The 72089-nt window shown below is 38.0% G+C and overlaps 2 protein-coding genes and 1 pseudogene across 2 annotated transcripts; all 3 read right to left on the bottom strand.

Annotated features, from left to right (window-relative positions):
* Nucleotides 1–48181: 48181 nt before the first annotated feature.
* LOC149151229 (uncharacterized) lies at nt 48182–48778 on the bottom strand. The gene has a single exon (XM_089443099.1). It carries the CDS (start codon nt 48776–48778, stop codon nt 48182–48184), a length of 597 nt encoding a protein of 198 aa, XP_089299225.1.
* A 1589-nt stretch (nt 48779–50367) lies between these two features.
* On the bottom strand, nt 50368–52568 carry LOC149151228 (expansin-B3-like). The gene is made up of 5 exons (XM_089438779.1): nt 52285–52568; nt 51501–51613; nt 51229–51422; nt 51006–51135; nt 50368–50910 (listed from the first exon to the last, which is right to left on the bottom strand). Exons 1-5 carry the CDS (start codon nt 52484–52486, stop codon nt 50710–50712), a joined length of 840 nt encoding a protein of 279 aa, XP_089294905.1. The 5' UTR covers nt 52487–52568; the 3' UTR covers nt 50368–50709.
* Nucleotides 52569–56348: 3780 nt separating this feature from the next.
* LOC149151227 (nucleoside diphosphate kinase pseudogene) lies at nt 56349–56884 on the bottom strand (annotated as a pseudogene).
* Nucleotides 56885–72089: the final 15205 nt, after the last annotated feature.

The following is a 72089-nucleotide window of genomic DNA, read 5'->3' as shown; positions in this document are numbered from 1 at the left end:
CTTTATGCAATCTCATGCACCTTGCATGCTCCATGATTGTCTTGTTCATCCTTTTTGACACACCATTTTCTTGTGGTGTTCCTAGAACTGTCTTCTCTCTACGAATTCCATTCTCTGAACAATACCTATCAAACTCTTTGCTGCAATATTCACTGTGACACTTCAACCTTTTTCCTATTTCATTTTCAACCAAAGCTTTCTATTTCTTGAAAGTATCAAATACATCAAATTTATTTTGAATATAATAAATCTAGGTTTTTCTGGTTGCATCATCAATAAAAGTAACATAATAATGAGAGTCACCAAGAGATGATACCAGAGAAGTTCCCCATACATCTGTATGCACAAGCTCTAATTTTTCGCTCTTCTTTTCTTTCCCAACTCTAAGGAAACTGACTCTTCTGTTTTCCATAAACACAATTCTCACATAATTTTAAATCAACATGCTTCAGACCTGGCAACAAATTTCTTGAGTGAAGAATCTGCATCCCCTTCTCACTCATGTGCCTGAGCCTATGGTGCCACAATGTCGTATCTTCTCCTGTAGAGGTTAAAGTATTAACAGAATTAGAAATATCATTGCATAAACACAATGTACTAACCTTTCCTCCTTTCACTATTACCAGGGATCCTTTAGTGAGCTTCCAGGTTTTATCTGTGAAAGTAGTTACGCAAACTTTGCCTCCCAATTTCCCTGTTGAAATTAGATTTTTCTTCAGATATGGAACATGCCTTACCACCTTCAATAGCCACTGATTTCTATTTTTCTCTTTTATGAAAATTGTACCCATTCTAATGATTTTACAGGGTTTATCATCACCCAATCGAAACTGTCAAAACTATCCTTGAACATAATCATAAAAATGTTTCCTATCAGGTGTGGCATAGAATGAGGCCCCTGAATCTACCACTCGGCATCAATAATATTTTCTAATGAAATAATCAAAGCATCTTGCAACACATCACCTATTACATTCGCTTCATGATTAGTTTCTTGTTGCGTGTCTCCTTTTCCCTTTCAAGACTTGCAGTCTTTCTTCAGGTGTCCTTTCTTCCTGCATTTCCAGCACACTATCCCCAATCTGGACTTGGATCTATTTTTTCTTGACTTACTGCGATATCCATGGCTCTTTCCTCTTTCCATTTTTCTTTCCCTAGTCTCTGCAGTCAAAGCATTACCTGATGTCTCACCAGAGCTTTTCTGTCGCATTTCCTCCCTAAGGATTGCACCGACAACATCATCAAACTTTAAAGTACTAGATCTAGAGATAGAGTTACTAATGGCCATAACTAAACCAGTCCAACATTCTAGCAATGAGCACAGAAATAACAGAGCCCTAAGTTCATCATCAAAAGTTACCCCTATAGAACTTAATTGACTGGTAACTTTATTAAATTCATTTAAATGATTAGCAACGGATCCACCTTCTGACATCTTCATATTAAATAAACGCTTCATAAGAAATACCTTATTTGAGGCCGAGGGTTTTTCATATAGTTTGGCCAATGTCGACATTAAACCCTCTATTGTTGTTTCCTTTGAAATATTAAATGCTATCGATGTCGCTAGGCACAGCCGTATTGTTCCAAGTGCTTTTCTGTCGAGAATATCCCATTTTGTGTCTGTCATACTCATCGGCTTCTTTGTCTTTCCACTCAATGGTTGGTACAGATCTCTCTCGTACAAATAATCTTCCATCTGCATCTTCCACAGCTGGTAGTTTTGGCCGTTAAATTTTTCTACCCTAAACCTACCATATTTTGCCATTGCTCCCACTCGTTCCAGGAACCCTTATCTCCTGCGAGTTTATCAGCCAAATAGACCTTCGCCTCTGATACCAATTGTTATAGAATTATATATTACAAAGCAATGGAACACATAAAATATTGCAGAAATATAAACACAGAAAACGCATAAAACAAGAGAGACACAGATATATGTGGTTCACCCAGTTTGGGCTACATCCACGAAGAAACGGCCAGTCCTTCCTTTTATATTATCCAGCAAACTGAAGAGATACAACCTACAGTAGATCTGATGTAGTTCCCTCTTCACTCTCAATCTCCTCTCTCTTCCTCACTCAGAATACAGATATACATAGACGCAATAAAATTCCCTCATATATAGTGAGGGGTTTCCTTCTAGGGCAAAAAACCCTAAGTTAAACATAACTTCTACCGTCAGATCTCCGCCTAATGAATGACCCAGATTGACTACGAAATTACAACATTTTGCAAGGCAATTTTACATCTGTTCTTAGCTTTGGGGGCATTGCCCCTGATTCCCTCGCCAGGGGGGGGCTCCCAAAGTTCGCAGCTACCCCCATGGATCCCCCATTACAACAATATTTTACGAGCAGCATTGCCGCCTCATTACGAACTGGGGTCCAATGCAGCAATACCTTTGAATACAGAAGATAATCAGGCTTCACACCCAACAATTTCCCACTTGGAGACTGATTATAGCAACTCCACCGATGCTTCATTTGCTGGACAATGACTCCACTTTGGACCTGGATATTTCTCATCTTCTTCATCATACTTGAAGACCAATTGAAACTAAGAAAATTCTTAGTTTCTCCCTAGTTACAACTTTTGTTAACATATCTGCAGGATTCTAGCTAGTGTGTATATTTTCCAGCTTCAACTGTCTATCTTCCAACGCTGACCGTATGAAATGGTACTTGAGTTGTATATGTTTAGTCTTGGAATGAAATGCAGAGTTCTTTGCAAGATGTATCACACTTTGGCTGTCACTGTATAACTTGCACAACTCCTGCTTCTTACCCAATTCATCTAGAAACATTTGTAACCAAATCATTTCTTTACTAGCCTCTGTAGCAACAACATACTCTGCTTCTGTTGTTGAGAGTGCAACAACACTTTGCAGTTTTGAGACCTAACTAATAGTTTTTCCACCTACAGTAAACACATACCCTGTTGTGCTTCTCCTGTTATTTCTATCACCTACCATATCTGCATCAACATATCCCTATAGAGCAATGTTTGAACCAACAAAGCATAATTCTTGATTTGTGGTACCTCTCAAATACCTGAGAAACCAGTTCACCACCATCCAATGTTCTTTTCCTGGATTGTTCATGTACCTGCTTACAACTCCCACTGCATGTGCAATATCAGGCCTTGTGCAGACCATTGCATACATTAAGCTTCCAACTGCTGATGCATATGGAACTTTAGACATATGAGCCATTTCTTCCCGATTCCTGGGACACTCCTCCTTACTTAATTTGAAATGGCTAGCCAAAGGTATACTAATTGGTTTTGCATTCTTCATATTAAACCTTTTCAACACCTTTTCTATGTATTCACTTTGAGACAATGTTAATTTGCAATTCTTCCTGTCTCTAGTTATTCTCATACCAAGGATTTGTTTTGCAGCACCCAAATCCTTCATTGCAAATGATTTTGCCATTTTTCTTTTGAGCGCATTTATTTCCTGCATGTTAGAACTTGCAACAAGAGTTTCATCTACATACAATAACAATATAATATAGCTACCATCATTTTGCCTTTTGAGATAAACATAATGATCAGAGTGACATCTAGTATAACCTTGTTCAGACATAAACCTGTCAAATTTTAGATACCACTGCCTTGGAGCCTATTTTAAGCCATACAAGCTCTTCTTCAACTTGCACACTAGTTTCTCCTTCCCTTTTACCTCATATCCTTGTGGCTGCTGCATATATATATCTCTTCCTCCAAATCGCCATGGAGAAAGGTTGTCTTTACATCTAACTGCTCAAGATGCAAATCTTCAGCTGCTACTAGACTTAAAATAGATCTGATTGAACATTTCAACAATAGGAGAAAATATCTCATCAAAGTCTATACCCTTTTTCTGTGCAAATCCTTTCACCACAAGTCTAGCTTTATACCTTTTTCTACCTCCATCTTCTTCCTTCAACTTGTAAACCCATTTATTCCACAATGTTGTTTTACATGCAGGCAACCTAATTAAGTCCCAAGTCTAGTTATGTGTTAAGGAGTCCATCTCTTCTTTCATGGCTTGCTCCCACTTCTTCCAAGTTTCTACCTGCACTGCTTCTTCATAACATTCTAGTTCACCAGAATCAATCAACAATACATAATATAATGAAGAAGAGTATCGTTAAGGGGGTCTACTTATCCTAGTAGATCTTCTAACACCACTTTCAGGTGTTTGAGGTGTTGGTTGTTGTTGTGGTTGTTGTTCTTGCTGTTGATCATTATGATTGTCAGGCACCATCACTTTTTCTATGATCTCGTCAAGCACTATGTATTCTTTGTTTTCTTTTTCCTGTTTCTTTTCGTGCAGTTGATCTTTATACAAAACCTTTTCATTGAATATGACATCTCTGCTCCTAATGATTTTGTGCTTTTCATAATCATAAAAGCGATAACCAAAATCATTAACACCATATCCAATAAAGGTACATTTCTTTGATTTTGCCTCAAGCTTTGTTCTATTTTCTTTATTAATGTGGACAAAGGCTTCAGAACCAAAAGTCTTTAAAAAAAAGTAGTTTACCATTTTACCTGTCCATGCCTCCTTTGGAATACCACCATCTAAGGAACTTGAAGGCCTTTGTTTATTAGATAAACAACAGTATCTACAGCATCTGCCCAAAATTGTAAAGGCAATCCTGTATGCAATCTCATGCACCTTGCACGATCCATGATTGTCTTGTTCATCCTTTCTGACACACCATTTTCTTGTGGTGTTCCTAGAACTGTCTTCTCTCTACGAATTCCATTCTCTGAATAGTACTGATCAAACTCTTTGCTGCAATATTCACCTCCAATGTATGATTTGAGACACTTCAACCTTTTTCCTGTCTCATTTTCAACCAAAGCTTTCCATTTCTTGAAAGTATCAAATACATCAGATTTATTTCGAATATAATAAATCCAGGTTTTTTTGGTTGCATCATCAATAAAAGTAACATAATAATTAGAGCCACCAAGAGATGATACCTGAGCAGGTCCCCATACATTGTATGCACAAGCTCTAATTTTTTGCTCTTATTTTCTTTCCCAACTCTAAGGAATCTAACTCTCCTCTGTTTTCCATAAACACAATTCTCACAGAACATGCTTCAAACTTGGCAACAAATTTCTTGAATGAAGAATCTACATCACCTTCTCACTCATGTTCCTGTGCCTATGGTGCCACAATGCCGTATCTTCTTCTGTAGAGGTTAAAGTATTAATAGAATTAGAAATACCATTGCATAAATACAATGTACGAACCTTTCCTCCTTTCGCTATTACCAGGGATCCTTTAATGAGCTTCTAGGTTTTATTTGTGAAAGTAGTTACGCAATCTTCGCCTCCCAACTACCCTGTTGAAATCAGATTTTTTTCAGATTTGGAACATGCTTTACCTCTTTCAACAGCCACTGATTTCCATTTTGTTTTTTTAACAATGTAAACTTTGAAACGGGAACTATAAACTCAAAACGGGAATTTTGGCCAAAAACCCCAAAAAAACATCAAAAACAATGCTAAAAACGAAAAGTCTTGATGCTGGAATAACATCTTTTTTTTTCCAGGGTAAATTTTCAACATGTTTTAAAAATGGCGGTGAAAACCAACTTTTTGTGCAAAAATTGTCCAAAAAACACCCTCAAAACAAAGTGTTAATGTTCGAATAACATTAAAAATGTAAAAACAAAAAAAAAAACAAAAAACAAAATTAACCTATAAAAAATAAGAATTAAAAAACTAGAAAAAAAATTACAAATTATAAACAAATAAATAGTAAAAAAAAAACATATTTAAGAAAAATGGAAAAAAAAATGTAAACCATAAAAAAATTCGGAAAAGAAAAAAAAAACACATTAAAAAAAACTATAAAATTAAATAGATAAAAATAGAAAAATTAAGAAAACATTAACAAAAAATAAAAATTAAAATGAAAATTAAAAACAAACAAGATTTAAAAAAAAAATGGAAAATTAGCAAAAAAAATTTAAAAATTAGTGAAATTAAGATTAAAATGATGATTACTTAAAAAAATAAATGTAAATATATATATATATATATATATATATAAGACAAAAAATAAATAAAAATTTGTTTCATAAACCATAAAAGAATTTAGAAAAAAATAAAATAAAAATAAAAATAAAAATAAAAATTTATATATATAAAATAAAGTAAGTAGAAATAGAAAGATTAAAAAAATCATTAACAAAAACTAGCAAAAAAAAAATTAAAAACGGACTAGATTAAACAAAAATAGAAAATTATTTAAAGAAAAAATAATTAAAAACTAGTAAAATTAATATTAAAAACATTTAGAAAAAAATAAAAAGACAAAAATAAACTCAAATTATTAAAAAAAAAAATCAAAATTTTAAAAATATGCATCTTTTCCAATTAAAAAAAATAAAAATTAAAAAACATTTTAAACTCACAAAAAAAATGTGTTTTTGATTTTTTTTTTTTTTTTTTAGAAAAAATATTAAATTCTCATTATTTATTTAAAAACAAACCAAAAAATAAATTTTAAATATAATTTTTTTTTTTAAACGATGTTTTTTTTATTTGAAAAAAAAATATTCATTAAACAATTTTAAAAAAAATTATTAAATTTTAATTTATTAAACAATTTTAATAAAAATTAAATTATTAAAAAAAATTATTAAACAATTTTAATAATTTTTTTTTTTTTTTTTTTTTTTTTTTGAATTTTGTTTTTTTACAATTAAAAAAAAAAATGGCCCCCGGTCATGCTACTACGGGCGGTAGGCAGGCCATTGGGCGATTCTCGGAATCACCCAATGGCCTGGCCCCCGCCAGGTGGTGGCGTGAACGTGGGACGAATTGTTTTTAATAAAAACAAAATTTAAAAAATAATAATAATAATAATAATAATTTTTATTAAAATTGTTTAAAATTTAATTTTTATCAAAAATTGTTTAATAAATTAAAATTTAATATTTTTTATTAAAATGGTTCAATAAAAAAAAAATCGTTTAATTAAAAAAAAATAAAAAAATAATAATTTCTTTTTAAATTATTAATAAATATTTAATAAAAACATTTTTAATAAACATATGTATAATCAAAAATTAAAATTGTTTAATTTTGGCGGAGGGCCACCAATTTTAATAATAATAATAATAATAATAAAACAAACAAACAAACAAACAAAAATTAACTTTTAAATTATTTTTTTAATAAATTTTTAAAATTTAAATTAAAATTTTAAATTTGTTTCAAGAAAATTAAAATATTTTTTATGATTTGTATTTAAAATAATAATAATAATAATTATTATTATTATTTTTTTTTAAATAAAAAAATGATTGTTTAGAAAAAAAAATGTAATTTTTTTTTTTAAATATAAAATGAAGGTTTAATTTTTTATTTATTTTTTTTAAATATAAAATATAGGTTTTTATATTTTGTATTTTTAAATTAAAATAATAATAATAATTGTTTAAAAAAAAAAAAAAAAAAAAAACTGTTAAAAAAAAAATTATTTATTTTTTAATAAAATACATATGTTTAATAAAAAATAATTATATTTTTTATTTTTTTAATAAAAAATTTGCATTTTTTTGGTTTTTTTTTTTTATAATTTAAATTTATTTTTGTTTTTTTTTAATATTAATTTTATCAGTTTTTTTTTTTTTTTTTTCGTTAATTTTCTAATTTTTTTAAACTAGTTTTTTTTTTGCCCCAGTTTTGCTAATGTTTTTTTTAATTTCTCTCTCTCTCTCTCTCTCTCTCTCTCTCTCTCTATATATATATATATATATATATATATATATATTTTCCAAATTCTTTTATGGTTTGTGAGATAATTTTTTTTTAACATTTTTTGTTTTTTTTTTAATATTAATTTTACTAGTTTTTTTAATTTTTCTAATGTTTTTCATTATTTTTTATTTTATTTTTTTAAAACTAGTTTGTTTTCAAATTTTTCTTTTCTTTTTCCTAGTTTTTGCTAATGTTTTTTTTTTTTTTTTTATTTCTCAATTTTTACTTAGTTATATATATATATATATATATATATATATATATATATATATATATATATGTTTTTTTTTATTTTTTTTTTCAAATTCTTTTATGGTTTATGAGATAATTTTTTTTTAACATTTTTTTTTTTTTTTTTGTCTTTTTTATATATATTTTTATATTTGTTTTTTAGAGACAATTATTTCATATGGATTGAAAATTTAATTAACGATGTATAAATATGCAAAATATCGACCTTCTTCCTTAAATATGCAAATCAATAAAAACCCCACTACAAAAAAAATAAAAATAAAAATAAAAACAAGAAAATATGAAAAAAAAAAGACCACTTCCAAAATTATTAAATTTACAAAATAATTATTTACATTTCATACATTAGAAAATTTAAAGTCAAAAAATAGGTCTTTTAAAAAAAGGGTCTGATGCAGAATAACCACTTTTTTAAATCAGCATGAAAATCACTACCATTCTAAAATGAAATGTACATAAAAAAAAAATCAAAGTGCCAAAAACTATGTTCTAAAAAAATATGTGTGTTCTGCATCACCCTTTTCAAAATCGGGTCACTTTTTTGCTATCTCTACAAAACGGGTAATAGTATCAGTTCCTATTTCAAAGTTTACATTGTTTTTTATGAAAATTGTACCCATTCGAATGATTTTACAAGGTTTATTATCACCCAATCGAACCTGTCCAAAATCTCCTTTAACATAGTCATAAAAATGTTTCCTATCAGGTGTGGCATAGAATGAGGCCCCTTAATCTACCACCCAAGCATCAATAATATTTTCTAATGAAAGAATCAAAGCATCTTGCAACACATCACTTGTTACATTCGCTTCATGAATAGTTTCTTGCTGCGCGTCTCCTTCTTTTCCCTTTCGAGACTTGCAGTCTTTCTTCAGGTGTCCTTTCTTCCTGCATTTGAAGCACACTATCCCCGATCTGGACTTGGATATGCTTTTTCTCGACTTACTACGATATCCAGGGATCTTTCCTCTTTCCATTTTTCTTCCCCCAGTCTCTGCAGTCAAAGCATTACCTGATGTCTCACCGGAGCTTTTCCGTCACATTTCCTCACTAAGAATTGCATCGACAACATCATCAAACCTTAAAGTACTAGATCCAGAGATAGAGTTACTAATGGCCATAATTAAGCCATTCCAACTTTCTGGCAATGAGAATAGAAATAACAGAGCCCTAACTTCATCATCAAAAGTTACCCCTACAAAACTTAACTGACTGGTAACTGTATTAAATTCATTTAAATGATTAGCAACAGATCCACCTTCTGACATGTTCATATAAATAAACACTTCATAAGAAATACCTTATTTGAGGCTGAGAGTTTTTCATATAGTTTGGCCAATGTCGACATTAAACCCTATGTTGTCGTTTCCTTTGAAATATTAAACGCTACCAACGCCGCTAGGCACAGCCGTATTGTTCCAAGTGCTTTTCTGTCAAGAATATCCCATTCTGTGTCTGTCATACTCATCGGCTTCTTTGTCTTTCCGCTCAATGGTTGGTACAAATATCTCTGGTACAAAAAATCTTCCATCTGCATCTTCCACAGCTAGTAGTTTTGGCCGTTAAATTTTTCGACCCTCAACCTACCATCTTCCACCATTGCTCCCACTCGAGCCAGGACCTCTTCTCTCCTACGAGTTTATCAACCAAATAGACCTTCGGCTCTGATACCAATTGTTAGAGAATTATATATTAAAAGGCAATGGAACACTTAAAATATTGTAGAAATATAAACACATAAAACAAAAGAGACACAGATATACGTGGTTCACCCAGTTTGGGCTACGTCCATGAAGAAATAGCCAGTCATTCCTTTTATATTATCCAGCAAATTGAAGAGATACAACCTATAGTAGATCTGCTGTAATTCCCTCTTCCCTCTCAATCTCCTCTCTCTTCCTCACTCAGAATACAGATATACATAGATGCAATAAAATTCCCTCATATATAGTGAGGGGTTGCCTTCTAGGGCAAAAAACCCTAAATTAAACATAACTTCTAGTATCATATCTCCACCTAATGAACAAACTAGATTGACTACGAAATTACAACATTTTACAAAACAATTTTACATCTATTCTTAACTTCGGGGGCGCTGCCCCCGATCCCCCCACCAGGGGGGGTTCCCAAAGGTCACAGCTGCACCCCCTAGACCCCCTCTATAGCGAATATTTTACAGGCAGCATTGCCGCCCCATTATGAACTGGGGTCCAATGCAGCAATACCTTTAAATAAAGAAGATAATCAGGCTCCACACCCAACGATCTCCCACTTGGACACTGATTATATCAACCCTACCACTGCTTCATTTAATGGACAATGACTCCACTTTGGACCTAGCTATTTCTCATCTTCTTCATCACACTTGAAGACCAATTAAAACTGAGAAAATTCTCAGTTTCTCCCTGGTTACAACTTTTGTTAACATATCTGCAGGATTCTAGCTAGTGTGTATCTTTTCCAGCTTCAATTGTACATCTTCCAACGCTGACCGTATGAAATGGTACTTGAGCTATATATGTTTAGTCTTGGAATGAAATGCAGAGTTCTTTGCAAGATGTATCGCACTTTGGCTGTCACTGTATAACTTGCACAACTCTTGCTTCTTACCCAATTCATCTAGAAACCTTTGTAACCAAATCATTTCTTTACTAGCCTCTGTAGTAGCAACATACTCTGCTTCTTTTGTTGAGAGTGCAACAACACTTTGCAGTTTTGAGACCCAACTGACAATTGTTCCACCTACAGTAAACACATACCCTATTGTGCTTCTCCTGTTATCTCGATCACCCGCCATATCTGCATCAACATATCCCTGTAGAGCAATGTTTGAACCACTAAAGCATAATTCTTGATTTGTGATACCTCTCAAATACCTGAGAATCCACTTCACTGCCATCCAATGTTCCTTTCCTGGATTGTTCATGTACCTGTTTACAACTCCCATTGCATGTGCAATATCAGGCCTTGTGCAGACCATTGCATACATTAAGCTTCCAACTGTCGATGCATATGGAACTTTAGACATATGAGCCATTTCTTCCTGAGTCTTGGGACACTCCTCCTTACTTAATTTGAAATGGCTAGCCAAAGGTATGCTAACTGGTTTTGCATTCTGCATATTAAATTTTTTCAACACCTTTTCTATGTGCTCACTTTGAGACAATGTTAATTTGCAATTCTTCCTGTCTCTAGTTATTCTCATACCAAGGATTTGTTTTGTAGCACCCAAATCCTTCATTGCAAATAAGTTTGCCAATTTTATCTTGAACGCATTTATTTCCTTCATGTTAGAACCTGCAACAAGCATGTCATCTACATACAATAACAATATAATATAGTTTCCATTGTTTTGCCTTTTGAGATAAACACAATGATTAGAGTGACATCTAGTATAACCTTGTTCAGACATAAACCTATCAAATTTTAGATACCACTGCCTTGGAGCCTGTTTTAAGCCATACATGCTCTTCTTCAACCTGCGCACTAGTTTCTCCTTCCCTTTTACCTCATATCCTTGTGGCTGTTGCATATATATCTCTTTCTCCAAATCCCCATGGAGAAAGGTTATCTTTACATCTAACTGCTCAAGATGCAAATCTTCAGTTGCTACTAGACTTAAAATAGTTCTAATTGAAGTCATTTTAACAATAGGAGAAAATATCTCATCAAAGTCTATACCATTTTTCTGTGCAAACCCTTTCACCACAAGTCCGGCTTTATACCTTTTTCTACCTCCATCTTCTTTCTTCAACTTGTAAACCCATTTATTCTGCAATGTTGTTTTACCTGCAAGCAACCTGACTAAGTCCCAAGTCTGGTTAAGTGCTAAGGATTCCTTATCTTCTTTCATGGCTTGCTCCGACTTCTTTCTAGTTTCTACCTACACTACTACTTCATAACATTCTGGTTCACTAGAATCAGTCAACAATACATAATATAATGAAGGAGAGTATCATTCAAAGGGTCTATTTTTCCTGGTAGATCTTCTAACACCATTTTCAGGGGTTTGAGGTGCTTGTTGCTGTTGTTATTGTTGTTCTGGCTATTGATCATTATGATTTTCAGGCACTGTCACTTTTTCTGTGATCTCTTCAAGCACTGTGTATTATCTGTTTTCTTTTTCCTGTTTCTTTTCTTGCAGCTGATCCTTATAAAAAACTTTTTCATTGAATATGACATCTCTGCTCCTAATGATTTTGTGTTTTTCATAATCATAAAAGCGATAACCAAAATCATTAACACCATATCCAATAAAGGTACATTTCTTTGATTTTGCCTCAAGCTTTGTTCTATTTTCTTTATTAATGTGGACAAAGGCTTCACAACCAAAAGTCTTTAAAAAAGAGTAGTTTATATTTTTACTTGTCCATGCCTCCTCTGGAATACCACCATCCAAGGAACTTGAAGGCCCTCTTTTTATTAGATAAACAATAGTATCTACAACATCTGCCCAAAATTGTAAAGGCAATCCTGCATGCAATCTCATGCACCTTGCACGCTCCATGATTGTCCTATTCATCCTTTCTGACACACCATTTTCTTGTGGTGTTCCTGGAACTGTCTTCTCTCTATGAATTCCATTCTCTGAACAGTACCTATCAAACTCTTTGCTACTATATTCACCTCCATTGTCTGATCTGAGACACTTCAACCTTTTTCCTGTCTCATTTTCAACCAAAGCTTTCCATTTCTTGAAAGTATCAAATACATCAGATTTATTTCAAATATCATAAATCCAGGTTTTTCTGGTTGCATCATCAATAAAAGTAACATAATAACGAGAGCCACCAAGAGATGATACCTGAGAAGGTCCACATACATCTGTATGCACAAGCTCTAATTTTTTGCTCTTATCTTCTTTCCCAACTCTAAGGAATCTTATTCTCCTCTGTTTTCCATAAACATAATTCTCACATAATTTTAAATCAACATGCTTCAAACCTGGCAACAAATTTCTTGAGTGAAGAATCTGCATCCCCTTCTCACTCATGTGCCCGAGCCTATGGTGCCACAATGCCGTATCTTCTCCTGTAGAGGTTAAAGTATTAACAGAATTAGAAATACCATTGCATAAATACAATGTACCAACCTTTCCTCCTTTCACTATTACGAGGGATCCTTTAGTGAGCTTCCAGGTTTTATCTGTGAAAGTAGTTATGCAACCTTCACCTCCCAACTACCCTGTTGAAATCAGATTTTTTTCAGATCTAGAACATGCCTTACCTCCTTCAATAGCCATTGATTTTGTTGGGTCCCTATAATAGTAGTGATTACCCCATTACTATTTTAGTTATACCCCTTATTAATATTGTTGTGCCCCTATTGCCCCCATATTTTTATTACTGTGCCCCATAGAATCCCTCTATTGTTATTTTTGTGGCTTTATATTATTATTGTTAGGTCGGCTGGGTTATATTGTGACTCCTTAGACTCCTATATATAGAAAGGAGGTTTTGTCATTTGTATCATTGAAGAATTGTTCATTTATGTAATGTAAAGGAGGTTTCCCCCTCGAAGAGGCTGAATTCTAAGGCGTTGATCTATCTTTTCTATCTTTTCCTGAGCTGGTTTCATAACATTTGGTATCAGAGCCTTGGATTCTAGGGTTTCACTGCTCCCAATAGGTCATCATGGCATTTTCGCTATAACTTTTTTTATGCAATGTTTCAGAAGCTAAAAAAACAACCATTTGAGAAGACATCCCACTGAATCTTGGGTTCGAATTTCAGAACTTTTCGCACTATATTTTCGTAGATATGATCTGATGAAGTTGGTCTTCTTGCAGACTCCTGAATTACATTCCAAACAGGTGACCTAGGGAAAATTGTCATAACTTTCTTTCTGAGCATCAGATTGAAATTTCGTAAGAAGGTACAGAAAGAGGACAAACTGTAGTTTCTTGTATATATTTTTTTAGAGCCAAAGGATGAAACAGTCATTCGTGGCACGTCATACAAGTTGGCTCTACTGAACTAGTCTATAAGCAGGTCACTGTGGGAGATTTTGCATAACTCTTCCTTGGAGAATCCAATTTTGATCAGACTGGTGGCATTGGAAAGAGGACACAGAAGGCTACTACAGGTCACAATTTCAGAACTGGATGATCCAAAATTACAGAGATACATCAGATTCAATATCAGGCTTCTACGAAGTGAAAAAAGGTGTGTAGTTTTTTTTTTTTTAATTTTTGCGTAAGCTTGGTTTGAAGGAATTCAAAGGGCATAGTAATGCATTATTATTGGTAACTGATGCCTCGAGGAAATAAAATGCAAACACCTAGTAAGGAACCTGAAAGCTCTAGCATGACTCATGAAGAAGAGGAAGAAATACTACATGATATATCAAAATTACAAGAACAAGTGCAACAAATGTCACGCTCACAAAAGCTAATAGAAGCTAAGATAAATGGCGTGGAATCCAAGATAAAGAGCATGGAAGCTAAGATGGATGATTCAAAGACATATTTGAAGAGAGACATGGCAGATTTGAAGACAAACATGGCAGATGTGAAGACAGATTTGACAAATTTTCTACAAGAAATACTTACTAATGGTGAAAAGGTTGTAAAAGAAACTCATGATGCGAACAAAAGAAATGTTAATCATGATTCCATAGACTCTAATGTTGGATCGAAGACCCACCATATTCCAAAAATCGATATGAGGAAGTTTGATGGCAAGGATCCCGCAACATAGATATTACAGATGGAGCAAATTTTTTATCTCAATAATGTGCAAAACACACAAAATTTACGTATGGAAACTTTATATTTGGAACCAAATCAGTTTGTATGGTATCAATGGCTTTGCTCTCGTAAACAATTTATCACTTGGGCAATTTTTACGGAAGAATTGATAGCACATTGTGAGGATACAAAAAGCAACACTTTTTTTAGCCAATTGATAAGTCTCAAACAAAAGGGTTCAATAATGGAGCACATTGAGGAGTTCCAAAAATTGAACATAAGGGTAAAAGATATTCCAGAGGAGCATAGGATTGATGTGTTCATAGGGTCTTTAAAGGATAATATCCAACATGATGTTCACCTTTGGGAACCTGATTCATTAGAGAAGGCATTCAGGTTAGCAAGAAAAATGGAAAGCAAAATTATGGCAACCAGGAAGCATACCACTCACAACTATAAATACGGAAGTGTTGTTGCCCCTAGTCTTCCACAACCTATAAGTTTGACACCTCAACAATTGGAAGAAAAAAGAGCAAAAGGGCTTTGTTACAGTTGTGATAGCAAATACACTAAAGGTCATAAGTGTGCTGAGAAGAAATTATTCTACATAGATTGTGAAGAGGAAGAAGAAAAAGATCAAGAAAGGTCAAAAGAAGAGGATATACTCCAGCAACAAAGCCTAAATGAAGAACAAATAAATCCGACCATATCTTGTAATGCATTGGCGGGAATTACCACTCCTCAAACCATCAAGATAGAAGGACAAATCAAGAAGAAAAAGGTAATAGTGTTGATTGATTCAGGAAGTACCCACAATTTTATTCATTGTAAGGTAGCAAAAGAATTGAATTGCTTCCTATATCCAGCACCAGAGTGTCAAGTGATGATTGCAAATGGAGGAACAATAAATTGCACTGGAAAGTGCCATAATATCAAGCTATCCATGGGAGAATATGTATTGACTAGCCCAATGCTTTCCATTCCAATGGGAGGTTCTGATGTTGTACTAGGAGTCCAATGGCTACAATCCTTGGGTACAATAGCTTTTAATTTTCAAGAACTTTTCATCAAATTTTTTACGGAAGGAAAGGAAGTTGAATTAAGGGGTATTGCAGGGAAACCAGGAAAGATAATCAGCTCTAATGGTATGACAAAGCTTCTAAAAAAGGAAAAAAGAGGTGTAATTGCACAATTATGTTCGCTAGATGTTTCCACTTTGGAATCATCTATTTCTCCAGATCTCCAAAAAGTCCTGGACAATCATTCCAAGGTATTTGAGACTCCCAAAGGTCTCCCACCTATGCGTGATCATGATCATGTTATTCATCTAATTCCAGGAAGTGTTCCTCCAAACATCAGGCCGTACAGATATCCCTATGTCCAAAAGAGTGAAATTGAACGTATGGTTGCTTAAATGCTAGAGGCTGGTATAATTCAACCGAGTCAAAGTTCTTTCTCTGCTCCAGTAGTATTGGTGCACAAGAAGGATGGATCATGGCGCATGTGTCCAGATTATAGGAGCTCAACAAGCTCACTATTAAAGATAAGTTCCCCATTCCTATCATTGATGAATTACTGGATGAATTGCATGGATCAATTTACTTCACCAAGTTGGATCTTCGTTCGGGATATCATCAAATCAGAATGAAGACTGACGACATTCCGAAAACAACATTTAGAACTCATGAGGGTCATTATGAATTTTTGGTCATGCCTTTTGGCCTTACCAATGCACCTTCAACATTTCAAGGTTTGATGAATTCAATTTTCAAACCATTCCTTAGAAAATTTGTGTTAGTATTTTTTGATGATATACTAATCTACAACAAGTCTTGGAAGGATCATGTTGAACATGTTGACAGGGTGCTACAACTATTGGAGAAGAAACAATTATATGCAAAAAGATCCAAATGTTTCTTTGGAGTCCAGGAGGTGGAATACCTGGGTCATATTATATCTCATGAAGGAGTTAAGGTAGACCCTAGAAAAATTAAAGCCATTAAGGAATGAAAAATTCCCACATCCATAAATCATCTGCGAGGATTTCTTGGCTTGACAGGGTATTATCGCAAGTTTGTTAAGAATTATGGGAGAATATCAGCACCTCTAACAACATTATTGAAGAAAGATGCATTTTCATGGACTCCGGAAGCAACAAAGGCCTTTGAACATCTTAAAGAGGCAATGTGCCAAGCACCGGTCTTAGCTACACCGGACTTCACAAAAACCTTTATTGTGGAATGGGATGCTTCAGGAAATGGAATTGGTGCTGTTCTAATGCAAGATGAAAGACCCATTGCTTTTGAAAGTCGTCCAATCAAGGGAAAGTTTTTAAGCAAAGCTATGTATGAGAAGGAAATGTTGGCAATACTCCATGCACTTAAGAAATGGTGACCCTACCTAATGGGAAGACACTTCAAGGTAAAAACGGATCATGATAGCCTTAAATACTTCTTAGAACAAAGATTATCCTCTGAAGAGCAACAAAAGTGGGTCACAAAGATGTTGGGTTATGACTTTGAAATCATCTACAAAAAAGGGAAGCAAAATGTGGTGGCAGATGCACTCTCAAGAAAGGATGAGGATGTAGAAGCATTGTTGTGCGCCATTTCTATTATCCAACCAGATTGGATAAACGAAGCAAGGGAGGAATGGAAGAATGACGAAGAAGTGTGGGCACTTATTTGAAAGTTACAACAAGATTCCAGTACGTCTGATACATTTAGCTGGCAAAATGATTCGTTATGGTACAAAGATCGCTTATACCTCTGTAAGAATTGCCAGCTAAAACAAAAGATTCTTATGGAATTGCACACTTCTCCCTTAGGAGGGCACTCAAGATTTTTAAAAACTTACCACAGGGTTAAGAAGGAATTTTTTTGGTATGGCCTTAAATCAGATATTCAAAAGTTTGTGGTGGAATGTTTGGTTTGCCAACAAAATAAAGTTGAAACAATTAAGGCACCGGGTCTATTACAACCTTTATCTATTCCAAGCCAACGTTGGGAGGAGGTTTCAATGGATTTTATCACAGGTTTACCCAAGTCTGAGGGAAAGAGTGTCATCATGGTGGTAGTTGACAGACTTACCAAGTATGCACACTTTTGTGCATTATCACATCCATTTAAGGCCAGTACAGTTTCTACTGCATTTATGGAAACAATTCAAAAGCTACATGGAAACCCAAAGATTATTGTAAGTGACAGAGATCCCATTTTCACTGGAATTTTTTTGACAGAATTATTTTCTTGTCTTGGTACTCAGTTAGCTCATAGCTCATCTTATCATCCTCAATCTGATGGGCAAACTGAGATAGTAAACAAATGTTTGGAAGGATATCTTCGTTGCCTTGTATCTGATAAACAGACATAATGGGTCAAATGGTTGCCTCTGGCTGAATGGTGGTATAACACTTCCTTCCATACAACAACAAAAATGACCCCATTTATGGCACTTTATGGGTATCAACCACCATCCATCACATCATATTTAAGAGAAAATTCTAAGGTTCAGGCAGTGGAACATCACATCGAACATCAACAACAAGTCCTCCAACTCTTAAAGGATAACCTCTTGTTGGCACAGAATAGAATGAAACAACAGGCAGATCAACATCGCAATGAAAGAAGTTTTGACGTAGGTGATTGGGTATTCCTACGACTACAACCATATAAGCAAATGTCCCTCAAGCAAGCTAAGAAGGATAATAAATTATCACCAAAGTATTATGGTCCGTACAAGGTGTTGCAAAAGATTGGTACCATGGCATACAAATTGGAGCTTCCTGCAGCTTCTCGATTGCACCGAGTTTTCCATGTTTCATGTTTAAAGAAGGTTATAGGCGATAAGCTCCCAGTTCAAACAATATTGCCAGAACTTGATGAGGAAGGAAAAATTATATTGGAACCGGAAGCAGTCACAGAAACAAGAACTCGACAGCTATGAAATCGATCAATTTCGGAGTATCTTATCAAGTGGAAGAACTTATCTGCTGAATATTCCACATGGGAGGATGAGAATTTTATACAGAAGTATCCAGAACTACTCAAGCGTTGAGTACAACACTTTTTTCAAGGAGAGGGGCATGTTGGGTCCCTATAATACTAGTGATTACCCCATTACTATTGTAGTTATACCCCTTATTAATATTGTTGTGCCCCTATTGCCCCCATATTGTTATCACTGTGCCCCATAGAATCCCTCTATTGTTATTTTTGTGGCTTTATATTACTATTGTTAGGTCGGCTGGGTTATATTGTGACTCCTTAGACTCCTATATATAGAAAGGAGGTTTTGTCATTTGTATCATCAAAGAATTTTTCATTTATGTAATGTAAAGGAGGTTGCCCCCTCGAAGAGGCTGAATTCTAAGGCGTTGATCTATCTTTTCTATCTTTTCTTGAGCTGGTTTCATAACAGATTTCCATTTCGCTGTTTTATGAAAATTGTACCCATTCCAATGATTTTATAGGTTTTATCATCACCTAATCAAACCTGTCCAAAATCTCCTTGAACATAGTCATAAAAATGTTTCCTATCAGGTGTGGCATAGAATGAGGCCCCTGAATCTACCACCCAAGCATCAATAATATTTTCTAATGAAAGAATCAAAGCATCTTGCAACACATAACTTGTTACATTTGCTTCATGATTAGTTTCTTACTGTGCGTCTCCTTCTTTTCCCTTTCGAGACTTGCAGTCTTTCTTTAGGTGTCCTTTCCTCCTGAATTTCTAGCAAACTATCCCCGATCTAGACTTGGATTTTCCTTTTCTTGACTTACTGCGATATCCAGGGCTCTTTCCTCTTTCCATTTTTCTTCCCCTAGTCTTTGCATTCAAAGCATTACTTGATGTCTCATCGAAGCTTTTCCGTCGCATTTCCTCGCTAAGGATTGCACTGACAACATCATCAAACTTTAAAGTAATAGATCCAAAGACAGAGTTACTAATGGCCATAACTAAACCATTCCAGCTTTTTGGCAATGAGAACAGAAATAACAGAGCCCTAACTTCATCATCAAAAGTTACCCCTACAAAACTTAACTGACTGGTAATTGTATTAAATTCATTTAAATGATCAGCAACAGATCCACCTTCTGACATCTTCATATTAAATAAACGCTTCATAAGAAATACATTATTTGAGGTGGAGGGTTTTTCATATAGTTTGGCCAATGTTGACATTAAACCCTCTATTGTCGTTTCCTTTGAAATATTAAATGCTACCAACGCCACTAGGCATAGCCATATTGTTCCAAGTGCTTTTCTGTCGAGAATATCCCATTCTGTGTCTTTCATACTTGTCGGATTCTTTGTCTTTCTGCTCAATGGTTGGTACATATCTCTTTGGTACAAATAATCTTCCATCTGCATCTTCCATAGCTAGTAGTTTTTGCCATTAAATTTTTTGACCCTAAACCTACCATCTTCCGCCATTGCTCCCACTCGAGCCAGGAACCCTTATCTCCTGCGAGTTTATCAGCCAAATAGGCCTTCGGCTCTGATACCAGTTGTTAGAGAATTATATATTACATAGCAATGGAACACATAAAATATTGCAGAAATATAAACACAGAAAACACATAAAACAAGAGAGACACAGATATACGTGGCTCACCCAGTTTGGGCTACATCCACGAAGAAACAGCCAGTCCTTCCTTTTATATTATCCAGCAAACTGAAGAGATACAACCTACAGTAGATCCTCTGTAATTCCCTTTTCAATTTCAATCTCCTCTCTCTTCCTCACTTAGAATACAGATATACATAGACACAATACAATTCCCTCATATATAGCAAAGGGTTGCCTTCTAGGGAAAAAAAACCCTAAATTAAACATAACTTCTACCGTCAGATCTCTGCCTAATGAATGGCCTAGATTGACTATGAAATTACAACATTTTACAAGGCAATTTTACATCTATTCTTAGCTTCAGGGGCGCTGCCCTCGATCCCCCCGCCAAGGGGGGGGCTCCCAAAGGTCGTAGCCACCCCGTGGACCCTACCTGTAGCGAATATTTTATGGGCAGCGTTGCCGCCCCATTATGAAGTGGGGTCTAATGCGGCAATACCTTTGAATACATAAGATAATCAGGCTCCACACCCAACAAAGCAGTTGAGCCTACTGACCACACCACACCTGCAGTCATACAAAATCGGGTGGCTTTACCAAGGACGAGATTTCTACGTCAGCCAGATGTGTTGCCTTCCCTACAACATCAAGCCCTTCACTGATGAGGTACTATGTGATGTTTCTCCTCTTGAAGTTTGTCATGTATTATTAGGCCAACCATACTTTTGGAAGTGTCATGTTGTGTATGAGTCAAAGCATCGCACTACTATTATTACTTTGGGTAGTAAGTTATATAGAATATTGAAGGTAGCCCTTCCTACTACCATCTCTTTGATTTATGCTAAGCAATGTAGTAAGATCGTCTCCTAGATCGAGATTTTTTTTTTTTTAATTCATTCTGAAATTAAGGGGAAGATTGTGGCCCTCACGAAGGGTTCCACCACGTAGTAGAATCAAGGGGATAAGGTCGTGGAAGAATACAGGGACATATTATCCTCACCCATAGGGGTACCTTTGCACTGTCAGGTAAAGCATTTGATTGATCTAACTCCCAAAGGACCTATACCCAATGGGTTACATACCACCACTATATTATGGAAAATGAAGAAATAATGCAGAAGATCCAGGAGTTGTTGTAAAAAGGGCACATCTAACCAAGTTCCTCACCTTGTGGGAGCCTGATTGTACTTGTATAAAAGAAGGATAGGACCCGAAGACTCTGCACTGATTATTAGGCACTAAATGAAATGATTGTCAGAAACAAGTATCTAATCCCATAGATTGATGACCTTCTTGACTAGCTCAAAGGGGACAGGTATTTCAACAAGATCGATTTAAAGTCTAGTTATCACTAGGTTCCAATAAATCCCATAGATGTATGGAAGACAACTTTCAAAATCCTAGGAAGGCATTTTTGGGTGGTTGGTCATGTCTTTCGGATTGCCAAATGCCCCTACAACTTTTATGAGGCTGATGGATGACATCTTGTGACCGTATATCAACTCGTTTGTGGTTGTCTATTTGGACAATATCCTCGTCTTGAGCAAGAGTTGGGAAGAATGCTTGCAACACATTCGACAGGTCCTTCAAACCCTGTGGCGACAAAACTATGTGCCAACTTGGAGAAATGCACCTTTGGCATGGGCCAAGTCCAATATCTGAGTTACATCATTGATGAAAAAGGAGTGCATATGGGTCCAGTTAATATCCAAGTCATTTAGGATTGGCCAACCTCGACCACTCTAATAGAGCTTCACAAATTTTTAGCCATTTCCAATTTTTATCATATGTTTGTGTTGGGATTCTCTCATATCACTTGGCCTTTGAGTCAAGTTACCAAGGGTAGAGAAAAAACAAAACTTTTATAGTCTGAATCCCAACCTCTGTTATGAACTAGTACTAGCATTTCCATACCCACAACAACCATTTGAAATTGGGACAGGCACCTCTAACTATGCTATTGGTGCAATTCTCACCCAACAAGGGCATCGGGTGGCTTACCACAAAGAGACACTTTCTAAAACAATTCAGAAATACCCCACTTACGATAAGGAGATGTATTCCATCATGCAAGTTTGTATGAAATGGAAACATTGCATTTTGGGGAAGGAGATTGTCTTCCACGCAGATCATTGACCCTTGCAATTTATACAGATCCAAGGGAAGTTGTGGAACAACCGCCATCAAAATTGATCCACATATCTAAAACAATTCCATTTGAATGTCAAATACAAGAAGGGAAGCACCAATCATGTTGCAGATTACCTTAGTCAGCCACAAATTGTAGCACTGACCATTGTTCTCAACTCTTGTGGCCACGAGACCTCTAGGTGGCTACAACTATATAAAAATGATCTAGAATTTTCCACCACATACTAGATGCTAGTGTATGGAAATAAAGTTCTAGACTTCCACCTCCAGGATGCATTACTATGCTAGCTAGGCCACCTTTGTGTTCCTTCAGGCTAGCGTGCCAAGTTGATTTTGGAGGTGCACTACAGTCGATCGCAGGTGTTATAGACATATTTGGGCACTGCAACCCCAATCACATATGTTCATAAACCAAGGGCTGTCAAACCCCTAAAAGTGTTGTTTCATACCCTAAAGGATCAAGTTCAACTGACTACATCATTTCCCAGAAGTTATCCCTGAAAAACTGCTCAGAATTGGTCAAAATTGGACCATACAGACTGCTCCATGCTGAGGGTGCGATGCATCTCACCTACTACACACAAAGGGTGCGATGCACACTGTAAAGCCCTTCTGTAGGGTGTGAGGAGCGAGAGTAGACAAATGGCAGAGGCAGTTTGCTAGGTGGAAACTCAGAGAATCTTCTAAAAACTGCTCATATGACACTTGCCTCTCTGAATTCGCCCAGAGATGAGTAAGAGATCATGAAATCTCCGAGTGGAACCAAGAACTATCAGTGAAATGACACTAATCAAAATCCGAGAAGCTGACTCACTCCCCTGCAAACATCTATATATGGATCCCTCATCCTAGAGATCTAGAGGCTGGAATTTTGTAATTTGTAAGGAAGTGTTGTTGGTTTCTCTTTGAGACATTGTATTGTTGGGTGATCTTGCTTTTCATGAAGTGAAGAGGGCTTTCATGCTGGGAGGATGATGCCAGATCAGACAGCTGGTTTGCAATCCTCTCTTCTACTAATTCTATCAATAAAGCTATTTGAGTTTTCCTCCATATACTTGTATATTTCTGAATCTTGTATTTGTGTATGCATTTGTATGTTTAATGTACATCTAATTCTACATTGTTTATGGTTATAGATCTCTATGATTTGATGGTATTTTTTTGCTTTGGCTCTATAGGTGTTCTTTGAAGCAGGACAAGTGAGAAAGGAGTGGCGAAGCTCTATCAAAGGAGAGAGGAAACAAGCAAGGAGCCAAGCGAAAGACTAAGGTTGGTACTCTCTGCTTCTCTCTCATCTATCTCTCGTAAAGGAAAACACAAGTTATTTTGAATTGTTTGTTTCTAAGATAGATACTCATCTTAGTGGGACTAGCAGCTCTGAATGGACACTAGTTTTCCCAGAAACAAAATGGCGACTCCACTGGGGAGCGAATAGTTTGTTTGTTTGTTACTGTTTCTTGCTTTATAAACTATAGATGGAGTCTAAAGTTAAGCCATCTAGCCTTCGAACAGCTTTTGCTATGCAACTGCAAAGTAGATGAACGCTGCTTCAGTCAATCTCCGGGTTGGTTTATGAACTGAACATCTGACTTGCAAACATCCTAAGTGCCCTGGTGGTAGCTCAGTAACCTCATTAGATCAGCCCCTATACTTTGTGTTTACTGTCTATCATAAGCTCAGGCTAAATCCCTGAACTTAGCTGCAAAATGTGGGCGAAAAACAAGCTCAGTCTCGTCCCAGGACCATCGGACCGTCTCTCATTGGCAGTCTAGATGAATCACACCTCCTGTGTGCTGCAGGTGAGATGCATCCCTATTTTCCTTAAGGACAGGTGCGATGATTGAATGAGACTGTTTCTGCCTCTAGATTTTGGTTTTTTTCTTCATTGTTTTTAGCTCTATTCAGTAGTTTTGTTGTCTATGATCAGTATATCACTGTTGAAACCTTCTTCCTTCACATTATTCAGCCTCCATTGATAAGGAATTGTGAATGTTTTTTATGTATTTTTCATCATTTATAGTCCTCCTTTGCAAACAATATCTTAATCGAATTGTCGTCTTTTGATTCGAAAGTGTCGCAACTGTCGTTTTCAGTTAAGAAAAAGAGTGCCGTAAAATCTTCCTCTTTTAGATAGTCGATTACACTTTTGCCATTGTATTTGATTTGAATTATCAATTCTTTGAAGTGTCAAAAATAGTTTTCCATTCAAAAGAGAATGTGTCGTCTTAGTCTTCCTTTCATTTTTTGAAAACAAATTGTTAAAGTGTCGTTTTGAAGAAAAGTAGTTCAGATTTGTACTTAGTTTTCTTTTTGTCATTCTCACATTAAGGGAACTAAAAAAAAAATACATACATGTGCATTTGCATTTAGACTGCATGCGGAAATTGATTTAGGAAAAGTGCATTTAGTGTGTGCTCTCTGCTCTATGTTGAAAGAATCATATTTTTCTTTCCTTAGTAGCTAGGATTTTCATTGCTAAAAGAAAACAAATGACTGTTTATCATTTTAGATTGCACATTTAGGAGTTGTATATCTACATCATGCGGTGAACCTTGAAAGGAAAACTTCTTAAGAAAGATCAACTATAAAATAAACCTCAATGAACATAAAAACGCTTTGGAACCTAACGCACAACATCTAGAAGTCTAGGCTAGAGACGTATTCTAGCGTCGTAAAGCCTGGTAACTATCATTTTCATCGTAGGTTGGGTGATTCCTCCTCTATGATACAACAAGTGCTAGTACGGACTTGTGCTCCCACGTATCGTCGAGTATATATTGGGAGACCACAATAGGTTGATATCCTTTATCCTTAGGAAGTCATGTCTGTTGCGCTATCAATCGTAATGTACTGAACACAGCATTTGAAAAGATTGACTGTCGTACATAAAGTCCTCGGTAATTTCTCTATAATTTACCACCGAGGTGTATATTGCAGTTTTGTGATTGGTTTGGTAATCCCTCTGCCTATATTTCCAGAGTAGTCACTTTCGTTCCCTTTCAGACTCCTTAAAAGAAAAGGTCCATCTAATCACTTGTTACTTCAGGCTCATAAAAAATTGAAGGCGACTAGAGTCATCTTTAGCTTTTTCTCGACTCTTAAAAATTGAAAAAGCAAGTTGTGTTAAAGCGTCATAAAATTAATTTAATTTGGAATAACATTTTCCCCTTTTTATTTTGAGTTGATCAAGTAATCCGCAATCATGGAAGAAAGTCAATCAAAACCTCGTCGTTCGCGGAGACTAACGAGTCAACCGTCTTTGACTTTAGAAACGAAACCATTCCGGGCCAAGCGATCTCGTTTAACTGGGTCGAAGTCTCCTGGTTTATTTGAAACTTGTGTTTCAACATCCTCAGAGACTCCAGTTACTCCAACTATTTCTGGTACCCCTGCCTCTACAGAAGAAGTTCCGTAGTTACAAGAGGACACTAGAACTGATCCTAGTGTAACTGTAAACACTTCTATTCCTAAACCAGCTCCATCTAGGGCTGATTCGAAAGGTGTCACCCCTCCAACATTTGTCACTGCAGAGTCTATACCTTCTTCAACACCAGAAATATTTTACAGAACTGACAGTCTACCTCTTCCACCCAGATTGTTTGCTATAGAAGAAATTGTGGAGGATCTTCCATCCAGTACCCCATTGCATTTTGGAACTGGGATCCACCTATATCCTTCTACCATAGAAGTTAGTTCTTTTGATCACCCTTCATCGCAAGTTCCTGTCGAATTGCTAGGAAATCTTTTGGATAGACTCAATATGTCTGAACAACCATCGACATCTAGGACTGTGTCCTCTGATACAGCAGCAGCAGAACTTCCTGCCGCTACTCCAACAATGTTCACTGGTATACCATCTGTCCCAACTAGTTCTCAACCACTAGATGGAGTCCACCCAGGGACTGTTTCGACAGCATGGTCTGTTCCTATTTGTTCATCCAGAATCTTATCTGGAGTTTCTTATGTTGAGACTCAGCAAATTGATCCTTCACATCAGTATCAATTTGGGCAATCTAGTCTCCAAAGACCAATTTACCCTTTGAACACTAGATTGTTGCCATATGGAGGGTAGTATGCCTTTTCATTATTCCCTCCAAGGGAGCAACCATATGAGAGTTTACAACAAAGTTCAGGTCAAGCTGGAATTACATCCAATGGTTGGGTGCCAATATTGCCTCAACAGCCAAGAGTTGTATATTCAATACAACAAAATCAACATATGTCGAACATTCCCACTACACCGGCTATTGTGACGATGTTGCGAGCACAAGCGATGCCTGTTGTATGTCAACCTCAAGTCTCTCAGGTCGTAATACAATAGCCTCTTGTCCCCGTGACTCAATCACAACCGCTGATTAGTGGCTCCTTAACTGAAGCGACTCAGGCTCAAATGGGTACTATCACCCCTCATCTTGGTCAAACATCCAATATTGGAAAACAGCAAATGGTCTCATAGCCATGGCTGGTGCAATATCAACAACTGCAATTCCAGCAAGCTTACCGGGGACCTGAGCAACAGAGCTTTGCAGGTAATGGGCGGCCATAAATTCAAAATGGTTACCAACAATCATATTATAATGGTTATGCCCATCAACCTTATCAAAGTTATCAGCATCAAATACATTATGCTAGTATGCAAAGACCCACTGCTCAAGCAATCCCATCTTATCTTGGGCATGCTTCGCTAAACCTGAATCAATAGTTGCCCTTCATAACAACTTTAGAATTACTGGATCTGAATCGGCTAACAAATGATCCAATTGCTTACGCCCCTTGGTGGCCAGCGATTCCTCATAAACTTCCATCAGATATTCCTAAATTCAATGGAAATCCGGGTGAAGATCCATCGAATCATGTGATGACATTTCATCTGTGGTGTTCATCCAACACCCTCAATGATGATTCGATTAGGCTTCACCTTTTTCAGCGAACGCTAACTAGTCCGGCAACGAAATGGTACATTGAATTGCCTAGAGCTTCATTCGATAACTTCAGCGCCCTTGCCACCACCTTTTTAACCCATTTTCAGTTACCCATAAGGTACGAAACAGGAACAGAACTCCTTACCAATTTTAAACAGACAACAACCACTCACATATCTGATCATATTCATGAGTGGTGACATCATCGTCGAATGGTAAAGACATATGTTCCTAATCAGCTTCTAGCTAAATGGTTTATTAATTCATTGTTACCTTCTATTACAGAAGATGTAGCCAAGGGAGGAGTCGTCACTGAAGATCAAGTCATTGCTCGTGCACAATATCTAGACTTGATCTATACTCAGTCTGGCACGCTCTATGACAAAATTCTTGATGCTCCTAAACCATAATTTTTCGTTCCTCCTCCTCCTAAATTGAACAGGGACTCCCATGCCGGTGACGGCGTTATTGGCACCTCAAGTACGCAAACTGCAAAGGGCCCATCTGGTAAAGCCTTGCAATTTCTAGTAAAAAGGCAAATGACAAACTTCCTACCTCGGAGGTTAATGTCATGTTGACTGACAAAGGCAAAGAACCGAAGCAACCAGGGGGCAAGAAGAAAGGGAAAAAAAAAAAGAAGAAACAGGAAGATTCAACTCCTGAAAAATCTTCTAGGAAAAGCAAACCTAATCGGCCATGTCTCATATGTGATGAGAAACATTGGATGAAAGATTGTTCGCATAAAGTTGAGATTAAGAAGTTCTTTAAGAGTTCAAATACCTCAGTGGTGTTGACTGATCTGTTTCCAAACCCAGAAACCAATCTGGTTGCTAGCGACAATGCTTCCCCATCCCAAGTGCTTATGTTGTCCATTTCGAAACAGCAAAAATATGCTTTGATATCGACAAGGAATAAATATTATGGGAATCCACAGATGTCGAACAACAAGGCTATAGATCAACCTACTAGTTCGACAACAACTTTGACAGAAGTTGTGCCACCCATGATTCCTGAGCTAATAATAAAGCCGCCAAAGGGAGTAGTACACAAATCGACATTTAATCCTTGTGCTCGAGCAGCACAGAATTACAATATAGTAGAGGATCTAGCCCAATCGCCATCTGTTATGTCGACGCTTGAAGTACTGCAAAATTTCCCCTCCCAAAAGCAAGCTCTATTATCAGAAATAAGTGGGATTGACCCAGTGGATTCCAATCTTGTGGCCTTTAATCATAAAGGATACGAACCTCAGTTACCAGTGCAACTCGCTTTCCTCATACAAGTGAAATCCCTCAACAAAACTGTTCATCAAACAATTATTGATGAGGGGGCATCTACCTGCATTATTTCGATGAGTTGCTGGAAAACTTTAGGCTCACCACCCTTGTCAAGATCATCAACAACATTAGAAGCATTCGATGGACGAACATACACCTCGTACGGGATTTTAAGTAACTTGCAAGTTGAACTAGGGGGAAAAACAGTAGAAATTGATGTCAAAGTTATCAATGGAAACCTTGATTACAATATCCTAGTGGGAAGGCCCTGGATTTATGCTATGGCTACCATTGTGTCAACATACTTTAGGAAGATTGACTTTCCCTTTCAACGAGGAATTACAATCGTTGATCAACAAACCTTCCTCCCAAACAATTCACAAGTTACAGGAAGCATTCCAATGATCCATGAAAGCTCTCATTCACTTCAAAATGTCAGAGTAGGCCTCCTAAAATACCCTGCCTTAATGGGTACTTTTTCCCTACCACCTCCGAGTAATCTGGTGGAAGTGGCCATGGTGGAAACTTGCAATATGATATCTTCCATATCTACATGTATTCAGAAGATTTCCGAACATTTTGTTAGCATGGATCGTCAACAGGTATTGCCTCCAAGACCAACAGAAATTTTGTAGCAATCAATTTTCTTGGCCTAGGCAACAAACCCAAATCAACGCTCATTGAGTGTTTGGATAGATAGGTCTAAGGAATATGGCAATTCTTCAGATCCTTGGTCACATGTACATTCTATAGGTGAAGGAATTATTCAGTCGATGATGATAGGAGAGGCACCATGGGAAGATTACCACCATCGTTCCCATCTTCTGAATTACAACGAAGATTATCCCAGCGACCTTAATAATCCTTTAGTGTTTGATTTTCTATCAAATACTGTAAATACGATGGATTCCGAGTGAAATCTATCCAATATTGAAGAAACTATTGCCATAAATATCTCGACTAAACTAGATGTTGTAGAGAATATTCATGTCGGCAAATCTTATTCTTCTGCAGAACTAGAAATATATTGCACTCTCTTTCGCAAATTCAGAGACGTCTTTGCATGGTCATACGAAGAAATGCCAGGCATAGACTCAAGTATAGTTGAACACGAAATCAAGATGTATCCATATGTCAAACCGGTACGACAACAGCTTCGGCAGGTACACCCGAAGAAAGTCACTGCCATCAAAGCAGAAGTTGAAAAACTTTTACATGTTGGTTTCATTTACCCAGTTCCTCTAACTGATTGGGTATCGAATATTGTTCCTGTGATGAAAAATCAAGGAACGATTAGAGTGTGTGTCGATTACAAGGATGTAAATCAAGCTTGTCCAAAGGACAACTACCCTACACCCTTCATCGACCAGATAATTGATGAATGCGCCGGATGCGAAATATTTTCATTCATGGATGGATTTTCTGGGTATAATCAAATAAATATCTGCCCACAGGACCAGTCGAAGACTGCATTTATATGTCCGTGGGGCACATTCGCGTATTGCAAACTACCTTTCGGTTTAAAGAATGCAGGGGCAACTTTTCAGAGGGCTATGAACTACGCCTTCCATGACATCAAGAACATCGTTCAACCGTATCTCGATGATCTACCGGCTCATTTGCGAAAGCGGACTGACCATTCGCAGCATTTGAGAGCTATATTTCTACGTTGCCGACACTACAAGATACGACTCAATCTGTACAAGTGTGTGTTTTGTGTCGGTTTTGGTCGTTTACTTGGTTTCATGGTTTCTAAGGATGGAATTCGACTCGACCCATGTAAGGTTCAAGCAATCATCGACATGCCTCCACCTTCAAATTTGCTTCAGATTCAGAAACTCCAAGGGAAAGCAAAATTTCTGAGGAGGTTCATTCCAAATTACACCGAACTTGCTAAAGGTTATACGCATCTTTTGAAGAAAGAAGTGCCCTTTAACTCGGATCAAGTCGCACAAGCTTCCTTTGATGCTCCAAAGGAATCACTAATAAAAGCATTATTAATGTACGCTCCTGACTATCAAAAATATTTTAACCTGTATCTAGCTACAGCAGATACAACCATCCCAATGGTTTTAGTTCAAGAAGACAATAGAATCGAACATCCTGTCTATTATTTAAGTCGAAACTTAAATGATACAGAAAGCAAGTACTCCTACGTTGAAAAGATGGCTCTTGCAGCTGTTCAGGCAGTATAGAGATTTCAACACTATATCCTCTTTCGCAAAACTACTATTTTGTCAGATTGCAACCCTATGACTTACATTCTGTCGCGTCAGTTACTTGGGGGCAAATATTCGAAATGGATAGCCATTTTGCAAGAGTTTGATCTAGAATTTGTAAAATCCAAATCAAAGAAATCTCTAGTATTTGTGGAGTTACTATGCGACTTACCATCGTCATCCAACGATTCAACATCCAAAGCATCAATCGTGGATGAATCTTTGTTTCTGATATTGTCAAGTGATCCGTGGTAAGGAGATATATTAATCTATCTCCAAACCCAAACATTTAGGCCTAATACCTCTCGCTCCCAACAATGATGTACTCAATACCAAGCAAAAGACTACATGATCATCGGTGATACACTTTACCATCGTGGTATCAATACAGTTCTGCGAAGGTGCCTCACCCATGAGGAGGCCGAAAAAGTCCTAAATGATTGCCATTCAAGTGTGTGTGGGGGGCATCAATATGGTTATACTACGGCCCAAAAGATCTTACGAGCAAGTTACTTCTGGCCTACTATGTTCAAAGATTACATAATCGCAGTCAGAAGTTTCCATGCTTGTCAAATCTTCAACCACAAAACCAGAATACCACCCGCACCTCTGCATCCAGTAGTTGTTGTTGGGCCATTCGTCAAATGGGGCATAGATTTCATGACATGTAACCCCACCTTGACCAGGGGACATGGGTATATCATAGTCGTAGTTGACTATTTTACAAAATGGGCCGAGGTGATGCCTACATTAAACAACAGCGGCGAAACGACTACTCTTTTCCTTTTCAATCATGTAGTCTCTAGGTTGGGTGCTCCACAAGCTATAGTCACAGATCATGGATCGCATTTTTGCAATCACATGATGGTTGAATTGACTGCCAAATTAGGATTGTCCCACGATAATTCTACTCCATATTATCTCCAGGCTAATGGAAAATTTGAAGCGATCAACAAAGTCCTCAAGTGCATGCTGCAGAGAATGATTGGAGCCCACAAATGGGATTGGCATTTAATCCTATACTCAGCTCTATCGGCATACAAAACCTCGGTAAGAAATGCGACTGGGTTCACACCCTTTTAGTTGGTGTATGGCCTGGAAGCTATCTTACCGATTCAGTGTGAGATTTCATCTCTCAAGCTCGCAGTCGACCTTCTCCTCGGAACTTCAAAGGAAGAGGCTCGTTTCTTGGAACTAATCCAACTAGACGAAACCCGTTGTGATGCTGCCTTGGCTAACGAAGCTCATAATAAATGAGTCAAGGCGCAATTTGACAAAAATGTGAAACCTCGTGTCTTCTTAGAAGGTGACCTGGTCTTACTTTACGATCAGGAATCTGATAAATTGGGAGCAGGTAAGTTCCAATCATTGTGGATGGGGCCCTACATTGTTAAGCAAGTATTAGCAAAAGGAGCCTATGAGCTGGTAGATTATGATGGGATTCCACTGTTGCAACCCCGAAACAAGTTGTACCTTAAGCATTACTATGCTTGACTAAGTGTAGTAATCTCTTTATTTGCTTTTGTTACATTTTTGTTTTCATCAAGAGTGATCATTTTGGTTAGGTAATCCACTTTTGCATTTGTTTCAGATGTCGAACCTATTGGAATCATTTGTTGGATATGCCGATGGAGCTAGTCGTAGTATGCAAAACCTATCTTCTGCAGCCTGGGCCATTTTTTATCCAAGTGGCGAGTTAGTGAGTTTTAGAGGGGTATGTATTGGTCGGTCAACGAACAACATCGCTGAATACAGCATGTTGATAGAGCTTCTCTTTGATGCCATCGCACATGGCATATGCCGACTTGTTGTCAGGCTAGACTCACAACTCATCATCCTATAGCTTACTGGCATCTATTCCATTCGGAATCCAACTATCTATCATATGTTCCTAAGGGTCAGGATTTTGGAAAGGTAGTTTGATTCTATTCAATATCAACACATTTCCAGAAACTTAAACACATTAACTAATTCATTAGCAAATTATGTGTTAGATAGACATTTGCAACATTTATAAAAAAATCATGTCAATCAACATTTGCATCAGGATCATATAACTTAACCAAAATAAAGCTCCGAAAATCAAAAATATATATTGCTATTTATAGTATTTTACAAAATGTTTGTGTCCAGGACAAGATCGGTCATACTACCCAAAAACTCAAAAATGCAAGGAAGCACCCTAGATTAATGGTGCTAGTGATAACAAGTCACCGCCTATGAAATCATGCGTAAGAGCCTAGTCCACCAACTTGACACGCCAGTGGTATGGCGCTGTAATCTCAGAGGTAACTCATTGGTCCTCACATCCTGAATACCAAGGGTGAGACCCTCGATCTAATCCTACAATACTGCAAGGGTCTCTGCTATGTCCAGATCGTGAAGGACAACCCTCCCTATAGCCTCTCCTGCTGGAACGATATCTGCTACCCTCGGGCGTGCTGCTGGTCACACTGGCCCAATATCTGCACAAATATATGAGTTTGATTAATCTTGATAACATTTAAAAAACACAAGAACATTATAAAATCAATAAGCAGAGATATGGTCAGATATTTTTACCTATAATACCCCACTACTCGCCAGTCGGCAGCACCAAATCTGGGTCACCTAGGAAATCCATCCCAACATATGGGTACTCGGCAAAGACCATCTCCTGATGGTTGAACCATTCAAAGAAAGCATCAGAGAATGAAATCTGCCACTGACCAGCGTGTCTGGGCATGAGATCGACCCATCTCTACATCCGTGGTTCCATCGGCGCTGGCAGTCCGAGTGAAATGTATGGTGGTTGCATCAGTGGTATCCTCTCCAAAGTGAAAGCGGTCAAAATGGAACCATAACCAAAGTTCTTGGATCTTTTGTTCTTCACCTTGGAAAGTTGTTCTTTTATAACTGGAAGTACTGCATCAAACCGTTGAATACCTTTGGTTCAAGGCATTCTAGAGTGTACTGCATATAGGACCTATTGGCCAAATGAAGAGCCACACTACCAGCCAATCTAGTGAAGGTGAATAATATAGTCCTCAAGGATCGGTCAGTGACATCTCGAATACTGATCTTGTCATCCCTGCTTGGCTGAGATCCATCTCTATAGAACCGACAAATATAATCCCTCACGGATTCACCCCCATGGGTGGATCCTAATAGTGAGAGAGGGGCACCACGCCTCGATAAACTGGTCAAGAAGTGGATATCCTCAACTGTAAAAAGGATGGATTTACCTCGAATCTGGAACACTTGGTTGGTAGGATCCCATGCATCAAGAAAATATTGTAACAAATTGATTTGTTGCCTCATGCTGGATATACGGAAGAATTTGAGCAAGCCACAGTTACGCAATGCAGTCACCGAACCCGAATCTTGTAAGGCAATCATATCCTCTTCTTCATGCTCGTGTTCACGCCATGTAATGCCCATCTTGATCTGATGAATCTCTAAGAAACAAACAAGAGAAGAATTAGGATCCTGATTTGGGCAAAAACAGGCAAAATTTCCATGAAAAAACAATGCATAAACTTTCCTCCTTGCGCCCATCACACCCTAGTTGTGTACTGGGTGGGATGCATATTGACTGGCCAATGGCTAGCTCAGTATGCATCACACCTTTCGATGTATACTAGGTGCGATGGGGAGAGAACAAATTGTTCAAACCCCTAAGGCCCAGAAAAACAGGAAAAGATGCTCAGAATCAGAAAAGGAAAGAATGCAATTGAAGAGCTCGGGGTTAGCTCCTACCTAGTCCAGATGGCGCTGAAAATAGTCCACCAAATCTCTCGGAATCCGCTGATGAAAATCAAGGGGGAAAACACTTCCAGAGCTCCAACAATCCCAAATTTGAATGAAATGGTAAAAATGAGAGGTAAAAACCACTTTTATGTTACTATTCACATAATTCAAGTAAGATGTTGGTATTTAACTCGTTTTTCAAGCATGTATTTACATTTCTAATCAATTTGATGGAGCAATTGAACAAGCAGTACGACCATCAAGAGAACATAGTGTTAATGGTGAATTGAACATCTCTGACTATTATCATGAGCAATGTTTCCGCAAAGTTCAAGCTCGTTAAAAAAAAAAACCAGCAATGAGCATATGTTCCCCTGGAGTTCAAGCTCATTAAAAAATGAGCCCACCTTCGGTAAATAACCTTTGTGATCGCATTGCTATCAGCTTTTGAGCCTTGGTCATGTTCTTACCAATCACCTCCACTTTTTAGCCGATCATACGCCTCCAATTGATTGTTTACCCTTTTGAGGAACAACTGTGACGAGTGATTCTATTAGCCACCTTCTTTACACTGTCGTGATTGAAAAGTTCCAAACCTTACCTGGAACCAGTTGCTATCTGAAAACATCACTCGTTCCTAAAAAACGAGTCTCCTTTAAGCTATTTTTAGACTCGTAAAATATGAAAAGATCATCGAGAAATTGGCCTCTCCAGCTCGTTAAAGTGATTGGAAGTGCCATCCCTTCTCTGTATTTTAATCTTTTTGGACCTAAGGGATCATTACACAAAAATATCGAGCACTTGTCTTTTTCGGCTAGCTAAAGTGGTCGGAAAAGTCATCCCTTTCGTATTATTTTATACTTTTTCAGACTTAAGGGATTATACTACGAAAAAGGACCACTAGAGTTTCCTTTCCGTCTCTTTTCAGACTCTCTAAAACTAAAAAGGACCGAGTTATCTTTGTCGTTAAGCTCGTTAAAACAATAGCGACAAACTTGTCCATACGGACAAGAGCGAGTTTCACTGTCGCTAGGCTCGCTAAAACATAGTGACAGGTTTGCCCGAAGGGAAAATTACAGAACAAGCATATGTTATCCTCCTCAAGCTTGACAAAAAATAAAGAGATATTGGTCAGCAATGACTAGGGAAAAAGGGGAAGAAAACTTGAAGAACTTCATTGGTAGTAGGTCGCTCTTGAACATGACACTTTCACTCCATCACCATGATTGAGTCGGGTTGGGTTATTCTGTTCACCGGTCATATCACCATTAGTCCTCCGTACCATCCATTTTTGGGTTAACGCTACCAATCCATTCTAGTGTCGCCGATATGTTCAAGAGAAGTCGCTCAGAGAATTCACCAACCCAGCTAACACCTCATCTGCTGTAATACCTTCGCGCTCCATTTTTCATGACCGCCACCCTGAACCTTGTATCATCAGATTGTTTTCATCTCCACAAAATCATTTTCTCTGTTCCGTGTCATAGATGCGGGATTCATTAAGGCCCTCCTACGATGGGTCACTTCTTGTCGACATTAGCTCATTATCTAAGAAGTTGACTTAGGAACAACCCTTTCTGTACTTTGAAACTTGCATGCCTCAATGGCAAGTTTCTCACTTCCAGGGACAGGTTTACATCAATGGCCTTCGACAGAAATATTTTATGTGGTGTTCGACATCGACTCATATATTCACACCACATGAATTATACTATAGTACCTTGAGGGTCATTATCATTATTGGTGATTCCTATCACGCCTATTAATAGCTTACATCATTGGCTGGTAATCAAGCAATGTCTTTCCATGTTCGACACCAGAACATCTTTTCACATGGATCGACTTGTACATCGAGCGAAGATTGAATGAGTTTGAAGACCCCGGATCTAGTTTCATCCATCCAAGTTGCGATATATTCAGGAAAATAAAAACATCAAATGTACTCCATATTTGCACAAATAATCATCCAAGCTAAGGGATGATGGCTCTACCAGAATCATCAGTCTGCCACACAGATGGTTGTCTGTCTTATGTACATGAAAATGAATTTTTATAAAGCTGAGCATGGGAATGCCCACCTCAGCTAGATCATGAAAATATTATGAAGATAATGTATTGTATTGTATCTTATTACAGGTCACCTTCCAGTTCGAAAACCTCGAATCCTCATGATAAAGCATTTCACACGACATCAGAAGATTTACAACCTCATGCTTTAGGGGGCAACTGTTATAGACATATTTGGGCACTGCAACCCCAATCACATATGTCAATAAACCAAGGGCTTTGAAACCCCTAAAAGTGTTGTTTCATACCCTGAAGGATCAAGTTCAACTGATTACATCATTTCCCAGAAGTTCTCCTTGAAAAACTGCTCAGAACTGGTCAAAACTGGACCATACAAACTGCTCCATGCTGAGGGTGCGATGCATCTCACCTACTACACACAAAGGGTGCGATGCATACTAAAAATCCCTTCTGTAGGGTGCGATGAGCGAGAGTAGACAAATGGCAGAGGCAGTTTGCTAGGTGGAAACTCAGAGAATCTTCTAGACACTGCTCATATGACACTTGCCTCTCTCAATTCGCCCACGGATGAGTAAGAGATCATGAAATCTCCAAGTGGAACCAAGAACTATCAGTGAAATGACACTAATAAAAATCCCAGAAGTTGAATCACTCCCCTGCAAACATCTATATATGGATCCTTCATCCTAGAGATCCGGAGGCTAGAATTTTGTAATTTGTAAGGAAGTGTTGTTGGTTTCTCTTTGAGACATTGTATTGTTGGGTGATCTTGCTTTTCATGAGGTGAAGAGGGCTTTCATGCTGGGAGGATGATGCTGGATCAGACAGCTGGGTTGTAATCCTCTCTTCTACTACTTCTATCAATGAAGCTATTTGAGTTTTCCTCCATATACTTGTATATTTCTGAATCTTGTATTTGTGTATGCATTTGTCTGGTTAATGTACATCTGATTCTACATTGTTTATGGTTATAGATCTCTATGCTTTGATGACATTTTGCTGCTTTGGCTCTACAAGTGTTCTTTGAAGTGGGACAAGTGAGAAAGGAGTGGTGAAGCTCTATCAAAGGAGAGAGGAAACAATAAAGGAGCCAAGCGAAAGACTGAGGTTGGTACTCTCTGCTTCTCTCTCATCTATCTCTTGTAAAGGAAAACACAAGTTACTTTGAATTGTTTGTTTCTAAGATAGCTACCCGTCTTAGTGGGACTAGCAGCTCTGAATGGACACTAGTTTTCCTGGAAACAGCAGGACACTTTGGTGTGGAGAAAAATGTGGTCGTACTATAGAAGTATTTTTACTGGCCAAACCTCTAACAAGATGTTGGAAAATACATCAAATCCTACCTATGCCATCTCCAAGAAAACTATTAAGCAGAAAGGCTTGTATACTCATATGCCTACTCCTAGTCAGCCCTGGGAATCGATTTCCATGGACTATATTTATGGCCTTATTTCTACCAAGCATTTCAATGATTGTGTATTTGTGGTTGTCGGAAAATTTTCTAAGATGGCCATATTGGCTACCTGCAAGAAGAGTATCACAGCCGATGACACTTCCAAACTCCTGTTTGAATGAGTGTGGATGAATTTTGGTATCCCCCTGAAAATTATATCATATTAGGATAGAAAGTTCTTAAGCATTTTTTGGTTAAGCCTTTGGTCATTGTTGGACACCAAGCTCACTGAGTCGACTGCATTCCACCCTTAGACTGGTGGTCTGACAGAGGTTGTTAATCGAATGATTGTGAACATGCTACGCATGTACACCTCTAAGCATACACGGACATGGGATGAGAGTATTCCCTATCTACAACACAACTATAACAGAGCTCTCCATAACTTGACTAGCCACAACCCCTTTGAATTGGGCCTAGGATTTCAAACATTATTTCCACTTAATGTTCCATTGCCTTTCACAGCTACGAGTGAAGACACTGCCCATGTTCAGTCTGAATCTGATAAAACCACTAGGTTTATTGAGTGCATTCAACATATCCACCAACAGGTTCATAACATCCTAGAGAAATCCAATGCCAAATAAAAACAATCACATGATCAACATCGTGTGCCCCATAAGTTTCAGGTGAAAGTTTGGTTACATCTGCAGAAAGAGTGCCTCACTGGAGCCCATCGTAAGCTTCGACCACTTTGATACGAACCTCACACCATCACCAAGGTTATGGGAGAAAAAACTTTCGAGCTTAGTATCCCCCCATTCCTTGGCATGCACCTCGTATTCAATTGGGGCCACCTTCAACCATACTTTCCACCATTGTTGGACACATGAGACATTGCTGAGAAATTGACACCAATAGAGCTCAACCCAGACTACATTGAATAGGCCAAAAATTATCATATCATGGACACACATATCGAGAATACTCACAAAAATAGGATCCAATTGTATCGATTTGTTAAAGCTTGCCAAATCTTGTACTAGGGAAAGTGGCTCACCAGGGAACAAGTTTAGCGGAAATTTCCCCATCTCATGGAGGAACTCAATGCAATGGCGAAAATTTCTTCCTAAGGGGGCAGTACTGATCCAAGAGGATATTGGTGGCCACCTACCTATTTCATTTGGACCCTCGACACTATTTCTTTCAGTTTCCTTAATTGTAGCACAATTTACTATTTTTGGCAGTTTTTGATTCCTAAACTTTCAGAGTCATTTTGAGGGCCTAAATGACATTTTATGATAGCCAAATGGAGATTGTATGCCAAATTTATGACCCTAGGAAGTTGGTGTTCCAACTAACCCCAACGGGGCCCACAATCCTTTAGCGTTTCATCTCCTAGGGTTAGGTTTTTTTATGTTTAGTGTTTCCCATTGTTTCTTAATGATAAAAAGGCCTTCGAGCTTCATTTTAACATAGTTCAGAAGACATGTAGCCACCATATATATTCTCAGAGATAAGCTACCATAATCTAAGCTAATTTATTTCCATTCATGTAATCATTTTTTAGTATTTTTTTATTAATAAATTGAAGTTATGTCTTTATTGCATCCACGTGTTTCTATTTATATATGTATTTATATATGTATTTCATTTCATTCTTATATAAATCTAAATCACAAAAGATGATATCATAGATGTAAACTATATATCTTTCACCATATTAATATAATGTAAATACATCTGATTAAAAAAAAAACTTATTACTTATACATAATATTTAATTACTATTCAAATTTTATTTAAAAAAACAAACAAAACACAAACAAACTGAAAATAATTTTTAACTCAACCTTTTAAATATTCTCATGCCAATGCTCCACAACAAAGAGAGTTATCCCATTATAGTCGTAGCTTTTAGTAGGAATCAAGATATATAATGCATTTTTTTTTAATTTATGTTTAAATAATAAGATTGGTCAGTAAAAATATTTTTGTACTGACTTACCAAAAAATCTATTTTAACATTTTATAATGATATGATGTTTTTGTAGTTTGATTCGAAAAGTAACAAAATCATAATATTTTAGGTTATTTTTAATTATTTTGAGCATTCCAATGTAAATGGTTTTAATCATTAGGTTCCAATTAGTTCAAAGGGTTGGCAATTGGTTGAAAACATGAGAAGGAAAAAGGGTAGGATGGTAAAAATAAATTAATAAAGTAAAATTATAATTAATTGAAAAAAATAGGAATATAGTAAATAAATTAAAAGAATTTTCCCAAATCATGTAGGGAAAGGGTTATAATAGTAAAAGTGAAGAAATAAAATAAAATTATAAGGTATTGAAATTAATAAACAAATAGAGGAATTCATACGACTAAGGAATAGATCAATAGATTTCAAAATTGAGGGCAAAGAATTAAAAAAAGATGAGAAGAGCAAAAAGTTAATGATATTGGATAAGGATCAAAGAATAGAGAGAAAAGGGTGGAGAGGATTAACAAGGTCAAGATATGTCAAGGTGATGAATGAGGAGCTGCTAGGACTGGCTAAGACTATAACGATATTATTTATTGAAGTTATTTTAGCGCTTTTCAGTTTTGAGGGCTTCACAGATAATGTGAGAAGTGAAATGGGGAGATGAGGCTAAGTTTTTAGTTTGATTGAAGAAAATTAAGTGTTTAGAGTTAAAAGAGTATTTAGTAATGACAGATTTGGTGATGCAGTTGTGGTTAGTGTTAGTTATGTGTTACTTAACATGTGCTTTGGAGGCTCACCCAATTTGATCAAGGAATATTTGTTGCAAGAGTAGGGAATTTGGTAAATCCCTAATCCCGTCATGAGATCCTATTTATATTTGGCTAACCAAAAAGGTAGAATATGAGTTTTGAAGGGTTTAAATATGGTCTTGTTATTCTTCTTGGCTAAGAATTTGGAAATGAGGTTTTGGTACCTTAGATATAAGGAAGTGAGACAAGAATACAAGGGTGGGATTGGGTGTAAAATTTAGAACTATGATTACTAGCCTTATGAAAAACTTTCTTAATTTGGGGATGGAGTAATAATTGACTATAAGGGATTTGGTTAAATGGTTTTTTTCCTTCTCTAACCACGGAGGGTTTGAGATTCAAATAGCTCTAGTGAAAAAGGTTTTTAAGACAATGGATTTTTGGGTATGATGATGATATGAATGGGCATGGAGGTAACAATATGTGTGTGTCTTTTCCCTATATACTTGGTGGGAAAGAGTGTCATCTAGAAGTCGAGAGATAAGGACATCCAAGAAGGGATGAACTTTATCTTTCTCCAGATCCATAGTGAATTGGATATGGGTTTTTAAGCTATTAAGATGACCGAGAAAGGAGAGAAGACAAGAGCATCCATGAGGCCAAATGACAAAGGTATCATCAACTAAACATAACCAACATTTTGGTTTCAGATGTCCAGAAACAAGGATAAGAGTTTCAAAAATTTCAATAAATATGTTAGCAACCATGGGGGATAGAGAAGACCCCATGGATGTTCCCTTGGTTTGCTCATAAAAAATTCCTTTGAAGGAGAAGGTGGTAGAAGAAATACAAATTTGAATGAGGTTGAGGGCTTCAAGGTCAACCAACTTGGAAATGAGATTAAGAGCTTCAAGAACAAGGATTTTTGTGACCATAGATATTACATCAAAGCTAATCGTAATGCTTTATTTGTCTAAGTGAAGGTTTTGGGTTTTTAGAATAAATTCATTGGAGTCCTTAATGAATGAGGAGCTTTGGTCGATGAAACATTGGAGTTTGTTAGCTAGAAAGTGAATGGCATGGGTGGGAGCTCTTATAGAATTAACAATGGGTCTTAGAGGAATGTTGGGCTTATGAATTTTGGGTTGACCTTAGATCTTATGAGTTTGAGGGTTATGAGGAAGAAGACATTTTTTAACAGAGGGGTCTATGGAGGAATACTTGATAGCCTTGGTAACTCGATTGGTTATGGAATTGATAGGAGTATTACTGAGTGTTTATAAGAAGAAGAAGAAAGAATCCCAAGGAGTTTAGATTCATAGGCAGAGGTGTTCATGAAAATAATGGCATTGTCTTTATCTTCTTTAAGGATAATTATATCAAGATTATCATTAAGTTGTTGAATTCACTAGATTTCAACTTTTGTAAGGTTAAGTTCAGGAGCTTTTGAAGGACAAATAATTATAATGCATTCCTGCCAAATTTCTTTGGCTTCATGCATGGGTAAGTTCTAAGTGATGGGTTCGATAATGCAAATGATGTCTTCCTTTGGTTTGCATGGAGGTGCAATGGCATAGTTAAAGCCTTTTTTAAGATTGAGGATGGAAGGAGGATTGAAAATTGGGAAAAGAAAGATTGACGATGATAGAAGGAAGACCAGAAGAGGGAGTACAGGAGGGTTTTAGAGGGATGGAAAGATTCATATTTGAATGGTAAGTGGATAAAGTGGAACAAGTATTAGAAGAGTTATTATTAGAAATGAAACTAGTGTTAGAAGAATTACAATTAGTACTTTAAATATAGGTTGATTTAGTAGATAGGAGTGGTTGATGGAACGAGGGTTGGAATTTCAAAACATACTTGCCCTTCAAATTTAACAATTTTCACACCTCCCCTATCTGTCTTCATAGTTTCAAGGAAAGATTATGACGGTTTTAGACTCACCCTTCAAATTTACCAATTTTCACACCTCCCTTATCGGTATTCATAGTTTCAAGGAAAGATTATGACGGTTTTGCAAATTTTTTAACTATATTTGATGGGAAAATCACCCTGTGACGAACAATTTTCCCATTAAATTCCATCGTTGGATGGAACTATTAACTATAAAATCATTACTTAAAGAGTTATTAAATAGAGAATCAATAATTACCAAATTATTATTGTTAGAGAAAGAACAAATATCATAATTCCAATCAATGTTTTCAAATTTACAATCTAACACTTACTAATAATTAGTTAAGTTATTCACATGGACTACCCACAATAAAAAAAAAAAAAAAAAATTCCCCTGGGAAAAAGTCGTAATTTCTATTAATATAAAGAAATTACATTTTGTAGATGCAATGCATATTCATATGGAGGCTGTTGTGCCTGAGGAGTTCACAGTCTATAGATCTGATAGATAGTCTAGAAGTCTCCACGTAGGGAGTCTGCAAAGTCTGTACTAGTTGTGACTATAATATGATCAAAATTTATGTCCTGCTCTACGCAGAGAGCGATATATAAGCTATATGCTGTCATAAAAAAAGTTGTTAAACATGTCCATGCAGTGGATTATATATACATGATAATACAAAATAAACAGTACAAAAAAATAGTGCTTGCTATATGAGGGCCTTAAAGCCAATTTCCAATGAGATCGTCAAAAGGTCTATGATAATGCTGGTAGAATGTTCCGTCTAACTCCTCCTGTATCAACCAGTCATCTCCTTGTCTGTGTGCTGCTTCTTTGGATAATTGATCTGCAATTGGGTTTCGTTCCCTGTAGATGTGATGACAGACAAATGATTCAAAAGAAGTAATCAGTCTTTTTGCTTCGTCTAATATATGCCTCAATGAGAATGCATAGCAATGAGATGCATCATTTAGCCAGTTGCAAACAATTTTAGAATCTCCAAATAGTTGTAGGTGTCTGCAATGTTTTTGTAATGCAAAGTGTATGATATGTTTTGCCGTGCATAGTTCTGCAAAATTATTGGTGCCTCTGCCTAGGTTGATTTGTATCTTGTAGCAGTGCGTTTCAGTGAGATATAGGATGGCGCCACCCCCACAGCCTGCTTCCTGAGCAGAGCCATCGAAATAAGCCCAGGGCTTGGTTTTGTCTATGATCTCAGGTCTGATGGTGCGGGGGGGTGCTGAGGAATCCACGTCGGGGAGCATGTCAAAGTCTGCAATCGTGCGTTGCAAAATGGCCGGCCAGTGGGGGGTCTTTAAGTTAAAGATGGCCTGGTTGCGCGCGATCCATAAGGCCCAGCAAACCAGCAAAGGTATGTTGATGGATTTTCCGGAGTGGTTTTGACACCAATCATTCCAAGCTTCCATGAGATTGTTGCCTTGCCAGTTCTTTAAGCTTGGAAAGTGAGAGATGAGAGATTGCCAAAATTCTATAGCAGTGCAGCATTTTAAGAATAGATGCTCTGTACTTTCTTCTTCGCTGTGGCATAAGTGGCATCGGAAGGGACCATAAAAAGATCTCTTCATTAGATTGATTCTAGTAGGAATCTTGTCGAAGAGGATATTCCACATCAACAAGCATGTGCGAGGAGCTGCCTTGAGCTTCCAGAGCGTTTTCCAGGTTGGGAGGATGTCCTGAGGCTTGAAGGGTTCCATGAGCCTTAAGTAACCTTGTTTCGGGGTGTATAATCCATGTTTAGCAAGGGCCCAGATGATCTCATCTGGTCCTTCTGTAAGTCTGATATGTGCCTGGGTAAGGGCATCCGTATAATCCTGCCATTCGTGCTGCCACTGTGCTGGTATCTCTAACGCTTACACTGATGTCCATGCCTGTTGAAGAAAGGTAGAATTGTCATTGTCGCCGATGTGCTTTATGTGTGTTACTCCTCGGCTGTGTAGATATCTAATAAGGTCTGCAGATAATCTGTGGGCGTTGCCGCAGCTGACCCACGGGTCCAAACCAATTCGAACAACATTCCCTTCTTTTATATGCCATGTAATACCTTCTCGCAGTAGTGATAGTGAGCCGATGACCGCTTTCCAGATATTAGATATGTTATTGCTAGTTCCATGTTGCAGACGGAACCAGTCCATTAGATTCAATGGCTTGATGTATTTTACCTGTGCAACTCGGGTCCAGAGACTATCTGTGGTGAGGAGCTGCCATCCAAGCTTGGCTGCTAATGCTCTGGAGAATAGATCAAGTCTCTTTATGCCCCATCCTCCCCATCTTTTGGGCTTTGCAATGGTGTCCCATTTGACCCAAGCAAAAAGCTTCCCCGCTTGATGTCCTTTCCAAAGAAAACGACAGCATATGCTTTGTAATCGATTCAATATACCTTTTGGTATCCAGGCCAAGGTCATCCAGTAGACTGGTGCGGCTTCAATAACTTCTTTTATGAGAACCAATCTGCCTGCTCGAGAGAGATATTTGTGGTACCATATCTGTAGTCTTTTTTCCACTTTCGCTATGAGCCAAGTCCAGTCATCTATCCTGTATCCGAGTGGTTTTAATCTAAACCCCAGGTACTTTATACCATCAGACAAATTCAATGAGGTGAAAGGGAAGCGCTGTGATGCATAGGTGATTTCATGTTGTGAGCATCCAACAGTAGTGATCGTGGACTTGCTATCATTTATCCTCATACCTATAGCTTGTTGAAAAAGTAGGATTAAGTTCTGAAGAGTAGTGGAGTCCCCAATGCTGCCATTTAAGAATATTAGAATATCATCAACAAATAATAGATGAGTAAGATAAAAATTATCCGCAATTTTAATGCCAGTCAGATGATTTCTATCTCGAGCAGATGTAATAATCCTACTTAATCCTTCCATAATAAGCAAGAATAGCAGAGGTGAAAGTGAACATCCCTGTCTGAGGCCCCTCTCTGATGTGAAAAACGAAGTAGCTTCGCCATTGAGAAGCACACTGTAGGACACATCAGTGATGCAGCTCATCATCCATTTGATATAATCATAGGGAAAACCAAGATGAGTCAACAGCAATCTAATATAGAGCCAGTTTGTTCTATCAAACGCTTTGGAAAGGTCCACTTTAAGAATCATTCCTTTCTGCTTTTTGACCTGCATAGTATGCATGAGTTCTTGTGCCGTGGCAATGGCTTCGTGAATCTGTCTGTGATGAAGGAAGGCAAATTGCTCAGGAGATATATGCCGAGAAAGAATAGGCTTCAGCCTGTTGGAATGATCTTGGCAATGATCTTGTATAGGCAGTTACAGAGGGATATAGGGCGGAAATCATCGAAGGAGACAGGAATGTTCGATTTAGGGATAAGAGCAATGAATGTGGATTTGATGGCAGAGGATATTCTGCCCCTCCTTCTGCAATTCTCCACAATCTTGAGAAGGTCATTCCCCAGGATTTCAAAGAAGGCGATATAAAATTCAATGGTCCACCCATCAGGGCCTGGGCTTTTATCCTTTTTGAACCATTTTATAGTAGCCTGCAATTCATCCATAGTCACTTCCTTCAGTAGTTCTTCCGAGTCATCTTGTAGCACAAACCTGGGGAAATGTTCGGCCACCCTCATGATCTCCATGATATTTATATCTCTTGGAGCTCTGTAAATATTCCTGAAGTGCTCAGTAGCTAATCTGGCCAGGTTCTTTTGTGATGAAACTAGATGCCCTCGCTCATCCTGCAATTCCCAAATAGTATTGATGGATTTGCGTCCATTGGCAAATTTATGATAAAATTTTGTGTTATCATCCCCCTCTGTGAGCCATATCGCCCTGCTCCTTAGTCTCCAACTTTCTTCTCTTTCCTTCAGTATAAGTGAGCACTTCGCAATGAGAGAGGAGTACTGTTCTTTGCTCTCTGGAGTGGGGAAGGTCCCATCTGATGAGTCCTCGAGAAGAGCGATGACTCTTTCAGCCTCCTTCAAAGTATTGTCATCACAGATACGATTCTGATGTGCCCAGATTTTAGATATTCTCTTAAATTCAGATAATTTTCTAACGAATCCATCTGTATGATCTTCATTTTCCCCAATATGGTTGGTTTGCCAATAGTTAGTTACCAACTGTATGTATGAGAGGTCCTTTAACCAGGAGGCATTAAATTTAAAGGGGCTCTTGATCTTTTGATTATTGTCGACCATTTCTAAAAAAATTGGTCGGTGGTCCGATATGCCTCCAGTTCCAACCCATTGACGAATGTGGGGGAGTCTGTTGAGAAGTGTCTCCTTGATAAGGAATCTGTCTAGTCTTCTAGCCAAGCTTTGTTCTCCACTGCGGTTGTTTGTCCAGGTATACTGAATTTTGGCAGAAGGGATGTCCACCCACTGGTGATCCTCCAGTAGATTGGAAATAGTGTCGGATAAAGAGTCTACCTGCGCCAAGTGCCCCCATGACTCACAGAATCCCAGTGAGAAGTTTAAATCGCCTCCAAGTATAATGTTATCTGCCTGAAGTGATTCCGATTCCAGTAAGGTTCTCCAATAATTTGCTCTGTCAATACAAGGGCCATAGACATTGATGATGCGAATCTCCATCTCATTGGAATAAGTAAAAATGTCTAAGCCAATGAAACCTCTGCCACCCCAAATATTCCTGATCTCCATTGCTTTGTTAAAAATCCCAATGGCTAAACCTCCGGATCTCCCGGACGCATCCAGTGCATGAAAGGACCAATTGGGCAGCCATGAATTGAGAGTATGAACAAGAGGTTCAGCCAAACAGAGGGTTTCTTGAAGGAATATAATGTCTGGCTGTGATGAGGTGAGCAGTCTCCTGAGAGCTAGTTTTTTGGCCAAACTAGCAAAACCTCGGCAGTTATAGGATATAATCTTCACGAAGGGTGATGGGGGGGGCCGTTCTTCGCTCTAAGGGCCCTGAGAATAGTTTGTTGTCGCCCAAGGGCGACTTCTTCGTCAGCAGTATGTCTAGCTTTGGTAATGTGAGAGGGTCGACCACGAGAGTTCTTGTGAACTACAGGGGCGACTTCAGAGTCCAGACCAAAGGCATCATATCCTCTATCTTTCGATCGGGATCGAAGGGAATATCGGGGAGATACCGGAGGTGAGGGGATGGAGAGGGATGCGAGGGAGGATGAAATCAGAGATGGCTGGCAAGGGGATGATACAGGAGATGGGAGCGGGAGGGAGCAAATGAGGGAGGGTGAAGGGGAAAAGTCCCGAGAAGGATGGAAAATCACAGAGGTCGAATGTGCTGTTATAGGAGGTGTGCAAATAATGTGGTGAGATATATTGCCAACTGATATGCAAGAAACAGGAGGCAAAGTAGAGGGGGATGAATTTAACATACTCGTCGTCGCGATGCCCTCCTGAACAGCCGCTGAGTGTACTGGAGCTGGAGATGAAGGATGGGGGGCTGTAGATTCTTTTGCAGCCTCGGCATTATTAGGAGTGCCTTGTGGATTTCCAGCATCATTTGCTCGCTCCTCTTGATTCTTCTTCGGATTCAACCTGGGAGAATGGTTCAAAGTATGCTCAATCTCTCCATCCTATACATTTTCCGTCCTTTTCCTGAGGAGTGGACAATCCCGGTATAAGTGTCCCACTTTATGACATCTGCGGCAGCGATACGGAATACCTTCATAGTCGATGATTTGCTTGCGAGCTGTGTCTCTCCATTGTATAGTAATGTACTCTTGTAGTCCTCCTCTGGTATCCAGATTGATAAGAATCCGGGCATATGCCATCATGCCAGTGTGCTGGTAGGATTTGTCGAAGTCCATGTAGGAGCCAATGGCGTTGCCAATCCTCCTGAAGATATCTTCTGACCAGTATTGAAGTGGTAGGCCTGGGATTTGAATCCATACAGGCCCGATGCCAATCTGCTCCATCTCAGGGTCGAATAGGGGGGTCCATCGCTTGAGGAGCACCGGGGCATGTTCAAAGTGCCAGTATGAGGACAAGACCCAGTTGGTATGATCAGCACGAGCGAACCTCAACGCGAACCATCCCCTCACAAATGTTTGCACGAAGGGGATGTCCACCAAATGTTGACCCCAAACTTCCGCTGCCCAGGTCTTCAAGCGTGCTGCCGTGTAGTTCCGACCTCTGATGCGCCCAACCAGTACTCGATCTGCAAATTCCATAGCCTCACCCCACTGAATGTCCTCCTCTAGTCTGAGAAAGATGTCGTCCGCCTTTGATTTGAAACACCTGTACTTCTTTTTAGGGCCTTGGGGGGGAGGAGGGTTGAGAGGCCAGTCCAAGGGAGGGGCAGTAACAGTCAGAGGTGTAGGGTTCCAGTACGAGGAGGAAGGGTCTCCGATGCCAGTGACAGGGGGGGGCCAGAGAGCGGGGGAACAGTGGTGAAACTTCCCGACGAAAGACCGAGAGATCTGGCGAAACCGGCCGAGGCCGTGGGCAATGAAGGGGTTGTATACGGCCGGGAAAGGGTACCAGATGCCGCGGGATCTAGACCAGGGTTAGGGTTCAATACAGTGGATACAAAACCGAGGGTTGTCGGAGAGTGGGGGGGGGGGGGGGGTAGAGAGCGCTGGCCAAGTAGGTGGTACATCCGGGAGGACTACAGGATATGTCCTTGGCTGTTCCCCAAGTGAAAACAGAGAGTAGTTTTCGGAAAGGCCAGAGCTAAACATACCTTCTGATGTGGAGAAGGATGAGCGCCAGATGGATACCCCCTCCAACGGGTCTTCTGAGTAATCGACAGCTTCGAGGTCCTCCATCTTGCCAGCTGCGTCTCGGAATGGCGTACACCTCAGAAAGTAGAGAAAACCGGAGAAAATGACAGGTCTCCGGGTAAAACGGACCAAGCTGGGCAGGTAAGTTATAACCGTCACGGGTAGACGACCTGGGGTCGCGATACAGTAACCCTTCCTTCCCAAATAGTCAACCAGCTCGAGCGATTGAGGAGAGTTAAACGGAAGTATGGTGAACGGCAGCTGTGCAGTGCAGGTTAACGGCGATCCGGCGCGGTCCAGTAAACTGCAGAGGGTTCTGAAACCCTAACCCAAACCCTCGTGCGCCTTCTCCCGTCCTGTTCCCATCCTCAAATATAGTTATTATATTGATATTGATCATAAACTAATCCTACAGACTCTGACATTATCACCCACAATAAAAATTATAAATTCAAAATATTACATTTTCATTTTCACCAAAAGAAAGAAAACCTTTGAATATTTTTTATGATTAAATCAAAAATTTCTAAAGTATAAATATTCCCCTTAAAATAGTAACCCTCCAAAAAAAATAAAATGCTCATGTTCTAATTATAGAAAGTAATATTCCCTTTAAATGGATAAAATATTACTAATGTATTAAATAATGATAATAGTTCTAATGTAAATATTCCCCTTATATAAATTAAATGAACAATGTTATTTTTTCTTTTATCTTTATAGTCATATTTATTAAATTTACAAATTTACATGTTGTATAAACCTATTTTTTAATTTTAATAATTTCTCATATTTTTATTGGAATAAAATATATAATATTAATATTAAAACATAAAATTTTATTACATCCCATAACATAACCTTACCTACCAAATTTTAAATTACAAGTTAAAATTACAAGTTCCTTGCTCATAACATAACATTGAAATGTGATAAAAAACCAAATCCTAAATAATTTTAAATAATGCTAATTCACTCCCTTAAAGATCTTATTCAACATTATTCAACGCTAGGGCTATAAGTAAAATACATTGAACAACCTTGCAATGAATCCAATCCATATAAATGCTAAAGGTGATACGATTACAAGAGAGATATACATATAATTGTGGGGACCTCTCTATACACATTTAATCAGTGTTCACCAAGGCAATGATTCCAACTCCGCCACAGTTAGCAATAATACATTACATACAAATAAACTACAGTTTTTCGTCTTACAGGGGGGTCAGATTCCAGAAGTTCCATCGCTACACGAGCGCACGATTCAGAGACGTGGGAAAAGCTCTCGGCTTATTTTCTTACAGACCTTGAATCCAATCAAATGGCCAATTGCACAGTAAAATATTATCAGGAAACAGGGGAGCTCAGATCCTGGGCTAGTCGTCGAAATTGAGGCGTGCTTTGTAAGTGGCGTTAGGATACCAGTGCTCGGGAATTACGTTCCTCGCAGACAACGTTCGTTTGCTTGTCAGCGTTGTGACTCGAACAGAGAACGGTGCCTTCAGTGGATCACTTCCCAGTAGACACCAGTTGGCTCCCCAAACATGCCTCATCTCCATCCACGCATCTGACTCCGCCTGTGTTTTTAATTCATCTTCAAGTTAGGAATTTAACAGCAGAATTATCAACGTTTGAGGTTCGAATCACAGGGGTTCTGCGCACACACACACACCTGTTTTAGATGCATGGCTCCCACATCGCCATCTCCGTCTTCGTATTCGATGAGTATGGAGAACCAATAGGCCGTGGAGCCTTCGGTCACGTGGAAAGTTATGTTCTTCCCCGGATATTCGCACAATGTGCTGCAATAAATACCATCACAACAAACATTGAAATCCAAGAATATCAAAACTACTAAATGTGATTGGCGCATGTTAGGTCTGTGTGTCTTATACCGTCTGTAAAGAACTGGGAGCTCTCCAGAGTTGAGAAGCGCTGGGGTTTTACCAGTGGTGGCCATATGACCAAACGCAGCTCCACTCAAATCAAAATGTGTTCTACCGAACGCACAGTATCCTCCTGGGCATTCATCAGTAATCACCACAGTTACAGGTTTCTCAGAGCATAATCCTTTCTCCATGCACTTAACCTGCAGTTTGAATATTAATTTAGTAAATACTAAAACAAAACAAAACACATGGTCTGAGTGTTTGCAGTCATCGATTACCTTGTAGCACGCTCCACATCCTTCTCCACCTTTGAATAAAACGGGGCTAACAGCGCCAACTCTCGCCCTCAGAGGTTTCTGATCCACAAGGCTGCCGTACCCGCAGGCGCCACCTGCATTGCAACAACAACTAGAATTTTATCAAAATGAATGTGAAACCCATTAAAGTGTGGGGCTGTATATGCTTAATGCTGGATTAGGCTTTTGCTTGAATTTAGTGTGGCCAGGTTGTATATGTCTATTATTGGATTATTTCTTTGCTTAAATTTAGTAGCAGAAATATATAGCTCCCAGATATTAATGGGCATATAGATCGGCAAGTATGGTTGTCCAAGAGTTATTTATGAGGAATTAAATTATCTCAAAGACTTTTAAGCTCGACTCAGTTTGGCACAATCATAATGATAACATTTTTAGGGTAGACAAATTATTTTTCTATCTAAATGTTTAAGGTTGACTGAATTTGACACATTTTTAGGGTAGACAAAGTGTTCTTCCATCTAAATGTTTAAGCTAGACTGAATTTGACACAATCATGATGTTGCAAATATTTTTCCATCTAAAATTAACATTAAAACTGACCCGACCTAAACTCAACTAAATTCAATTAAGAAATTTAAAAACAAAACACAATTAAAATGGCATAAGAAAGAATGCACAATATACCATCACTTCCATCACCGTCTGGACTGCCATACCAACTCAACTTAATTCAATTAAAAAAAATAAAAACAAAACACAATTAAAATATGTAGAATGGCATAAGAAAGAATGCACAATATACCATCACTTCCATCACCGTCTGGACTGCCATACCAGGTGGCTGTAGCAGGGCGCCATTCCATATCATCCCCATCAAGCTCAGTGTGATCCAGACCGACCACTGCCTCGAAAGAAAGCAACAATAACAACACAAAACAAGTTGCAATTACATCCACACAGACATTGGACACCAGGGTCCATTGAAGGCTAACAGTTGGCATCATACTAACTACAAAAATAAACCAAAATGGCAAACCAATGTAAGGCAAAGAAGACTAGAAACCCAAATTTATAATTGCAGAGGGCAGAGCGTTGAGAATTAAAATAGAATATCATAACCAAACCATCCAGAGTAACTGTCAACTGCTTTTCACTTTGCTTGGCTTGAAATGTCGGCGGCAGTGGGGCCCAGATCAACAACCGTAAAGACGGATTGATGAATAGTCCTCAACATAAAGTAAGGCTTTCTTCCTTTAAGCAAACAGACAAGTACATGAACTCAGTCTTGTATTTTAAAAAATAAAAAGAGCAGAAGCACGTGGTCACCCACTGGTGCAGAAATTGGTCGGAGGGCTGAAAATCAAGGTGAAAGTTTGAGCATGTTGTTTGAGGAAATAAGGTTTCACAAAATTATGAATTTTTCCATCAAGATTTAGGGTGAAAGTGTTATTTTAGAGGGTAACTCCAGAGAAAGTTTAATATTTTGTTTTGTTTGAAATATAAATCTCTTAGATCGCTGGGTTTTTGTGGATTTCATTAAAATTTATTAACTTTAATCAACAAATGTTATGGTTTTATTCAATGAATCTCTGACATATCATGTGAGTTTATGACATATTAAACAATACCTTTAATTTTACTAGATATTGGAAAATATCTCTAAAAATCACATTAATTAACCCCCTACCAATTCTAAAAATCACATTAATTAACCCCCTACCAATACTAACCCAATACACCTTCCTTATTTAAAAAACCCCTTCTTTCACTAGATATTGTAGGTATCTATTTTTTTATTAACATTTTTAATACTTTTCATACTTTTTCATTAATTTTGAGCTCCAACCAATATAAAAACCCTTATCTCGATATATTACCCAATATATTATGTTATTTTTTTCCAATATATATCCTCAAATATAAACCCACTTGATATGGTATTACTCTCCCAATAAAACTTTATAATCCTTTTAAAGTTCATTCACACAATTTACACAGTTATCTGGCCATCACCCAAACGGTTCTATCTTCTGAATGAAGCCGTTGATTGTAGATCTCAGCACATGTGACTGACACAGGCATCGTTAAGGACTTCGAGAAATAGGTTACAATAGCCTGGTGGCAATTGACAAGCAGTAGCCCAAATTCAATTCTAAATTGAAAGATGTAGAATATTTACCAGGGCCAACCCAATCCATTTGTTATCACCCCATTATTTTAATTTTGTCAGTCGAGATATGGACAGATACTCACATGCGGATATGCATGATAGGTCAAATCAGTAATTGGCGAGAAAACTAGTCTGGCTTCAGAGAAGGCAAAATCGGAAGAGAATCTGTCTCCAGTTTTTCCACGCATGTTCCATTTCCATGGTAGGCTGTACTCAGGTCTGATTCCCCTGCAAAGAGAACGTGCCCGTCTTTTCAATCTCCATGTGCTGTAAGAAGTTCTTGAATTCGTTTAAAGTTGTGTGGGCTACTTTTATAGGTAGGGTGTCTATTCTAGTCAGATAGGCAATAACCTATAAATGTCTTTGCTTTTTTAATTTTCTTCATCCAATGCACACTTCAACCAGTTACTAATCACTTAATGTCTACATCACAGTTCTTTGTTTGTGCCTCTTCCCATCTAAAATATATGTACTCTGTTAAATGTCTACATCACAGTTCTTTGGTTCTGCCTCTTCCCATCTAAAATATATGTGCTCTGTCATGTTGATAAAATAGTATATGTGTGAGACAATATGGAACAAGTTTCCAACTAAGAGAGGGGTGTGGAACGATTATTAGGTTATAGTCAAGGTTGAAGTGGCTTGCTATAAGCATAGTGAAAATAATGTAATGGTTTTTTTGGGCATTAAAATAACAAAGAAAAATTTGTAATTCCTAATATCATTATTCTAATTTCAATTTATTTTCAAAGTTAGATAGAAAATATTAAAAGTTCATTGTTGTGTGTTGCATGGTGTCAAAAGTGAATTTATGTATATTATGATAAAGTTATTAAAAAACCTGGCTTGTAGTGAGAGAGCAATATTTTAGGTTTTTTCTAAGGAAAAAAGAAAAGTTATATTTGACATTTCAAATTAGAAATCAAAATAAACACAAGCATAGCCTCTCAACTATTATCTAAAATTTAGAAAATTCTACAACCTAACTGACTTGTTCTTATTACAATTATCAAGAAAATAGGAAAGTCCATGTGTAAGACCTTGTGCCTCAATTTTTTTAAATAACAAAATGATCCCATATGGACACATGGAAAGATTTAACAATCTATTTCTTTTGAGCTAGCATCCTATATCAAATGAAAAGATTACATATTCAAAAGAGAACTCTTTCCCTTCTAATACTTGAACAACTAATGATCCTTCCTACATAGAAAGAACAACCTTAGAAAGAGGGACTAATTTTGAGTAGAATCCCATTATAATGGTAATATTTACACCGAAGGTGTTCCCTCTATGGAGTTGGCTGGGCAAACGTTGTTCATCCCAGCCAATCCTGAAACCCCATTTTCGTCCTCCTACGATGAGTTAAAAATTGACACATGGAAAGGGTTCGTGAACCATTTTTCCTTATCACCAACCCATTCGACTTGTACAGGGTTTGAGTCTTAGACGAAGAGAAGAGGCAAGGATAAATGGAAGCTCCAACAATGGTTGGTCACAAAACAGAAGTATGTGTGTATTAGCGATCCTACTTTCTTGAAACTAGCTACCAATTGCTACGTAGAGACTGTTCAGTGACCATTCTCTTTCTATGAGACCTATTCCTACCATTCAACCATCAAACCCAAAAAAGGAGAGAAGGAAGAGTTGCTTCTAAAAGGCTATTCCAATTCAAAGGACAGATCACCTATACAAAAAGTCTAACAAAGACAAAGCCAGTACAAGATCATGATTCAATCTAAAATCCATTTCTAGTTCAAAGTCCAGTTATGTCTAGTTCTCTAATTGACACCCTCCAACCCCTCAAGGAGAGTGAAAGAGACACTTTCCCGCTTTGTTATTGAAAACAGGAAGCTCAAACTTGATTGCCCATTACTAGTTTAGCAAGTCTAGCTTCCCTACCTTGACATATTGTTGTGCCCCTAATGTGTCTAGATGAGTGATTTATGCATTCCAATAAATCTTTTGTTGATTTCATGTACTTACGCAACCCAAACGGATGCATATATGGCAAAGGACATTGAATTCATTCATATACATCTCAAATATTTGGTAAATAATGTGTAATAATCTAGGGACAATTCACAAAGATTAAGATTAATAACAAAAGGATCATATCCAAGCAATTCACAAAGATTGGTTTGAATAACTTCCTTATAAGGGGTCACCTTTGGCCTCTGCAAAATCAATGTTGCATCCAAGTTCCCAAGTTCATATCTTTCCTCATGAATAAGCCTTACCTGTACATAAATCTCATTGTCTTAATCCAAATGCATACACACAAACATCTTATTATAAACAGTTTAGATACCCTGCCCGAAGGGAAGAATTCTAGAGAAGCAAAGGAAAAGCAACCCTAGTAATCACAACTCCTAATATGATCAAAGGCAACTTTAACTTTTGATATCAATATCCTTTAGTCTAATATGTAGTGTAACCAAATTTGATTCTATAAATCTCACCCATCTCATCTTCAACTAGATTTAACTTATTAATAAAATGGAAAAGTCCCATTTAGTTATGTTACATGCAAGTTGATTTTCTTGTATCATTGTTTCATGTATGCATTTTTCCAAATTCCCAGTAACTTCAGCTACATTATTCATAAGTAACAGCTAATTTGTTATACCTCTGGTATGAGACTCTGCAAATTTAATTACTACTTGATGAGTTTGACAATGACTTTGAAAGTCTACTCATATTAGCCTTGAAACAAACCAACGTTGCTTGGAAATGACATAATAAAAAAATTGGGTCAAATTGGCTGGACTCGGGAATTTCATTATTAATATCTTATAAACCTAAGAATGCAAGCTACTCTACCAATCCACCACACCTTTAGGAAACCGAAGTGTTATTTCCTTCTTTTCACTCTCAATTGTGTCACTTCCATGGATAATGTTCCTTCCAATCTCTACAGAAAATTTTCCTCTAATAGTTTCAGGTTTAGGTGTTGTAGGATTTTTAGCTCCGATAATTTTCCTACCAGTTGCAACAACACCTTTCCCTTACCAAACCATAGCTACAATAGGGTCGAAAATTATGTCTCTGCCAATCCAAGAAGAAAGGGTTTTGAATACAAATCCTTGTAGTGTTTCTTCATAAATGATCTCTCTGCAACCACCAACTTTAGATCTTTGAAAATAAATCCCTTCTTCTCAAACCTAGATATAATTTATCCCATCAATCCATGTTTCATGTTGTCGGGCTTGATCATGATGAAGTTTTGCTTTAGAATGAATCTACCAAGAGTTCAAACAACAACAAAATACTAGGTTTCTCAACACGGACAAGGATATAATGTTGCACAGTTAGAATGCTACCAACCATCACGTGTAGTTAGAATCACACCTAGAAACACTCAGTGGGATAATTTGATGAATTAATCCATGACTCTAGAAAATGTTGTGGGGACTTAGAATGCAATGACACCTAGAGAAGGGGAGTTGTCACATGGCATCCATCCCTTGCGTGTCTAACACATGTAGTCTATAAAAAATAAAAAACATGTCACTTTGCAGTACAATGTGGAAAATATGTATTATGCCAAGGTTGCTTTATGGTGGGCTTTGGAATGATTAAACCAAGAGTAGATCGCACGCTATCTTCTCTTTTCATTGATAGATGCTTTAATAGGGAGTCATTTCACCATTGATAGCTAAATTATCCTGCTTCCCTTGGCAGTTGGCGTTGACCATATATTTTCCAATTATTTGACTTGCTTAACAAATAGATCATGGATAACACTCTAAAATTCACCAATAGATCTATTAAAAATATTATAATGCCAATATTTGCATTGATCCAATAATAAGCAATAAAAGACTAGGATACAAAGTGTTACCATAGCAAATATAACACTATCAAGCTTTATATTAACTCAAGAAATAACAATACTCATAACTGATAGTACAATTGTGTGAGATAATGCAGAAAATCTAGCATTCAGGGAGCATTATAATAGAATTGTATGATGCCAAATGTAGGACAATTTTTTTTGATTCTAAGTGTATTATGTAATCATAAAAATTAGCAATGATAACCATCCAAATGTGATGCCAAGGGACAAAGATAAAACTTTGAAACTTTAGTTGTGTTTAGGTTACGAATGGGTCCAAGAAATTTATCATTTCCATAGCATATTTATAACATACTATGTTATTTCAGCCATCAAAGCAACAAATAAACTCATGAATAATAATGGAACCCTGGACGTCAAATGTAAAGCAGTGGGTGGTGATCTTAGTATGAAAATGTAAGGTTATATATGAGAAGCACTCTTGCACCTTTTTTTCTCAAAGCAACAATTAAACTCATGAATAAAAATGGAACCGTGGATGTCAAACATAAAGTAGTGGGTGGTGATGTTAGTGTGAAAATGTATGGTTATATATGAGAAGCACTCTTGCACCTTTGGGTTGAGAAATAGCTTTTTATCATATATGTAGTACATCATTGGGTTGAAAATTTTATTTTATATTTATTACACCTTTGGGTTTCAAGGTTCTTTCATAACCTTGCTATCCTTATTAGATTTGAAGAATTTAAATGATCATTATTTGAGCTAAAGTATTCAAGAACCTTGAACATGGCCCGGAGCAGTGGACTCTATTCATGGTGAGATGAACATACCAAATATTATATTCCTTCGGTGTACCTTTGCACCTTTAGGTGCAATTGCTAGTTTATTTTATCTAGAGATGATCAATACAATAGCAAGAAACTATAGAACCCCTTTATTTTCTCCCACTCCATTGTTGCCACCCCATCCCAAAAATTAAATATCTCAAGGTCTAGGGGTGATCTCCCTTAACAAAACTAAGAAGGAATATCCCACACTCCCACAGCCACTTCAAAGCAGTCTTAAAACCTTTGAGATTGTTTGTTCAAGATTGTAAAGTTTAGTTAACTATATAACAAAGCACATCATGTCGAGACCTTTGATTTGCATTGATGGGTCCCATCTATAGGTATATTTTGAGGCCCATTGTGCTATCCTCTAGCCCTTAAAACTCTCCTTTTCTCACATTAATTTGCAATTTGTAACCATAATATGCTTAGTAGGAAGATTAAAGGGTTTTTGTCATATTTCATGGCCTAATGTGATTAACATGCAGGCAAAAGAATAATTTTTGGATATATTATGCAGGGTCTGATTGGAGACATTTCGAGAGAATATAGGGGTGCATGTCCACTGCATTAACTCTCCAACTCATCTTGAGATCAAATATTCCTCACCAACAGCTTGAATTCACTAGCAACCGAGGAACTTAAGTGCACATGAAGATCCAAGGGAACCAAATTCACCAATCTCAAGGTTTTGGAGGGAATCACTCCTCTTTTCAAGGGAGCTACCCTCAACTACCTTTTGTATAGATAAAAAATTCTAAAGGCTCATTAGGATTTAATTTTTTTGTGGAAGATAGGAGTAGCTACTGAGAGCCTCATGCTTGATACTATTATTTTCATCTTCCATATGATGTATGTGACTGTTATTTTCTGTTAATGAGAAATTCACTATTAGCCTGCATCCAAGTTAGTTTTAGAGGGTTGAAACCCTTGGGTTTAGGCCCAACCCAGAGGCTTTAGTTCCTCTCTTGTATTCTTTCCTTGTTCTTGCTCAAGTCATTGCAATTTTTTTCTTGTTTAAGTAGGAATTTTATCACAAAACTTGTAGTTGCAGGTTTTCCTATCACCTCTCTTATGAGAAGAGTGGTTGGAAGATCTATAACAACAACCAAAAAATATTTGTTTACGATTTCTTGGAAATTGTTAAATTTTGGATTGTAATCCTTCTGCATGGTTGGTTTTTGCAACTTACAAGTTAGTAGCATTGAACTGGAAATTAGAGTTGTGTTGTAGGGTAGAGTACATTTTAAAAAAAATCAACTCATCCTCTCCATGTTAATTTATTTTGTTGTGATATTGATCATTTGATGCCTGTGTTTGATTAGTCTATAGGTATTGTTCTTGACTTACAGGGGTGGGCACACTCGTCCACATCCATCTATACCATTCCATATCTCTCTTGGACACTTCATGTTGCTTCCAAACTCTGCCATTGAGATCACTCTTCCAAGGAATATGAAGGACATCGTGGGCATGAAATTTCGTGCAAGATAGGCCTCTGAGGGGTAATAAGCTTGGATAAGGGGATCCCAAACCCTTCATTCACTTAATTCACCTTCATCCACCTTCATTCACCTCTAAGATACCATTCTTGTCCTAAAAAATCTCTCAGACCACCTCCTGTAGAAAAACAGACCTCGTGTATCACTTCTGTAATTGTCCTATAACATTGCTTACTTCAACAAGATTTGCTCTAGATTTTGACTCTTTCACTTTGAAGTTGAATAATGGCCCCCAAGCTTTGATTTCATGATTAAGGATGACTCTAAGACTTATCCAAGCCCATCTTCCTCGCTACAAACATAAAATAACAAATAGAATTAGACTAAGCATTTTTTCCATAGCCGTGTTGAAAATTTAATTCCTCATTTTTAAGCAAGTTGAAAATAGATAAATGCTTCATGCAAATAGGAAATTGATTTGATCAAGTGTGCAACTAGAGTAGCGTATTTTACTTCTACAACTAGACTAGCCTCTCCCTTTCATGCAATTTCAATTAGCATTTACATTTAATGGATGACATTTTTATTTATGTAGTTAGAAGCATGTTCATCTCCTTGCAATAATGATATGCTTTCATAAGAAATTCTCTTTTCAGTTAGTTGAAGGAGTGCTCTATGAATACCTTGATCTGATCTAATGAGTGAGGGTGACATGAGTAGAACCTAACCTATTGTGCATATAGAATTTTCACCTCTAAGTTTGTATGAACCTTGGGTTGATAATTTAAGTTGAGAAGCCTTAGGAGTTGTGACATCGTTGGTGCAATGCCAGGGCTCATCACTTTTTGGCGTTGTTTTTGGGGAGGTGTTCAAGTAGGGGTTGTTTCTACTTAGAAGTTGCTTTTTTTTCTTTGCATTAGTATTATTGATTTGAAAGCTTTAAAAAAAGAGAGAAAAAGAATTTAAAAAAGTAGAGTTAGTTCTTTCATTCCTTGTAGGAGTAGGGATAGTCAAGGGAAATTCTTACCAAAACCCCCACCCCTTCATATAGTGAACCTTAATTCTTCTTTGGTGACTGTGAACTTCCCTCTTTGATTATAGAGGAGTTAAAAGACCTATAAGAAACCAACCTTGAAATTTTTAGGACCCCATAGGGGAAGAAGAACAAATCTCACCTAACCAAACCATGGTTGAAAATAGAGAAAATGAGATTTTCCCTATCAGAGAAACCAATGGGGAGGCCAGAATGAAGAATATAGTACATGTTTCCCTTCTACACTTCCATGGCCTAACCTCTGAGGATCCTGACACCTTCATGTTTGATTTTTTTGTCATTTGTAGGACCTATGACTATGCCTCATATGAAACGAAGCTTAAAAGAATTCCCATCTACCCTCAAAGATGCAACCTTGCGCTGGTTTATGAGTTTACCTAGAGGAAGCATCACTACCTGGGCCCAAATGCAACAAGCCTTCAATGAAAAATATATGGATTATTGTAGGTCCAAATAAAAAAAGGAGGAAATATTTAGGATGACCCTTGGACGTGATGAATCCTTAGAGGAATATGAGGAAATATTCCAACTCAATTATAGGAGAGCTAACTGTACCCTTGACCTTGAGTCACTCAAGCTATTTCCTCTCCAAGGGATGAGGGAAGATGTGATGGAAACCCTCAACATGTTGTTTGGAGGATATATCTACCAATTGCCTTATGATGACATAAAAAATGTATTCAGGAAACACTCTAAGGTTGCTAGGAAAAAGGGTAGGTCTAGCCAAGGTTTGGTTTGTTCATCTCCCTATACAAAAACCATCAAACATGATATAGGAAGTATGTTGGAGGATTTTAAGAGGGAAATGTTGCATAAATTTTCCCTATAAATGGATACTATGCAAATTAAAACGAAGCAAGAGGAACCAGAGAGGTTACTAGCTATCTTCTGCCCTAGATGCACTAAGATACACCCCAGGAATGAGTTCCCATTGAATGTCATAAAAGTATGTTATGTTTGTGAAGAAAACCATGCAAAAGACAAATATACCTCTCTACCAGGTCTGAAGGTTGTATACCAAGGGCCGGAAGGTGGTTTAGAGCAACTATGCTTCATTAACCAAAGTAGGCCTCAAGTCCCTCGGCCATATCAATAGGGCATGCAAGGTGCGCACTATCCTCATTACAATCCAAATCAGAATGCACCTTTCCAGCCTTGGTACCCTTCCACTCATCCATCATGGCCCACACCTCCTCCTTTGCCTTATGCTTCTTAATACCCTCCTCAACCTATTAACCCTCCTTTCTAGCCATATCCACCTCAATCTTCCCAATGCGGCACCCTCTCACGAGGGTGGAGGCCCCAAACAACCCACCTCCTGATTTATTGCCTCCACCTCAACCTCAACCAAAACTCCCTCACCATAACCCACCTAAGCAACCTCAAATTCATCTTCAACCTAATCCAAGCTCAAACAATAAGCATGCATAATAAGTTTATAGTGTGGAGACATCTTATCCTGCTTATGTTGTGGAAATCCAAGATATCAACCTTCAGTCTGGGATGGTGCTTCTAGATAATCACCCACCTTCTCCACCTAGAGAGCTTGAATAGGAGAAATAAGAGAGTGACCCTCAAGTCAATGCACCCCCTTATCCTGAAAGGTTGGTCCACCCTAAACAGCACACCCCATAAGAGGTTGAACTTTTGGGAGAATTGAAGAACTTGTGTGTCAAAATACCCCTTCTCTGGGCCATCAAGGATGTTCCCATTTATAACAAGATTATCAAGGAAGAATGTTTCAAAAGGCCTTGGAGACGAAGATAATGTATCCCCACTATTAATGTTGTTGGAAAACTATCTGATCTTATGCTTGGAAGGGTAATCTCCCCAAAGTACTTGTATCCTAGTATCCCATTAGTGGATGTGCACATCGATGGAATTATGGTCCCTGATACGTTGATTGACCCTGGGGTTGCAAGTAATGTGATGAATAGGGAAGCCATTCTCAAGATAAACCTCTAAGGGACCTTGAGGAAAACCACTACAATAATGCAACTTGTAAATAGATCCACAGTAGCTCCTGAGGGAGTTATTTAATGTGTAATGGTATCCATTGAATATTTGGAGTACCAAACTAATTTCCTCATCCTCCATCCCAAAACTAGGTTTAATGGTTATCCTCTCATCCTAGGAAGACCTTGGTTGGCCACTGTTGATGCATACATTAGCTGCGGGGCTGGGAACATGACCATTAGGAATGGGAACCTATCAAAACATCTTGTGTTGTATCCTCTTGCTCAACCTTCTATTGAGAATGATATGCCCTTGTGGTTAGATGATGAGGAAGAGGAAGAATTTTATCAGACATCCCCTACCTAGTCTGCACATTGGACATTATTATAGGAGGGAAACTTGATGAAGATTACCTTATTAACCATATCTTACAAAATCAGCCTCCCACTGCCATGCCAATTGATGAACTAATAAAGGAACTCAGAAGTAGTCCTTGGACTGATTTTTGTTGTACTGACTCTGGCCCAAAACATGCCAAGTTTGTGGAAGTTATCCCATCTAGAACTTTAAATATCAACCCCTCTCTCTCAGCTGAGAAGGAAGAAGAATTATGCAGTGTTCCGAGGCAACACCTAGATGCTTTTGCTTGGGATTATAAGGAGATTAAGGGTGTGCATCCCTCATTTTTTACTCATCATATTTACATCAAAGAGGGATGCAAGCCAGTGTTCCAACCTGGGAGAATGATGGACCCAACTCTTAAGGACATTGTGAAAGAGGAATTACAAAAGATATTGGATGCAAGGTACATATACCCCATTTTAGATAGTGAGTGGGTGTCCCCTCTCATTTTAGTCCCCAATAAAAATAGGAAGTGGAGAATCTGTGTTGACTATTGAGAACTTAATAAGGTTACAAAGAAGGACCATTTCCATTTTCCCTTCATTGACCAAGTCCTAGATGGCCTTACAGGGAATAAATTCTTCTCCTTCATCAATGGATTTAGTGTGTAACCTCAAATATAGATCAGCCCTAAAGACCAGGATAAGACCACATTCACATGTCCTTGGGGTACCTTTACTTATAGGGTCCTTCCATTTGGTCTGTGCAATGCCCTTGCTACCTTCTAGAGGGCAGTTCTAAGTATATTTTCTAAACTTGTTCATGACACTGTTGAGATATACATGGATGACTTCACTCCTTATGGATGTGACTTCCAAGAAGCTCTTTCTAATAATAATGTGCAAATTCTTAAAGAAATGCATTGAATTGAATCTTTCATTGGGTCCTGAGAAATGTGAATTTCTGATGAATGCAGAGACTTTCCTTGGCCATTCCATATCCAAGGAAGGGATACAGGTTGACCCCAACAAAATTTCCATCCTTAAAAGCATCCATATCCCTCAAATACAAAGAGATGTCCAGAGATTCCTTAGATTAGTTGGGTATTATAGAAGGCTCATTAAAGACTTTAGTAATCTGGCTTCACCTTTGTTTGGACTACTGGCTAAAGATTTAGAATTTTTTTGGACAAATAATTGTCAAGAGGCCTTCGAAGTGCTAAAAGAAAAGTTGACCATTGTACCCATCCTTAGAGGCCCTAACTGGGCATTACCTTTCCATATACACACAGATGCATCACATAAAGCTGTAGGGATTTCTTTAGGATAGGTGGAAGACAAGTTTCCTTATGTTGTCTATTTCATCAGTAAGAACCTCTCTAAAGTTGAGTTAAATTACACAGTCACTGAAAAAGAACTCTTGGTTGTGGTACATTCTTTGAACAAGTTTAGGAATTACATCATTTTTTATCAAACTTTTTTTCACACTGATCATGAAGCCATTAAGTATTTAGTGAATAAACCTGATGTCAATTCTAGGATAATTAGATGGTTGTTGTTATTGTATAAATTCAGTTTGACTATTATTGAAAAACTAGGAAAAGAGAATGTGGTTTCAGATTTCTTGTCAAGACTAAACTTTCATGCAGAAAAGGAAGAAATGGTATATGACCATCTCCTAGATGAACAACTCTTTTCCAACTCGGTGCTCTCTCCTTGGTTTTCTGATATAGCCAACTACTTGGTTGCTAGGAGGTTCCCTCCTAATCTATCCTCCAAGGAGAAAAGAAATATTGTTAGGAAAATTTCCTGATTCACTTGGATTGGGGGAAATTTTTTCAAAATGGGGCCAGATCAAATATTGAGGAGATGTGTGAGGGAAGAGGATGCCTTTGACATCCTCTCAGCATTCCATGATGGACCTTGTGGAGGCCATTTTGTTGCTAAGAGAAAATTATTCAAGGTTCTACAAGAAGGTTAGTACTCACCCCCTCTACACCAAGATGCAATAAGTTAGACCACCAAATGTGATCAGTTCCAAAGGATGAGTAAGCCTGCACATAAGGATGAAATTCCCTTACAACCTCAAGTGACTCTAGAGCCATTTGAGAAATGGGGCATAGACTTCATTGGGCTCATTGATCCCCATTGTAACATAAGAAGTATATAATTGTGTTCATTGATTACTTGACTAAATGGGCTGAAATAAAGTCAGTTAAGGATACAACTAAGCAGAAGGTGGTTGAGTCCCTAAGGGAGAATATCTTCTACAAGTTTTGTTTTCCAAGAGAGTTAGTCACTGATCAAGGAACATAATTCACAACAAATATGATATAATATCTCATGAAGCAGCACCACATCAAGCACATGACATCCATGTCCTATCACCCCAAGGAAAATGGGAACACGGAGGTCACAAACAAAGCATTGGAGAACATCCTGAGCAAGGTTGTTAGCAACAACAAAAATGATTGGGAAGATAGACTTGTAGAAGCCACTTGGGCCTACAACATGACTTGGAAGACCATCACTATATTTACTCCATTTGAAATAGTCTATGGGAAGAAGGCCCTACTGTCCATTGAATTTTATTACAATACCTTAAGGATGGAAACTTATTTATACTTGGACCTCACTGCATCATAGCAAGAGAGGTTGCTTCAACTCAATGGTTTAGATGAATTCAGGTTGCAAGCTCTCCTACATGCTAAGGTAATCCAACTACAGAGGAAACTTTGACATGACAAACATATTAGGGAGAATTATTTTCAAGAAGGTGATTGGGCCTTGTTTTATGGTTCCACATTTGAGGATTTTAAGGGAAAATTAATGACAAGATTTTTGGGCCCTTATATGGTTAAAATATTTTATGAGAATGGGTCTATCCAAATTAGAACAATTGATGAGGAAGGCATTCCCTTTCTTGTTAATGGTTATAGGTTGAAGTTGTACAAAATACCTCTATCTAAGGAAGAGTTTATTAGTTCAATCAACAAGGAATTGAATGTGATTGGGAGGCTCATAACCCTCAGTCCATCAAGCTTCTAAAAGAAAATTAAAAAAAAAATAAAGAGGCCTAGATGAAAACCTCCATGAGGCATCTGAGGCCAACTCTTGGGTTGAAAACCTCCCTGAGGCAACCCAAGAGAAAAAAAATAACAGAATATATATACATGTATATGTATATGTATATGTATATGTATATGGATATGTATATGTAAATGTATATGTATATGTATATGTATATATAATAATAATAATAATAATAATAATAACAATATCCTTGAGTGAAAACCTCCTATGATGTGCCTAGGGTAGTCATGGAGGTTGAAAACCTATCTAGAGGCAATTTGCATGTCTCAAAAACTATAAAAGAAAGGAGTCCTTACATTAATTATGCTAACATTTCTTTTTTTGCAGGACCCTCGATAGTAAAAGGGAGAATGGTTACAGGACAGAGTGCACAACCCATTTCTCCATTTTTTCCAGCCATCCAGTGCATTATCATCACCATTCATCCACCTCCCTACCTCTCTCCATCATCTAGTAAGCAATTGAAACATGTTATGCCTCCTTCTTGCATTGCTACAGGAGTAACCTGAATTGCTCCAGGAGCGACCTAAAATGCTAAAGGAGGGAGATCCACTTGGAAAGAGGGCCAAAAGGTCATGTTCTCCTTGGAAAATGTTAAGAGAGTTCCACCAAGGTTCCTTCATCACTCATCCACCCCATTCAACCAAATTCATCCTCAAAATTCCACTTTTTATATACATAAAAAAAAAAACATAGAAAAAGGACTCTTCCTTCACCTTTTTCACCACCTTCACCACCCTATGATGATTCTAATAATGTCCCTAGACCCACTATGATTTGTCCTAATCCTTGAATGAAATATGAGGTCTTGAGGGGGAACTAAGTGATTGCTATAGGAAGGAGATCAATCCTGTAGCAAATTGCACAGTTCCAACAAGATCTTGAACTAGATTTTTTTACAACTCTAGAGTAGAAGATCCAACCACCCTGAGGCATCATGAGGCCATTCCTGAAGCTTATAAAGGTCACACCATCCCTGAAGAGAAGATGTAAGGTCATCTATCCACTCCAACAACAATAGATCAAACAATGGAAGGAGGCCTGCATGGAAGAAAAATTTCATCAGTCGACTAAATAATCATGTTGTGAAGATTCGTGTATAAGTAAAAATGGAAAGTTAGCACCTCTAGGGGTGAGTTAATCAATCATCAGCTCAGCAGAAGCCTTCATTCATCTCCATCACTTCGTCATCACATGTAGGCTCAGGTATGACACCACTCACCTCTTCCCTATGCACCTAATGGTAAAAAAATGTGTTTAATGATAGAGGATGGAGTTTTTATGGGCTAGAGATGGCTAGTAGACTTGGCCACCTTCAATTAGTAAATCACAGTTCACCCAACCACCCATGCAACATGGAAAAGTCAAATTAAGTGGGGTGATGATTACGAGGAGTGGGGGAAATGGTTAAAAAAGGAAATTCGTTCAACAACCAAGTCACCAAAGCACTCTAAGCCATTAACACAAAAGGGAATAAAAGTACAAGGCTCTATTCCATTTGTGTACAAAATTTCTATATAGGTTAACCTGATAATGCAATATTAATCAAAGAAGAATACTATAACCTACTTTTGCTATCAATTTACCGAAGCTTAAAGATCGAACTAAACAATATAACTAGAAGAGGAAGAATCAATGGCACAAGACACATGAAAATACTTTGGGGAAAGCCTCAGCTAAAAGTCCCACACTATTGTATTATCATACAAGGTGGAAATACATAGGAACTATACAAAGCCTTAGCTCTCACAGCTAGCCAGCTCTCAGTACAATCCTCACAGATGATCACAAGCAATCTTGGCTTCTCTCCAGCCTTCCTCTCCGCCCTCCAAGCTCCTATTTCCTTGCGTTGTTCCTTTTGGATGATTAGCTTATTACCAAGTGGAAAACCAATCCTCCAAAACTACGCAATCCTCAAGGATAAACCCTTGACTGCATGCATGAGTTTTCTCCATGAGAAAACACATGCAACTGATAGTACACTGTCCTTGAACATTTATCTCAACTGGGTCTTTCTCAGAACAGACATGCATGAGTTTCTAATGAGGGAATCTTCAGTTAACTGGAGTAGCACTAGTTGAGTGCATTAATGCATCAGCTAACTATTAACTCACTATTAGTTCCTCAAATAGTTTGGAACTAATTTAACTGGACTTAACTCAGTAAACTGAGTTAACTAATTACAACTCAAATATAACTCAATCTTATCTCCTTAATTCAAGGGATAACTCTTGCATGAATTTAGAAATACTTCTAACTTGAATTTCTCCAACTAATTAATTAAAAATAAATTAATTAATTATTTCCAAGTAGCTGTTAAGACTAAATTCAAGTTTAATTCACAATTTAATTCGAGGACAAATTAAATTGGAATATTCTTGCTGCCATATTTCAACACTCCCTCTCAACAAGAAAGGGATTATCTGCCACCCCGATCTTGTCTCTATGGAACTCGAATTTACACTTTGACAATGCCTTTGTCAAAATGTCAGCATCTTTCTCCTCTGTCGAAATATACTGCGGCAACATGATCCTCTCAACCTGTGAAAAGCCACAGGCAAAAAAATCTTGTCGTATGCTTCTCCACACTTCCATCAACAACTTGATTTACCTTGTAAAGACAACGGGAATTGACAATTGACTTGTTATCCGGTCTCGAAACCACGTCCGAAACACTGTTACGAACTATGGAGTCATACTCCTCCACCATAGCATCAACCAAAATCGGTTGCTGCATTGCTTCTTCAAAGGAAGATGGTTCGGTCTCAACACATTCCCCAGCAAGGGGCATATATCCAGTGTACCTCTCAGGTGACCTCCTCTATCTGCGCTGAGAAGATGATGCTCCCACATTCTCTCTCGCATCCTCCAACAATCTGTCAGCGTCGTTTGTGCACTTCCGTCCATCTCTGAAAGACTCTGCTTGAGTGGATGTCTCCACTCTTGGAACCTCTGCATGCGGCTTCTCCGCATCAGTTTGAGGCTCCTCCTCCTTAGGAACCAATAGTTCCTCCATAGCCTATAATTGGAGCTCCCTCTCAAGGGAAACTCACATGGCCTTCTACTCATCAAACTTGAGATCTCTGCGAACCACTGTCCTTCGACTGGTAGGCAAGTACACCCGATAGTTGTGAGGTGTATCAGTGTACCCCACAAATATCCCCAACTCTACTGTCGGCTCAAGCTTCTTCCGTGCATCCTTTATCACATGACAATATATCGATGAGCCAAAGATCCTGAAGTGACCCACATCTGGTCTCTTACCGGAGAAAGCTTCCTCTGGTGTCTTCATCACAAGTATGCGATGCGGGTTTCTATTCTGCAAATAGACCATTGTGTTGCATGCCTCAACCCACAAGTGAAGTGGTAGGCCTTGGTCATGCAGCATTGCCCGTGCTACCCCTACAATAGTTCTGTTCTTCCTCTCGACCACCCCATTCCGTTGTGGGTTATGAGGTGTCGTCAACTCTCGTTTAATTCCTTATGCTACACAGAAGTCCTTAAACTCTTGAGAAACATATTCTCCACCGTTGTCACTTCTCGAGGCCTTGATCTTCTTCCCTGACTCTTTCTCGACCAAAGCTTTGAACTCACAAAACTTTGTGAAAGTTTGGTCCTTCTTCTGCATGAAATAAATCCATCATTTATGAGAATAGTGATCAATGAAAATCACATAATACATTTGCTTCACTGTGGATTCTGTCGAGAATGGTCCACACAAATCAGTATGAACTCACTCTAAGGTAGCCTCTGCTTGATTGTCTCGATCATGAAAGGAAGACTTGGTGTACTTTCCCAAGGTACAACCTTTGCATGTGTCAACTTGCTCAATTTTACCTTTGGGAAGTCCTATAGATATCTGCTGCATTATCTTCAAAGTCCCATCATGCAAATGGCCCAACCGCCTATGCCACAACTCACCAATGTCTTGGCTTTGCACCAATTCTGCTTTCGTACTCAATGCTGCACAATCATCTACCTCTAGTTTATAGAGATTCTTCACCAGAATCCCTATCCTATTGGTCTGACCCTTGGCTATGTGTCTTAGGAATGCCTTTCCTTTACTGAATACAACATCTTAGCCTTTGTCCTCCAACACCACAACCAATACCAAGTTCTTCTTCAATCCAGGCACATACATCACATCTTTCAAGGTGATAGGAGCTTCATGCTCCCTCTGAAAAGTAATCATGCCCACTCCTGAAACACTATGCCTTCCATCGTCACCCATCTCTATTCGCATCTTGAGGTCTTTCTCCTCTGAGGCATTGAATAATTTTTTATCACCGGTCATGTGGAATGAGGCTCCACTGTCAAGATACCAGACACAACCCATCATTGATGATACCATGCATGCAATGAGGGTAAAGTCCATTTCGAACTAAGAGGCTAATGCCTCACCTTCCGATCCTTCTGGGGATCCCTTCTTGGACTTCTTCGATGGGAAATTAGTCGCATAATGTCCCACCTTGTGACAATTTTAGCATCTTACTTTAGACATGTCACCCTTCTTCCCTCCATGAGAAGAATTCCATATGAAATGGGAAGCCTTCCCTGTCTCTTTCCTTGCCTTACTTTCTAAATCCAGATTTTATTCATCATCATTCTTGGATGAAGAACCATCTTGTGTGCTCCTCCTGATCACCTCCTGCATAAGATCCGACCATAGTCATTCCAAATCTGGCAGTTTCTCCCTTCCATTCACAAAGTCCTGATAGTTATTCCAACTCTTTGGAAGACCAAGGAGAGCGAGGCTCACCATATCATCATCGGTAGTAGTTATTCCCACACTGCCAATCTCATCTCTGCAGTAGTTATAGGGTGCTACCGAACTACTACAAGTGGTGTTTACAAGTGCTACAGGAGGATTTGAATTGCTACAAGAGCACAAAAAACAAGTTACAGGGAAGGAGAGAAAAGGAGCCAAAACAAACAGAAGTCTTCCTCAAACGGTCATGCACATGTGATCTGAAATCACCCATAAATGACCTCACAGAATTAATGAAGGTATTACAGACTCATGTGCTGGGGGTGTGCCTATGTTATTTTATGCAACGGATCGATAAGATTGCGAAATACACAGACATTGAAACAGTAAGAGAAACACAGTAAGCAAACACATAAACACAACAAGTTTAACAAGGAGTTCACCCAATCCTCCCGGGCTACGTCCCTTGGTCCAGCCTTCAGTGGTGGCCTTTATATTGTGTCCTAAAGCAGATTTTTTACAATAAGGAGCTCAATTTGAGTCTCACTTAATAGATGATGATCAGTAGGATTGTACTTGGATCCCCCAAGTCTCTAGAGTACATAAACTCCCCTTACTGAATCTCGACCTCAACTGGTCTCAGTGGTATGAGTCCAATTTGGCATTGAATACCTGACAGGTATACACAGAATATTTGCTTGAACCTCTCAAGCCTTCTCTGGAGTTCACAGACTCTCAGACTCTCTCTGCCTCTGTTTGCTCGATGCTGCCTTTGCTCTGCAGGTCAGCTTAGCTTCTCTGTTCTCTGCAATTTTCTTCTCTCTTGCTTCTCAGCTTTCTGTTTCTCTCTTTCTCTGCCCTCTTTAATCTCTGTCTGTTCATGGCTTAAAGCCAATCTACTCCTTGACTGTTCGTCTCCACTTCCTAGCTCTCTGGATCTCTTGCCTCTGTCTACTGGAATTCCCCTGCTCTGTGTCATCATCACTGTGTAACGCTTCACAGAAAGGTGGCCACCTGTTTCCTCACGAATTGATGTCAGTTCTCTTTGAACGGTCGTTATTTCCATTGCTCCAAGATTTCCCGCGAAATTGATTCCTTTGCCAACTCATCAGTCATGTCGAACTTCAAATCTCATATGACTCAGCCTATTTCCCCATCGAGTTTGGTCATCCATCGGATCATTTCTCCGTCGTTGATCTGGAGCCTCCATATCT

The sequence above is a fragment of the Pinus tabuliformis genome, chromosome 9 (assembly GCF_031772625.1).
Source record: "Pinus tabuliformis cultivar Carrire ecotype Pingquan chromosome 9, CPIR1, whole genome shotgun sequence".
NCBI classification, from domain to species: Eukaryota; Viridiplantae; Streptophyta; class Pinopsida; order Pinales; family Pinaceae; genus Pinus; species Pinus tabuliformis.
The sequence above is the reverse complement of the archived record's forward strand: the minus strand, read 5'-3'. Positions and strand labels throughout refer to the sequence as shown.

Coding starts and splice junctions, on each gene's coding strand:
- LOC149151228 (XM_089438779.1), bottom strand. CDS start 52,486: ATGATGCCAACTGTTAGCCTTCAATGGACCCTGGTGTCCAATGTCTGT. Junction 51,136..51,228: donor CTCCCAGTTCTTTACAGACG/GTATAAGACACA, acceptor TATTTATTGCAG/CACATTGTGCGAATATCCGG. Junction 50,911..51,005: donor GAGCCATGCATCTAAAACAG/GTGTGTGTGTGT, acceptor TTAAAAACACAG/GCGGAGTCAGATGCGTGGAT.
- LOC149151229 (XM_089443099.1), bottom strand. CDS start 48,778: ATGGAATTTGCAGATCGAGTACTGGTTGGGCGCATCAGAGGTCGGAAC.